The 72,089-nt window shown below is 37.3% G+C and overlaps 5 protein-coding genes and 1 pseudogene across 5 annotated transcripts; 2 read left to right on the top strand and 4 right to left on the bottom strand.

The window, feature by feature from the left end:
* Positions 1–13,174: 13,174 nt before the first annotated feature.
* LOC125176755 (olfactory receptor 5M9-like) lies at positions 13,175–21,891 on the top strand. The gene is given in 3 exon segments (XM_047878565.1): positions 13,175–13,767; positions 20,957–21,518; positions 21,520–21,891. Coding segments are annotated over 3 exon segments (1,527 nt in total).
* A 7,002-nt stretch (positions 21,892–28,893) lies between these two features.
* On the bottom strand, positions 28,894–29,850 carry LOC125176811 (olfactory receptor 1038-like). Its single transcript, XM_047878685.1, has one exon. The coding sequence runs from the start codon at positions 29,848–29,850 to the stop codon at positions 28,894–28,896; it is 957 nt and encodes a 318-aa protein (XP_047734641.1).
* An 18,740-nt stretch (positions 29,851–48,590) lies between these two features.
* LOC125176703 (olfactory receptor 1038) lies at positions 48,591–49,550 on the top strand. The gene has a single exon (XM_047878500.1). The coding sequence runs from the start codon at positions 48,591–48,593 to the stop codon at positions 49,548–49,550; it is 960 nt and encodes a 319-aa protein (XP_047734456.1).
* Positions 49,551–52,002: 2,452 nt separating this feature from the next.
* LOC125146835 (olfactory receptor 5AL1-like) lies at positions 52,003–52,944 on the bottom strand. Its single transcript, XM_047823735.1, has one exon. It carries the CDS (start codon positions 52,942–52,944, stop codon positions 52,003–52,005), a length of 942 nt encoding a protein of 313 aa, XP_047679691.1.
* Positions 52,945–60,449: 7,505 nt separating this feature from the next.
* LOC125146834 (olfactory receptor 5AL1-like) lies at positions 60,450–61,405 on the bottom strand (annotated as a pseudogene).
* Positions 61,406–66,368: 4,963 nt separating this feature from the next.
* Positions 66,369–67,328, bottom strand: LOC125176695 (olfactory receptor 1044). Its single transcript, XM_047878487.1, has one exon. The coding sequence runs from the start codon at positions 67,326–67,328 to the stop codon at positions 66,369–66,371; it is 960 nt and encodes a 319-aa protein (XP_047734443.1).
* Positions 67,329–72,089: the final 4,761 nt, after the last annotated feature.

Raw genomic sequence — 72,089 nt, 5'->3', positions numbered from 1 at the left:
TATTAATGTTTTTATTTTATTTTATTTTTTTGAAGGAGTGAGAGAGACAGAGCATGAGCAGGGGAGGAACAGAGAGAGAGGGAGATGCAGAATTCACAGCAGGCTCCAGGCTCCGAGCTGTCAGCACAGAGCCCGATGCGGGGCTCGAACCCACGAACTGTGAGATCCTGACCTGAACCGAAGTCGGCAGCTTCACCGACTGAGCCATCCAGGTGCCCCTATTCTAGGATGTTCTTAAAGGAAGAGACCATGTCTTTTCATCTTTGTACCTTTACGACCTTAGCAAAGTGTCTGATAAAGACATGAGGCCCAAGTCATGTTTTTTGAAAGAGTAAGATCTTTCTGCCTTTCCCTGTCTCCCTGGTTAATTATAGATTTTGGTCTGTGATACTTTCTTCTCCTCCCATCCTACCCTTTAATAATAGATGGTTACTTTGGTTTAGTAAAGTCGTATTCAAGTTCTTTATTATAAATGCCCTGCTACAAGCCCATTGAGAGGAATTCTTTCTGAGCAGAAACTAAGATTGTAAATTTATTGGCACCAGGTAGGAATGATGGCACATTACATGTGCATTGTCATTCACTAGAGACAGATAAAAGTGAATGCTACATCACAGTGAAAGGACTTAAGGGAACTAATTCCGAGCAATCTTGGTAACAGTGCCTCTTCCTTGCGATCCATTCATAATTACACATTTGTGGAACAGCTTATAGACAGAAAAGCCTTCACAGCTGCTCAGGCGAGGAGCATGTTGGGTGAAAATCACAACAGGCATTTGCTGAGACCAGAAAAGTTCCAAACCTGGGAAAGAATATACTCTCTTCACGCTCCTTATCCCTTGAGCTCACCAAGAAAGCCCTGATTATTGACTCAGGGCAGAAATTCAGGCGCTCCTTAAGGTAGGGGGAGTGACAATTCTGTGCTGCTTTCTCATCACCAACTATCCCAAGAAAATATTGTCTTCAACTTCTTGCCTGAAAAAATGTCTCTCACGTTGTGACAGAATATCGTAGTGGGAAAAGGTTTAATTTGGAAGTTATTGAGACCCGAGTGTAGATCCCAGTTTTAGTATTTATTTTTTGGATGGGTATGCTTAAGGGTTCAGCTGGACTACCAAATATTATCTGTCAGGTGCCTTTTCCTCAATTACATTTGAGGCAAGAGTGCTCCGAGTTCGATTTTAGACTCACTGCTAGGAAACTTTTCTGAACACGAGACGCATGATAGAAACAATAAATTAAATATGTTATTCAGTCATTTGGATGTTTGACATATACTTATTGATTATTGTGTATATCAGGTACTGTTGTTGTCAATGTCTTCTGCAACTCATGTTCTAGGTGTTTTTCTTCTGGAAATTTGTCATTTATACCTCCTATTATTTATTTTCAGATCTTAAGCATCCCATCAGTGTGCAAACTCCTGTAGGGGAAAGACACGGTTTTCATATTTGTATTCTGAAAATTAAACAGCATGAGCTTTGCACTTAGTGCTTATTTTGTGCGATTTTTTTAAAGAAGAATGTAGAAAATATTTTAGAGATCTTGAAATTCTGAAAATGATTACTTGAATTCTGGCTCATGAGAAGTTTTGTTCCCGGAGCATTTTAGATTTGGCCTTTAGCATTGCCTAAAGTATTGCCCTAGTATTCATTGCAGACAACTGGTTTGAATCAGGGAAATATCAAATACGGATCAAAAAAGTCTTATTTTGAGAGAGTATAGTGCTACCCGTTAGTTTTTCTCCCTCTAAGGATGTTCTCCACTGAGATTACACTTCTAACTGATTCTTCTTGAAACATTTGGGGATTCTTCTGAGATAAATGCTGATGTCAGTAACTTGGGTAAAATATAAATCCCATAGCACTGGCCAGAATTTGACCTGTGGGGTCATTAAGAAGCTCTAATTTTCATAGGTAGGAGAGGAACTGTGTTGCATATTCATTTCTAATATCTATTAATTTATGTGTTCTCCTCATTAAATTGCATGCTTTTTAGATACCGATGTGTTGAAATAGGTAGTTTTAGAGGAAACTGGCACAGAAAATGCATTTTCCATGACAGAAAATCTATAGGATTCTCACTGAACTCTGTCTTTCTCTTTTTATCATATTACCAGTGTCTTTGAGTCATGCTGGTAGAATTCCATAATATGGATCTCCAGCAGATGTTTCACTATAATTGATCTCAAATAATATTCTTTTGTGTTTTCCATTTGCCTTAGTGGTCTACTGTCCCAAATTTCCACACAAAAAAAGACAAATTGGAAATTTAGCTCTAGGTAGTTTTCTTTTTTTAAGTTTATTTATTTATTTGAGAGAGAGACAGAGAGAGAATCCCAAGCAGTCTCCATGCTGTCAGCACAGGTCGCAACGTAGGTCTCGATCTCATGAACCGTGAGATCATGACCCGAGCCAAAATCAAGAGTCAGATGCTTAACTTACTGAGCTCCTCAGGAGTCCCAGAAATTTATCTCAATGTAGTTTATTCATGGTTAAAACTAAGAAATGGAGTTAGGACGTTATAGGTGTTATCTCCAACAGCAGACTGATTCTTGGGTGCCTGCACGGCTCAGTTGGTTAAGTGTCCTACTCTCGGCTCAGGTCGTGATCTCACAGTTCGTGAGTTCAAACCCCACATTGGCTTCTGCGCTGACAGTGCAGAGCCTGCTTGGGATTTTCTGTCTCCCTCTCTGTCTGCCCATTCTCTGTGTTCTCTCTCTCTAAATAAATATTAAAAAAAAACCACCTCTCTCCACAAATTGTAAAATGCCAATAATATTATACATAAACTTGTTTATATTTCTTTTAGTCTATTTCTTAGCATTCTAAATTGCTGTTTAGTTGATCAGTTCGCCCATTCATGTAAGAAGTATTAGCTGAGTGTCTATTATGTAGTAGGCATTGTTTTCGTTATTTGTTATCAACAAACCAAACAGAAAAATAAATCTTTGTTTTCATGAGGCTTATATTCTGGTGGTGTTAGACATACATAAACTATTATCATAATACACAAGTGAATCATGTAATATGTTAGTTATTGTATGACAAACTCAGAAAAAAATTATTGTAGTATAAAGGAGCACAGGAGTGTCTCTGGCTTGAGAGGCATGAGAATGAGGGTAGATTTAATTGAGAAGGTGATAGTAAGCAAAAACGTTATGAAAGTGGTCTAGACATTAGCCACACCAGTTACGGGGGGCAGTGCCCTAGGTATGGGAATAGCTAGTGTAAAGGGCTTATAATGCAAGCATTCAAGGAATGTTTCGGGGGTGTCTGGGTGGCTCAGTTGGTTAAGCGTCTGACTCTTGATTTCAGCTCAGGTCATAATCTCACAGTTCATGGGTTTGAGCCCTGTATCGGGCTCTGTGCTGACAGTGCAGAGCCTACTTGGGGTTCTCTCTCAATCTCTCTCTCTCTCTCTCTCTCTCTCTGCTTCTATCTCTGCCCCTCCCCCATGTGTGCATGCCCTCTCTCTCTCTGTCTAAATAAAATAAAACTTAAAAAAAAAGGAAAAAAGAATGTTTCAAAGACAGATTGGAAACCATTGCACTGGAGCCCAGGACAATGAGAAAATTAATGGACTATGAAGTCAGAGGCATAATAGGGCCTTAGTGGCCAATTATTTAAGATGGGTGAACTGTTGAAAGGTTTTTACTTTGAGAAAAATTGGAAGATGTGGGAGGGCTCCAAGCTAAGGTGCAATATAAAGTGACTTGTGTTTTAAAAGGCCCACTTCAGTTTTTGAACTTGGGAGTGTAGAGGCACTCGGGCAGGGGGAAGTTCCATAATTCGGTCAAGAGAGCTGATTGCTAGGATGATGGCAGAGCAGTAAAGGTGGTGAGAGGTCCTCAGATTCTGGAAATATGTTCCGTATAGATCTCTTGCTGGGGTTGTTGCTTGGAAGTGCAAGGCCACCGCAAACTCTGGTGACTGGTTGTCACCAATCAAGTGCAACTATAATTTATACATGAAAGCTCCAGACCGAGGTGTTTTAAAAGTATGGATGGCTTCCCCATCATTCCTCCAACATCTGGTAGCTGAGGATAGATGCTTAAAGTGACTTTGTTGAGGGCAGAGGACCTGTCAACTGGAGATCCTGAATGACAGCATGAAACAGAACCCTCAGCTATGATCTGGAACACCTGTTTGCCAACGTTATATTCCTAATATTATATGTTTCATACTTTCTCTTTGTTTTGCTGATACTAGCTAGTAATTTGCCCATATGTGCAAATGCCCAACCCCAGATTCTCAAGAATTAGCTGAGTTTTTAAAAAATCAATCCTGTTTCCTTTATCAATTTTTGCCTTTATGTTTATGAATCTCATGGTTAACTATCTTTATATTTACTATTCAATTTTTCAAACATTTGGAATCAAATGCTTAACTGATCAATTTACATGTTTTTCTTATTAAGTGATGATAACCATTTAAGTTTTTATTTCAGATTTGGACCATATCATATATTTTGAAATGCATCATTCCTATTATGTTATGCTTTAAATTTAATTCTGGCTTTGATTTCTCCTTAGAGCTAAGAATTATATAAGTATATATCTTAGTTTATAAATTCTTTTAATTAATTAATGTTATTTTAAAGATGTATTCTTTGGGGCGCCTGGGTGGCTCAGTCGGTTAAGCGTCCAACTTCAGCTCAGGTCATGATCTCACAGTCTGTGAGTTCGAGACCCACGTCAGGCTCTGTGCTGACAGCTCAGAGGTCAGAGCCTGGAGCCTGCTTCCGATTCTGTGTCTCCCTCTCTCTCTGCCCCTCCCCTGCTCATACTCTGTCTCTCTCTGTCTCAAAAATAAATAAAAATATTAAAAAAAATTAAAGATGTATTCTTTGTTATTTTTTTAAAAACCTTGTACTCTTTCATATGTTTTAGATGTTATTATATTATTTTTGTGCTTTTCCACTAGGAATTTTCACAAATATTCAAAAGTTGTTTTTTTATATGCCTTCTGATTGGCCTAGATTTCTGCATTAAAAATGTATATAATTATTATTCATACCTTCTATATATTCATTCTTATTTTTGTTTGCTTTTGTAAAAGCTTAAAATATTTTAAAGATGCAAATTTAATTTTAATTTCCAGTATTATCCTTCTAAATTATTTATAGTATATAATTCATCTGTTACATATATTATTATATCTTCACTATGGATGATAATGATACCTTTCATCAGTTAAGGGATATTTTCCCTCTTGTTTAATGATTTTTAATTAAATACACTTTAATTCTACTTTGCTTCATGTTAATTCTACATTTTTTCATAAACCTTGGTTTGGGGACATAGTTCATTTCAGAAACATGTTTTCAATCCAAAGTGAATTTACTCATAAGAAATAATGGAAATTCAGATGATTTGCTCTACAACCCAAAGTATTCATATAAAAATGATTACTATACTGTAATAAAATACAAAATAATAAGGAAAATAGAAAATATAAAGAAAAATAAACAAATCAACCTACACTTACCTTTGAAAATCTTCATGGCTGGTGTGAGGGAGCCAAGGGAGAGTAGGGTTATTGTGTAGACTGACTTTCACTATCACTAATGGAATTACTGCTATCTATTGGCTCAATGGAATCTTTTCCTGCATGGAAGCCATTGTATGTGCTTGCAGGGATGTTGACACAGTACAGTATTAATAAACTTTTGTCATATACTGTATTTAATGTAACTGGCAATAAGACAGCAGAGGAAAGGGTCTATATCCGCAGGCAGCCTGACCTAGAATGAAGCAAAGCATTCCTCACCTGACTCTTGTATGGAAAAGCAAAGGACTGCCCATAGGTGCTTTGAAGGGACAGAAAATATACTAGTGTCAGTTGTGGGCACCTTCCAACTTTCTGAACTTTGAAGTGACAAAAAATACACTAGTGTCAGTTGTGGTAACCTTCAAACGTTCTGAGAAGTCACTGATTTCTGCCAAACACCATGGCCTGAGACTAAGCATCTGAGTATGGGAGATGATCACCCACAATCCCTCAGAGAGAGAGAGAGAGAGAGAGAGAGAGAGAAGCACCATTGACTGAGTTGTGATTATGTGACATTTGATGTCATGTACTACTCATATTGCAAGACATCAGTCTTCTATCAAGTTAAGATTTATTAGAAGTGTTTGCTTATCTTGCAGAACACTCACAGAACAAGTTACTTGCAGTCCAAGGCACTATCGTCTCTACTTTCTTTGTATTTGAATTCACTTGCCCTGTGACTTTTAATCTTGCTGAATTTTAGGTACATCAACAGTAGAAAAAAACTTTTATTTTGTTATCTCCCACTGTACACAATTGAAACACTTCAATCAATTAATTTACATGGCAGTTGTCATCATTTGGGGCAATGAGTTTTCAGGGAGAAACGCAAACATATCCCATGTTTTGTTATGCTTTGGTTATTATCCTACAATGTCTCTATTTATTTTGGGGTCAAATATTGAGGAAACATCCATACAATTTTCTCACAGCTAAAGAGCCCCCAGTGATTGTCCTCAGTTTGTTTCATGATGCCCTCTTGAACATGCATTGAAGTGAGGCTGGAACCAACTTATTTGGCCTACACACATCACGTTTAAATGTAGCTGTGGGTAAATCTTCATCCTGTTAACTCCTTCATTTTTGCTATTTTGATGCTTGGGCTTCTGAAGAAAAACATCATTAGGTTGAAGATAGTAGTGTGTTCTTATTCTTCATCATTTTCTTTCCTTTATTCACTTGTTCCTTCTTTCACACTTTAAAAGGAAACATTCCACGTGCCTCAATGACAAAGTCCAATGAAGCTTTATTGTTCTGTAATAACTTCCTATCATAAGGGAAAAAAGGAATTTGCCTTAGATTGCATGTGTCACCTTGATTAAGGAAGATAACTATGGATTGCAGAATCCCTTCCTCCTTTGAATCCAAATTAGATTGACAAAAAGAGGATCTCATGAGAAGTTTGGAAGGTGGAAGAGGAAAAAAAGCCAATACTCTGTGGTTGGCAGAAACATGGCTCCCAAAGATGTCTGCATCCCAATCCCTGAACCTGTGAATATTTCACTGCACATGGCATGTGCACCTAGCAAAATACTTGGTATTGCACAATTATTAAGGGTGCAATGATGAGTCAGAGAGTGTCTTGTTTCAAGCTCTTCATCATCAAGCATTATGAAACATGCACTTAAGACTACACGAGATACAAAATGATAATTACTGCATAAACAATACCAACTGAGTGCTGTGCAAATACGGAGGAGGAAATTATAATTTTATACTGGGACCCCCAAGGAAGTGTTTAAAGGGAAAGTAATTTTTTCATGGCCCATATAGGTAGATAATTGGATGAAGCAAACTTTGTGGTCTGGAGAGAACTCTAACTAGAATAATAAAAATTCACCTTCTTGCTCTGCGAACGTTGTCTTATCTGGATTTCTCTGTGCTAAATGAGTCGTTCTTATGACTCCTTGCACTGAGAACCACCTTTCAACATAAAATCCAGAGGAATTACATGAGGCTATTTAGTGTCTTGTAGCAGCTGGCCTTAAAAATTAAATCCAGCACAGTATTTGAGGGAATAAAAAATAATTAACTTGTCATTAAAAGAAATTCTGGGTCCGTGGTAAGTTCCTGTTTCTGATGCAAGGACTAAGACCTCTGTTGCTGGTAAACACTTAGTTCTAAGTAACACAATTATGCTCTCAAGGTAGCAATTATTCTCTCAAGATCCACACAGAGCTGTAATTTACATATGCTTAATCAACACTCCTCAATTCCAAAGTGTGGCTTCATGGTAAACCTGGAGATTCTCAAACTTATTCTGAGAAACATCTAAGTAATAGATTTGTACCTCTCTTGCCTGTATAGTTCACCTATTGAAAATATAATCAGTTAGTCATTTTCTTCAGTCGACAAAGATTTCTTGAACATCTACTGTGTGCCCAGTAGTATTATAGGTCCTGGGTAGGGCTATGAACAAGGCAATTGCTCTACTGAAAATCTTATTTGCAATGGGAGAAGAATAGACTTTTGAGGACACTATCAATTTCCTTCAGTGGTCTCAGTAAGCAGAAATAGACTCTTGTTGCATGAACTGAAGTGAGGCCATATGAGTACAGTGGTCAGGCCAGAAGAGGGAACAAGTTTGAGGGCATAAATTGCCAGAGGACTCAATTCATGTGATCAAATGCATATACCGCTGAAATTATCCACATTTTTTTGCTATACAAAGAACATATTTTTGTTCCTTCAAGTTCATTAAGACTGTGATAGAATATATTGTACAGAATATATGGTATACACCAATCGTGTCATGGAAATAAAAGTTATTTGGAATCAGAAGTTGGGACTTTTGATCTGTCCAATTAATAGTTACTTTGGGGCTATAGGATGAGATGAATAGCAGTACAAATTCTGGAATCAAAGTCCGGAATCAAGAATCTAGTCCCTGATGTATTTTAAGTGTGACTTTAACCAAGTCGTTGGAACTCCCTAAGCTCTGAGTTTCTTGTCTACAAAATGGAAATAATAATAATGACCTCAAGAGGTAATTAGGAGAATTAAGTTAAATTGGCATGTGCTAACTTCAATATACGCCGTATTGTTGCTATTATTAAATCTCTCACTTTCCTTATTTATAAAACAAAGGATTTGACACACATACATTTTTCCTGATTTGATGTACTATAGGTTTAGTTGTAGGGAATAATGATACTTGCTTCATCTTTCACTGGAAAAGCCAAATGGCACAGAGTATGGAGTGCAGAACGCAAGACTGCCTTGTGCAGATTGAGTGACACCATCACTAAGTTTAGCATGATGCAAACCCAAAGAAAATTTTTCTTAATCTGATCCCAGGACACATTCAAAATAACTTGAGTTTGGTGAACAATACAATTGTGCAAATCTCTTAAAACAACAAACCTTAACAGTGGACTCTTCCTCTAGAGACGTACTTCCCCCAGGGTTGTTTGTAGACAAAACTTAATTGGTTCTTTTTTTTTCCCCCTAAGGCAAACATTTAAGGGAGGTTTCTCTTGTGGGCTTCCAGTTTATCTCTTGCCTGGTGTACATTGTTCATCATCTCTCAAGTAGCATTCGCTTTTCACTTCTGTATTCTTACCGGGAATATTTCTCTTTGTTCTCAGGTTGGTATAAAAATGTATCTGGAATTGTCAGGTTAAATTTTCATCTCATATTTTATCTCCTTTACTGTTTGTAATCACCATGAATTATCCCATGCACGTTATGTGTGTGTGTTGGTGTTTATCTGTGCACGTGGAAGAGACAGAGAAATGGGAGGGTGGGAGGAAGGAAAGTGACAGAAAGAGAGAGAGAGAGAATTTCCCATAGAGAGTTGATTATTTGACTACTACAAACTATTAATGGAAGCTATAATTTCTCAGAGCGCATTTAATAATAATTGTGCCTTGTGTATTTATTATGCGTTAATATGTAATATCTCTTTTCATACTCATAATAAAACAACGAGAAGAGTATTATCATTATTACTGTTACATCATATTAAGGCATAGAGAAATTAAAGACCAAACAAAACAAGTATGAAACCAGTCCAAGTTAATAAGTCATGGCACCAGAATTCAACCAAAGTTTGACACCAGAAACAGAATTCTTTAACTGGAATACTTAGTGTTTCCTCATACCTGGTCTTTGGGGAAAAATGCATATTTATTGGTAATTTAATTTGAAATACAGAGTGACACAATATGGGAAGTCTGTGCATGCGTTTTTGCCTTTAGATGGTGAGGACAGTCCTCGAAGTGCTAATGAGGTCGCTAAGCGCCCCTACTTTTTTCAGACCTCATTCTTTTTAAAATCGAGCCAACTTTCCCATGAATTCACCATTGCTATCTATTACCTGGCTAACCACCTGTCAGGTTTTCATGTACTCAGCTTTTGAGAAGTACGGCCACCGCCATCTTTTATAGCATTTTGTTGTGCCGATTCATCCTTAACACCAGGCCCTCGGCTCTGACTTTCCAAGGAAGAATTCCTCCATTACTAACCTTTGGAAAACGCATAAGGGTGTAAAGGTAGCCACAGGCATATTCTGTTGATTCGGATACCAGTACATCTGTTGAAAACTTTCAAAAGGCAATTTCTTCTTGTTGAGGGACTCTTTTGCTTCTGTTCCCATGGACTGCACGTGATGACAGGAGCTCACAATAATGCTGCAGCACATTTGAGATAAATACTCAACACACATTTTCTCCCCCACCCAGACCTTCAAAGAGTATCTCCAAACCTGAGAACATAGCAACGCAATGAAAAGTGCATCCAATAAATGGGGGGAAATATTTTGTTACGTTTTCTTCCTGCCTGATAATAACCTTTTCTTCCCAAAATGAACACAATTTTTTTTTTAAGGCTGGAAGACAAGGCTAAAAAAAAAAACAGTTTATAATGTTAGTGGATTTCAATGTTTAAGATTAGTTTAAAATGAAGTTTATGTTTATGTGGGAACAATTGCACGGAAATTCAAAAAAGGAAAAGTAATGGCAGGAAGAACTCAGCCATCATAGGTAATAGATAATAACAGTTTGCAACACATTTATATCACCCTGTCCAGAGAAAAGCAACACCATCCATCATATTCACTTAATTGCTAGTCGTAATGCAGATGATTTATCATTTTATTTGTGTCGTTTAGCTTTATGGAAGTTGCATTAAGTGCTATGCACCGTTACTGTGCATATTGGAAAAAAATTGTGATAAAAAACCCCAAACAAAATATATTTCCATATTACTGCTTTCTACCCGGATTTGATGTCATCTTTTACTTATTACATCGCAAATATATTCCTTTAACATGGTAATTTAACTTTTGTGACAAGAATGATAAATTGGTAGGTAAATAATTTTGACCAACGTATTAGCACACATGCTGTGACTAGTGAGCTGACCAATAACACAGCAAGTGTAGCTGGTTATTCTTTAATGTAAGTTAAAGGAAACTGCATTATGCATAGTAGTCTGATGCTCAAGTCTAATTCAATGCAATCACATTCATTCTCAAAGCTGTAGTTTATCTCTGTGTATCTATGCATGCTTAAATCTAAATGATCATGTCAAACTGGCCACTGGAAAACTATTCTAGGGGAGAATGAGCCCCATAAAGGGAGCATGAAGCCTTGGGGCTGGGGGTAGATGGGGAGAAGACACAGAAGTTATATAGAAAGGGTGACACTCTGTATATAATAAAACAAAGAATTTTAGAGATAAAATTATTAAATCTGTGACAGATGTATTTCAAAACAGTTCATCCAATTTTAGACAACTTTGACTATTACTATTCTTTAAAATCTTTAAGCCATTAGTTAACATCTCAGGTTTTCATTAGTTCGCCTGAGACTCTGGAGTTATATAGTCCCAATCTCATCAACTTTGGCTGGTAGCTTTCTCTTTTCTCCCAACAAAATTTTTCTTTCCAAGAGGGGTGGGTGGAAGTTACCTTTGTGGATAAGAGTCTGTTTATTCCATTATGGCCAGAAATGTATCTTCATGCCTGCTCTTATCTCTTCTGGTGATAACAATGGATAGGGTCCGTCAAACTGTAGTGGAACACAGTGTAATGCTGGAATTAAAACAAAGGTCTTGGAAACATCATTTGCCCTAAAAATGACATTTAGCCTTCGGAGGGCATGATACAATACCATCTCCAACAAATTCAGTGTCCTGTTGAAAAGCTATCTCAGGATTCTTATTAAATAGAAGTGCACTTTGTGTCCTACAGAACATGAATGTTCATTGATGCTGGTGGAATCTCTCTCTCTCTCATTTTCTCTCTCTCTTTATCTTTATCATTTTCAAGCTAAGTAAATGCTGGCTATGGTCAGTATAACAGAATTCTTTCCCACAGGACTTCTCACAGTCTACCTTTAGTAGGTAGATTGTGTATCGCTAAGAGATTGGATAGGATATAAAGATTTCTCATTATTATTTGTTAAATGAGCACTTGTAGATTTTTCTCCATAATACCTATTAACATCATGGTAGTGTTTTCTCAGGAAAATAATTTGGGTGATATTGTTCTGGGAAAAGGTTTATATGAAACAACCTCTACATTTGTCAAATAAAAATTTGAAAATAAATAAATTGAGGAGAGCGTGGGTGGCTCCATCAGTTAAGCAACCAACTCTTGATTTCAGCTAAGGTCATGATCTCACTCTTATGAGAACCAGCCACTTCTTGGGTTCTGCGCTCATTGTGGAACCTGCTTAAGATTCCCTCTCTGTTTCCCTCTGCCCTTCCCTTGCTTGATCTCTTGCTCTCTCTCTCTCAAAAAAAAAAAATTGAAAATGAATAAATTGAAAATAAGTTTCAAAATATCCAAGATGCTTTTCCAGAGCTCCACTGGATTTCCAAAGTAGAGTGAAACAATCCCCAATTTCTGACTCTACTATAACTCTGTAAAAATATATCATAGTTTTAGAAAGCTTATTTGCATAAATACCACTGTAAATTGTGATGTTAACATCTTTGTTTTACATATTTTTTATCTCCAGAACATTATAGTCAATAATATTTAGTAGATTGTAATTACATATTAGATATGCAAAAGAGTCCACACCCAGGGAATATGTATAAATATATGCATGTGCATAAGTTTGTCCCTCTTGAACATAAATGAGTGCAAGTATGAGGTTAGCTTAAAAATACTTTTTTTATCTGACACTTAGGGCTGGTGAATTATTTGATTAAGTGGCTTCCATACCTAATCACGGAGAACATGTTTTATGCTTATGGTGAAAAAGTGATAAGGTAAAAAACTATTTTGGAGTTGGGTTAAAAGGAGAACTATAGCCCTTCATAAATATGTTAAACTACGAAACTACAAAATACACCAGTATTGGAAATAAGAGATGTTTAAGAAGTAGTCTTAGAAATTTGGCTAAGCACAATATTTAGTACTAGTATGTTTCAATCACAATATTTTGGTACAACTGTCAGGTCCTGTTTATTTATTCACCTCAGTAACTTTCAAAGCCTGTTACATACCAAGTGCCCAGAAGAAAAATTTGCTGTAAAGAATGGCAAAGTGTAGTCATAGATATTGCATAAAGGAAGATAACAAATTACTAAACAAACCATATGTGATTTTTAAATTTATTTCCTTCTAGTTATCGCTGAGATTTATAACAATATTGATTAGAATTCAGAAAATGCTCAATTTCACCGATGTGACAGAGTTTATTCTTTTGGGATTAACCAGTCATCAGGAATGGCAGTTTCTGTTCTTCGTCATTTTTCTTGCGGTCTATATTGTCACCGTGGTGGGCAACATTGGCATGATTATGTTAATTAAGATCAGTCCACAGCTTAACAGCCCCATGTACTTTTTTCTCAGTCATTTGTCATTTGTTGATGTGTGGTTTTCCTCCAATGTCACCCCTAAAATGCTGGAAAATCTGTTATCAGAGACAAAAACTATTTCCTATGCTGGTTGTTTGGTGCAATGTTTCTTTTTCATTGCCCTTGTCCATGTAGAAATTTTTATTCTTGCTGTGATGGCCTTTGATAGGTATATGGCAATTGGGAACCCTCTGCTCTATGACAGCAAAATGTCTAGAGCTGTCTGTATTCGACTGATTTCTTTCCCTTACATATATGGTTTTCTGACTAGTCTGGCAGCAACCCTCTGGACATACGGCTTGTACTTTTGTGGGAGAATTGAGATCAACCACTTCTACTGTGCAGACCCACCTCTCATCAAAATGGCGTGCGCTGGGACCTTCGTAAAAGAATATACGATGATCATACTTGCAGGCATTAACTTCACATATTCTCTGACTGTCGTCACCATTTCTTATCTGTTCATTCTCATTGCCATTCTACGGATGCACTCAGCCGAAGGGAGGCGGAAGGCCTTTTCCACCTGTGGGTCCCACTTGACCGCTGTCGTCATATTTTATGGGACTCTCATATTCATGTATCTCAGGCGTCCCACAGAAGAGTCCGTGGAGCAGGGGAAAATGGTGGCTGTGTTTTATACCACAGTGATCCCCATGCTGAATCCCATGATCTACAGTTTGAGGAACAAGGATGTGAAAGAAGCCATGAGCAAAGTGGCCAGCAGAACATGCTTAACAAAATAAAATTCAGTTGATAGTATCTCCTGTGTTTTCATAAGCATTAGCCAACAGGTTGTTGTTCAGCACATCGCTTAAAGACTTTTCACAAAAGCTAACGATTTTGTTCATTAAAAATTAAAAAAAGAAAAAAAGAGGAAGTGCCTTGTGGCTCAGTTGGTTAAGCGTCGAACTTTTGATTTTGGCTCAGGTCTTGATCCCAGGGTCATGGGGACCCAGACACATGTGGGGCTCTGTGCTGAGTGTGGGGCTTGCTTGGGATTCTCTCTCTCTATGTCTCTCACTCTCACTCTCTCTGCCCCTCCCCCACTCACTCACGGGTGCACATGCACTCTCTTAAATAAATAAACTTTTAAAAAGTAAAAAAAAAATTAAAAATTAAAAAAGAGGAAGTCTTGAATTCAGAAAAAAAAAGGAGATAGATCTATCCCTGTTGATGTAAGTAGTGAGGATTAATTAAAATTTAATAAATTAATTCATTGAAAAGGTTATTTGAGCCAAAGTCCCCTGGTACACTAATTGCAATTGTTCAAATACTTAGCTACAATGAAAAGATTTTGTTTTTCTTACTTAAAAAAAATGCAATGGATGAGTTTGGGATATATTTATCAGTTTGCCTATTTAGAGAGTAAATTGGGGCCAAAAAATAGTATATTTCACTTAGTTTTCTAGTATGATGACATCAAAATGGTGGTCTGGCTTACAGTGGTGAGACCGTGTGAGAACAAATGCTTTTTTCAAGATGAAGGGTGGGTCTTTTCCGAGACTACCCCATTGAAAATAGCTATCCTATTGTAGTTAATCCCTTTTAGATTTTTTTTGGTGTTTAAGAGAGATACAACATAGTAAGTGTCTCTCCTTTACAGATTCCAATAACTGCTGTATTTCAATGCCAAGGTGGTCAGTGACCAGACTGTACTTCTCACATGCCCCTGACAGTGTCTTCAATCTGACTGAAGACTGGGTAGAATCGGTGAATGGTTGTGTATTTTTGAAAGCACAGCTCTCTAGAGTTCACTTAAAAAATTAAACTGATATTCCTGGGGAACACTTGGTACATCTGTGACTAAGATAAGGTAGCTAAGTAGTTTGAAATAATTTTTGTATCTGAAAGACATAAAGTATTTAGGTAGTCTATTTGTTGCTAATAACATGTCCCACCATGATAGTGTTAACATAATTTGGTATTTCTCATATTTCATTTCACAAAACACAAGCATGAGACAATGACGTTAACACTTGGACTTTGTTGGGGCACCTGGGTGGCTTAGTCAGTTGAGTGTCTGACCCTTGATTTTGGCTCAGGTCATGATTTCATGGTTCATGGGATAGAGCCTCGAGTTGGGTTCTGAGCCTGGTTGAGATTATCTCTCTCCCTCTCTGTCCCTCCCTGGCTCATGCTCTCTTTCTCTCCTGCTCTCTCAAAATAGATAAACATTAAAAACAAACAGATAACAAACAAACCCCCCAAAAAACCCCAAACCTTGGACTTTCTTAAAGTCTCTTGGTAAATGAATAAACAAACAAACAAACTGCTGTTTTGATGTAGAAAATACATAACTATAACAATGTAATACACACTTAAATTATACATGTAAATAATTATAAATTTACCTTCAAAGATATAAATATAACATGAGATTGATGTGTATGAGAATAAACATTCCCTCCCCCAGTCATGCTCCGTCTCTCTCGCTTCTCAAAAATAAATAAACATTAGGAAAAAAAATACTCCTACTTATACAAATTACTAATTTGGATTAAATTATAATACTGTATCACTGTCTCTTTGGTTGCAAAATTTAAACACCCTAAAGACTGTAATATTTAGCACAATGTTACTTGTGGGGTTAGTTAAAAGGAGCTTTGTCAGTACAACCATTTATTTTCCACATTTAGAGAGCTCTTGATGTGCCAAATTAGTTGTTGATTACTAATAAATTTCAAAGTGTGGTTTTAAAGTATTTTGATACTTTGTAGTCTGTGAGCAGGTGGGTCTGGATCTTTGTTACCTGTTTTTTGTTTTTTTGTGTTTTTTTTTTTCAAAAATGAAAAGATTTCCCTGTTTACTTTTTTGGAGAGTTAGTTTAGTGTTATACAAAGAGTGAGGACATTGAGGTCAAAGGTCAAATGATGCTCCTGCTTGAGTTTGCAAATTTCAAAGCAGTTTGTTAGTCACCTTGGATAAATCATTTTTTATGATTTGCCTGTTAATTTAAGGTGATAGTCATTAACTTCAAAGGTCTTGGGCTAATAATATCTATGATTCTAGTTTCGTTAACAGAACTTAAAGCAATTTTGCCATTTGCTGAGAATTCAAGATATCTTTGTAAAATACTTTAAAAATAAATCTTAGTATTACATTTATTTCTGTATCTGTCAGCCTCATTATATTTAAGCAGCTCTAACATAAAGTGTATTTATCTCTCTTTGTCATGATGCAAACCAAGAATATTTTCCCGAGGGGTGTGTGGGTGGCTCAGTTAGGTAAGTGTCCAACTTCAGCTTAGGTCATGATCTCACGGTTCATGGGTTTGAGCCCCACGTTGGGCTCTGTGCTGACAGCTCAGAGCCTGGAGCCTGCTAAAGATTCTGTGTCTCCCTCTCTCCGCCTTCTCCCTCTCATGCTCTGTCTCTCTCCCTGTCTCAAGAATAAATCATTAAAAGATTAAAGAAAAAAGAAGAAGAATATTTTCCTGAGATGCATAACTGCCAAGTTTGAGTGAAAGAAGGCAGAACCCATGTGATGGTGGAAAAGTTACATCATGTTATCAAGAATTTTGATTTCTTAATTTTACTACAAAGACTACCCTTCTCATTAACGGTCCTTAACTTCTCCCTCCTGAGATACTTCCAGACTTTTAATCATTATTCCTTTTATGATTACCTGGGCAGCTCCTTGGGGAAATGCTCTCAATGCTCTCAGTGTTCAAAATTCTATTATAAACACTGGGAAACTGTCCTTTGTTGTTCTCTGCTGAAGGTAGGTCTGCAGATTGTGTATTTTTGCAACACAGATTAATGCAGTCAAATCTTCTCATTTTTGTCTCTGTCTTGAACATACCACTGAGACTTTCTTTGCAGACTTATTTGTTATCACGGTACTTTATTTTTTGAAATTATATTATGGGGAAATATTCTTATCTCTATCCATTCAAAACATCATAGGGAGCTCATTACAATGGGGATTTATAACATTTTATTCTCATTTTTTACCCATTACTCTTCTCTACAAGTACCATTGATTTTCCCATTGTTGTATTTATTTTTAATTTTTAAAGTTTGTTCGCTTGCTTGCTTGTGCATTTATTGATTGATTGATTGATTGATTGATATTTTGGTTGGGGGGGAAGGCAGACAGAGAAAGAGAGAGACTCCCAAGCAGTCTCTACAATAGCAGAGAGCTGAACACAGAGCTCGATCTCAGGAACCATGAGATCATGTCCTGAGCTGAAATCAAGAGTCAGATGCTTAGTTGCCACGCAGGTGCCTCCTTCGCACTGTTTTTTTGTTTTTAATTTTTTTTTCAACGTTTATTTGTTTTTGGGACAGAGAGACAGAGCATGAACGGGGGAGGGACAGAGAGAGAGGGAGACACAGAATCGGAAACAGGCTCCAGGCTCTGAGCCATCAGCCCAGAGCCCGACGCGGGGCTCGAACTCACGGACCGCGAGATCGTGACCTGGCTGAAGTCGGACGCCCAACCGACTGCGCCACCCAGGCGCCCCACGCACTGTTGTTTTAAAAAATATTTGAATGGAGGTCAGAATATTATGTCAGTGGGAATGATTCGACTCGTAACTATACCTCTATTATCTTTCTTCATGGGAAATTCCTAAAAGGTTAATACATTTTTTTTTTTGGTAAACTACACATTTTATCTTCTCAATTGTTCTGACAGATGATGCACTCGGGCAATCAACTGGCTTTTTCCAAGAAGTCATTTGATCATCTCATCCCAGATCTGTGGGATCTCTCAAACTTTGAGGAGGAGAAAGAAGCAGTCCATGGTCTGCTATCTTTGTGGTTCAGCCTGCTCCAGGGTCATACAAAGTTCTTCTAGTTTATCGAGGATGGGCCGTTAAAAGGATAACTTGGTTATGTCTTGAAGGATAATCAAGCTAACTTTTAAATGTAAAGAAATAAGATAATAGAATAGGTCATCAAAGAGGCAGCAATATAAGGTCATTGAGGGGACAACACTGGAGTTAAATTCATTGGTTTGCATCCTAATATGGTCAGTTAGTGGTTGTCTGACCAGGGAGATGTACTCAGCCTCGGTGCTTTGGTTTCCTCATTGCAAAGTGATGTTGCTGATAGAACCTGTCTCATAGGACCTTTGCATGCAAAACGTTCGGTAAGCACTCGGTAACAGTTCACTATTCTTACTGATGTTATAAAGCTGAGACTGTTGTCTCTAGAAGAATCTGTCTTGAAGAGTTTTTATAATATTAGAATACTGTAATGTATTCTATAAAGCTGACTTGGAGATCACGGCACCGTAAAAAAAAATGGTAAGTGTGAACATTCCTGAGTATTAGTTATATGTAACATCCAAGCTGGGCAATTACAACCACAGAGCTGATGATTTTGTACAGAGGAGAAGAAATGCACACACAGGAAGGGACTAAAAATTGGAGAAGTAGTATTAATTTATACATCTTAGATACCTTGATGCTTTTTTACATGTTTTATACTTTATTTACTTTTGATGTTCACTTTTTATTTATTTTTGAGACAGAGAGAGACAGAGAGAGAGAGCAGGGGAGAAGTAGAGAGAGAGAGAGAGAGGGACAGAGAGAATCCCAAGCAGGCTCCATGCTGTCAGCACAGAGTCCAGCCCAATGTGGGGCTTGAACCCACCAACTGTGAGGTCATGAACTGAGCCCAAATCAAGAGATGGACACTTAACTGACTGAGCCATCCAGGTGCCCCTGTGTTTTATACTTCAAGAAAGATAGTAGGTCCATTAACACAAGTTGACTCTGTTAATTAGAGAATCATAGGTGCATCAAGTAGGGTCAGGAGTTTTTACATAGGGAAATCCCTGCCCTTACCTCTAGTCCCCAACCAGTCTGCAGCTGTCATCTGACTCAGTATTTTCACACTCGAAAGGTACAAAAGATGGGTTACAATCATGGAATACATAGTAAGGGGAGACTTAGAATTGAAACCTTGGTGCTTATCAGGGTGCTTGGGTGGCTCAGTTGGTTGTCTGCCTCTTGATTTTTGCTCAGGTCATGATCTCAGCGTCATGAGATCGAGCACCACATTGGGCTCTGCACTGAGTGTGGAGTCTGCTTAAAATTCTCTCTCTCTCTCCTTCGGCCCATCCCTCCCTCTCATGGACGCTCTCTCTGTCAAAGGAAATTAAATTAAATAAAACATAAAATTAATAATTAGAAACCCTTCGATGCTTATTATGTTATGTGCCCAATCCATAGCATCTTTAATTCCAGTATTAAACATTTTAAGAGCAAGAAATAGTTCTTAGAGAGTAACACACTTAAATTTATCCTGTTACTAATAGCAGGGGCCATAATGTGATCACAGAGCTTGTACATTTTTTCAATATATAAAAGGATGTCTCTAGCAACACCCTTTTTCAACATGCCAAGCAAATACTTCTCCTTTTGAGCTTTTGCACGTCATGCCCTTCATTTCATATTTCCACACTGTTCCTCACCAACTCAGAAGTCACCTCCTCAGAGAAATCTCTGCTCACTCTGTATGTCTGTGCCCTGCCTCCTCTTATTTCTTATCTCCCTAGCATGTGGCACTTTTGTCACAGCATGTCCACTCCCTGGAGTCTCTTGCTGGTATCCTTGTGTATTGCTTACTCCTTTTCCATGAGAATAAAGTACGAGGCAAGCCAGAATCTTGTACATCTCGTTCACCCTCAGATTTCCAGAATTTAGAACTCTTCTAGATATGACAAATATATCAGCCATATAATTGGCTTTGATGTTTGTGAATAAATTAGGATAAGCAATTATAAGCAAAGGTCCATTGGTAAACCAGTAATATGCCCTTCAAACCATTATTACTATGGGGAGCTTAAACTCCCAAGATGGTGCGAAGCCTACAGATACATCCTTGAGAACTTATGGCAAGTTTTTACTTGTTGAGAGAAGTAAGCTGGGCAAGTGTAGTAAATGGGAAAAATATTGTTTGGGGAAACTTTCCCCTGTGATAACATTAGCTGCGAAAAATGAATAAGAAGATGTAGAATTGCTTTGTTCTGAAAACCAGTGGAATCTGAAATAACATGTCACCTAAACTTCACTTCATGATATTTATCTGTTAACAGAATTTTAATAGGGGGTGCCACACTCAAACAAGCACGGTGTTTAGCCAAACAAAATAAAATATAACCAGGAATTTCATATGTTGCAGGAATAAATCATATGCTGACATAAGGTAGGGCAAATATGTCAGTAACTAGATTGTAACACCAATGTGTAAGTTCGTAAGTTGAATAGGCTTTAGCCATTCCCTGACAACCTTCCGTCTGACTTGAATCATATGTGTGCCTTGTGATTTTAACATTATTATACTGCTCTAGCAAAATATAAATGTCCATTTTTAATAATATATGATACCAATGTAGGTAGTTGTCTATTTTACTGATAAATAACTAACAAATATTGATGGCCATTACCTATAAGATCTACTACAGGAACTGATGATGCCTTCATATTCTTATCTTGCACATGGCACAATATTTGCATCGATTTTTAAATGATTTGAATTAGAATAAAGATATATATGACTCAAAAGTTTCAAGAAAAAAACAGATCCATTCTTTTTTTTTTTCCTCTCCATAGGCACTACAGACTGGCTCTGTGTTAGGACAATGCCAAATTTCACGGATGTGACAGAATTTGTTCTTCTGGGCTTGGCCAGTCGTTAGGAATTTCAAGTTCTCTTTTTTGTGATATTCCTAGTAGTTTACATGATCACTCTTTTAGGGAACGTTGGCATGATCATTCTGATCAGCATCAGTCCTCAGCTTCAGAGCCCTATGTACTTTTTCTTGAGCCATTTGTCTTTTGTCGATGTGTGGTTCTCTTCCAATGTCACCCCCAAAATGCTGGAAAATTTATTATCAGAGACAAAAACTATTTCCTATGTGGGGTGTTTGGTGCAGTGCTACTTTTTCATTGCCCTTGTCCACGTGGAGGTCTATATCTTGGCAGTGATGGCCTTTGATCACTACATGGCCATCTGCAAGCCTTTGCTTTATGGCAGTAGAATGTCCAGGATTGTCTGTGTTCGACTTATCTCTGTGCCTTATGTCTATGGATTCTCTGTTAGCTTAATATGTACCCTCTGGACATATGGATTGTACTTCTGTGGAAACTTTGAAATCAACCACTTCTATTGTGCAGACCCTCCTCTCATCAAGATTGCCTGGGGGGGGGGTCCACATCAAAGAATACACGATGATTGTAATTGCTGGAATAAACTTCACATATTCTCTCTCTGTGGTCCTCACGTCCTACACCCTCATTGTAGTCACCGTGCTACGGATGCACTCTGCTGAGGGCAGGAAGAAGGCGTTCTCCACCTGTGGGTCCCACTTGACAGCTATGACCCTGTTTTATGGGACTCTTATATTCATGTACCTCAGGCGTCCCACTGAAGAGTCCGTGGAGCAGGGGAAAATGGTGGCCGTGTTCTATACCACAGTGATCCCCATGCTGAATCCCATGATCTACAGTCTGAGGAACAAGGATGTGAGAGAGGCAGTCAACAAAGCAATTGCCAAGGCAAATGTGGGGCAGTGAAACTGGCAAAAAATATTTTTTGTGGTATGTTGCTACCTGTTATAAATGTCCAGGCATAAAAGTCCCAATGCAACAAGGATTTTCTAAAGGTGACTCTTATATACAAGAAAAGGTCCAATCTAACACGGTGATGTTTTACTCCATGAATGGACTCTAACTGCTAAACCTGCTTTATTTTGTGTTTACAACCATCTGACAAACTGACATATTGGTGTAATTCACAGTGTATATAAAATTGGGATAAGTGTAGTCATTGGAGGAACTCGTAAATAAGTTGATAAGTTAATTAATTATAAGTTAATTTGTATGTGCCCTTATTAGAGTCAAACATGGTTTCCTAGGGTTTTTTCTCCATACACATACTTCTCTACCTACGTTTCATATGAAATTTATAATTTCATAAGAAAAAGAGTAAGAATTCATGTCTTTTTCATGACCTTCAGGATGTTAGTGGTCCCTGATTTACCAAAAAAAAAAAAAAAGTGTTCTATAATGTTTATGGATACATGGACTTTTTTTTTTTTTTTTTTTTTGGAGACAGAGAGAGACAGAGCATGAACAGGGGAGGGTCAGAGAGAGGGAGACACAGAATCTGAAGCAGGCTCCAGGCTCTGAGCCGTCAGCCCAGAGCCCGACGTGGGGCTCAAACTCACGGACGGTGAGATCGTGACCTGAGCCGAAGTCGGCCGCTTAACCGACTGAGCCACCCAGGCGCCCCATACATGGACTTTTGCAAATGGAATTGCATTCACGATCTTCAACCCGTGTCTCAGTACGATCATAAGGTCTGTCCTTAGGTATGGGTTGTTTGATAGCTAACAATGTTCCTGCTTCCATAAGCTGTTTCAATTACTCTAACTCTACTCCTTAGTTTGGGATCTGATATAAATATCCTGATGTGTCCCTAATCATAACGGAATTTTGTGTCCCTAATCATAATGGAAAAAAGAGACAGTGTGAATATTCTGCAATATACAATCTGACTTTTGGCCTCCAGACTTTGTCTTATTAAATCTTCGGTTGCTATGATTTGGAATTATTGTTGGATCCTAGTTTCTTGCCACTAATATTACATTCTTTGGCTCTGTATTTAGCAGCTTAAGTCAAGGTTTCAGTGCCTAGATGGATCAGTCATACCAAAGCACTGTTTAACCAAATGCTATTGCACGAAGTGTGCATTCAAACTTGATCAATAGCATTTAAAATGGTACCCCATTGAACCTGGTTAAACATCCTCAAAAGCTCACTATTCAATTTATCTTGATTGATGCACCTATAGCCTACTTAGTCTATATTCCATTCTGGCTGCAGGTAGAATAGATTCTGTCTACCTTTGACAACTTTGCTGATTTACCAGCGTAGAGGAAAATGGGAAATATAAACGATTCCTGGTGAGTGAGATTATTCTTGTGTAAGTGCTAATCCAATTAAAAGGTGTGCACAATTGAACGTGCACAGGTGGACTCGCAGAATGAGCAATAACATATAGCTGTGGTAATACCACCACCAACGTGGACTAATTCAAGCACAGAAGAGAGTATTATTACTTGGGCTAACTTACTAATTAACCATGGGCCACTGTCCTTCAGAATGGATTGGAGGAAAGGAAGATGGCAGGGGTCGTGGAGTTCTCTTTGGTAACATTAGACTCTGAACAGGAGGAAAGAGTTCCATTGGTTGGCACCAGAAACCATGTCAATAAAGGGTTTTTGTTTCTTTGTTTTTGGCTTTATATTTTAGACCACCCGGTTTTGCTTCTAAAAGGAATTTGTGTCAAGTATAAAAATGAGGGCTGCTCAAAGAACAACTTTCACAGATGTTGGCAATATTCTAAGACCATATTTTCTGTGATCTTTATGACAGACATATCCCTACTGTTTTATTCTGTGTTGTAGGAATAAAACTCTTGGCATCTAGAAAACTCTTGACCACAGTTTCCATCTTTCCTTATTAGCCAGGTATGCAACCGTGTTATCAATTTTACCAATGAGCCGTCAGTAGAAATTTATGTGCAAAACCTAAGGGTCATCTTTTCAAGGTCAAAGCCACCAGACCTGAATTTTTTCCTCTCCCTTCGCACTCAAAAACGTTGCCACTGAAATGGTTGCTCCACAGCCAGACATAGAAGCCCTATATTCAGGGAATAATTGCCTTACTCAAACCCCTGATTCACACAATTGCCAGAGAAAAGACTAAAATCCTCTGGTTATTTTGAGGGTTCACTAGTTATACGACTTAGTCAGTATCCTAAGCCTCTTTCCAAGTGTTCCAATAATACTTTCCAGAAACATGATCTTTAGTGTCTCATCTCTGCCTATTACTACTTCCTAGGGAATTTTTCCTTTGAAGATAGTTGAGTCTCCTAAGATTCTTGCATATTCTGGTATTGGGTGAAGCGCATCTGATCCTCTATCCTAACCAGAAAAAAGCAAAAACTTAACCCCGCTGTCTTAGATATTAGGTTGTATCCTCTTCCCCTCACTGCTTGATGAGTCCTTGGACTTGTCACGGCCTCCAATGGTCACATTAGTTGGTTATAAATCCATTTTGTTCCAACTTCTAGGCCACTTTTCTCCCCTGGCATTTTCATATACAAGTTTCTTTCTTGGGCCCAGGAATTCTCAGCTGTTTCATCTGCCCTGTGTTTGTAGGTATAGACTGAGTGATCTTCCATCAGTCATTTTAGCCAACACATACTGTTACTTACTGTGGATTGAATTTTGTTCCCCCAAAATATATGCTGCTGTCCTAATCCTAGGTACCTCAGAATAACATTTGCAGATAGGGTCACTGCATATATAATTAGCTAAGATACGGTCACCTTGGAGTAGGGTGGACCCTTAATCCGGTATGACTGGTATCCTTATAAGAAGGAAATACGGACACAGGCATAGACAGAAGATGGCCATATGAAGAGAGGCAGAGATTGGAGTGATGCGGCCATAAGTCAAGAAACACTGGGGCTACTAGAAGAAGCAAGAGGCAAGAACAGATCCTCCCTCAGAACTTCCTGGGAGCAAGGCCCTGCCGATTCCTTGATTTCAGACTTTAGACTCCAGAATGGTAAGAAATAAATTTTTGTTGTTTTAAGCCACGTAGGTTGCTTAAACGCACTGAAAAAACTCTATGTTTTGTTGCTGCCGTGTTGGAACTCTGGTTTTTCTATGAGGCTTTTTTTAGTCTCCCAGGCTCTACCCTGGGAAGGTAAGCTATCATACTTTCTGCTCTGGGAGCGCTTCAAACTCACTGAACTTAGCTTCAGTAGCTGTGTGTTTTTGTAGCAACCTCACCCGAATCTGGTATGCTACCCAGAGGATGGGGCAGCTTCTTTGCAATGATTCACTCACCTTTAAATTCTCCTCACATTGCCAGTCTCAGGTTAAGCTCTTACTGCTTGTGGGAAAAAAAAAAAAAGACTCTTTCGTTGTTACGAGTTCTCTCCCACTCTCCAGTTCACTGTACAAGATTTTAGCTATTTAATATTATAACAACCAAAACAAAACCAACAACAAAGATATCTCCCTCCGTTGAGTTCTTACCCTTGACAATTGAGAGTCATAATTCCCAAGATTAATTTCTCAGCTGTCGCATCCTCCCTCCAAAAGTTTAAGAGTTTGAAAGTCATAATTCTAATTTATTGCTTTCTCTCCAGAATCTGTACCATTTACAGTCACTTAGAACACATTATGGCTGTTTTAATAATGGTGTTGGGTTGTATGAGGCAAATATAAAAATAATTTTAAAAACATGTACCTTAATATGACAGTATTGATATTTTCACATAAATCTCAAGTCTAAAGTTAACTATGAAATCTGTACTAAGATAACTTGGGATAACTTAAGTTAATCTTGTTGTCACCGATTTCTTTTTTTTTAAGTTGTTCAAATAAGACAAAATCCAGTAAATCTGTAGTTATACCATTCTTTAATTTTAGTCATATAATATTCGAACAGCACTGAAAAGAACTCGGGTATCCAGTATGCTTCCCACATTGTTCAATGAACAATGCCTTAGGGCATCTGCCTTAGGACAAAACCAGCTCTGAGTTTCTGAGTTTCATAAGCACCGTGAAGTCAGAACTTAAAAATGTTAAAGCAACTTTTCATCTTAAGGTTCTGAGAAGCCCATTTGATAGAAGTCAGAGATATTATCCAATGTCACTTAGTTACAAATGGTAAAACAGGTTTGAAGCCCATAATATTCCAGGAAGTGACTATTGTTTTACTAAGATTCTATAGCTTGAAGGCTGACAGATTTTGATTTCTGGTCATGCCTTGGTTTGAATTGCAAGGCTCTTGAGATGAAAACAGGGATGACAGAGAATAAAAAGGGGAATCAGCTCATGGAAGGTAAGCACTTATATGTTACCTTGGCTTTATTTTGTTCATTTGATAACGAACTTCATTTTGTTTGTTGTTTGTTCACTTTATTCACTGTTAATTGTTCCTAACTTCATTATTGAATGAACAAAATATATTGCCTGGGCCATTAGATCCATTCTAACACATGCTACAGTACATAGGTCAGAAGGGCACAGTCTTATAATTCAGCAGACTGATTTATTTAGAATAAATGGGGGAGGTCATTGAGAGGACACGACTGCCAGTTGATCATTGAGCTGGACCTGGGCAATGGGAGGCTCCTCACTCCTCCTGTCCTTGGAATGTTCTCCCACAGTAGGATTCATTTTCAAGGATACAGACTGGAAAGAGCAAGTTGTTGTTGAAGACCATCTCAACATATACATGACTGAAACCCATTAAGGCCTCCACATAAACTTTTAAGATTCTGGCAGGTGACAGTGGACATTTACTTGTCTTATGGCCACCCAAGACAAGCCTCACATGTAAGTTTCCTTGTATAAAACTGACACTTACCAATCTGAGGTGCTCTGCCTCTTTCTTTGGTCTCTTTTTGCCCTTGTGTAATGGGGCCAGTTCCAGGTTTCACCAAGGAAACTCCCAAGGTTAGGAATTAACACTTATAAAAAAATTGTTTCAGTTTAAAGCCACAGAAACCACCCAAAGTATCTTAATAAAAATAAATAACAAGGAAGTGTGTTTTGTTTTTAAGTAAAATCACCATGGTATTTTATGAAACTCAAGACCAGAGAATGTAACCAGGTTTCACAAAAAACAAGTACTTGGGCCTTGAAAGATAAGAACAAAGATTTCTCTTGTTTGGATTTCTTATTTTTCTTTCTCTACAGACCAGTTTTCTGTTTCTCAGTGCATGGGGAAGTCACACTGGCAACCCCAGCTCCAAAATTCACTTAACCTAAGATTAAGTGATCAGTTGACTCTCACTGGAATTACAGAATTATGTCAAAGTCCCTTGAAAGACATCTGATTGGCTTATCCTCAGTCATGTGATCACTCCCAGGTACTGTGCTTATGGGGTAGGTCTACTAGTGCAACGACCGTTGGACCGTTGTCACATTACGCCTCTGTGAAGGAGATTTTCAGAGGGGACAGGGCTTTTGTAGGTAGGAAAGCAGTCTATACTGCGATTCTTTTGTTTACCCACTCATTCATTCACTCCACTCCCCCCCTCCTCCTGCCGCCACCACCATTCAGAGTAGTTATGGGGGTTGTATCTGACAAGAGCGATACATTGTAGAAGATAAATTCATCCCACCAAATCCTGGGTATCGAGCATGCCAGAATGAAAGCCTAAACTATATGTCTGAGCCAGACCCAAACATGTCATAACATACTGGCAGATGAGCAAAGTGGAAGGGATTTTTGTACTGGAGTCTGGTGGGCTTCGCCAAAAACAATCAGGACTGATCATTTGTCCTTTATTTCTTTTCAACAGGCTTAGAATACTTGTTTTCCCTACTGGGACCTTCTTATCCTACATGTGCCCTTATTTTCCAAGGAGAACATGAATACAGTGCTCCCACACTCAACAGACCTCTCAAGGCACTTATGGCTAGTTGCTCATGCTGCTGGAATTTTGCCTTGGTCGCCCATTAATGGACTTAATCACCGTTTTTTTCTGATCCTTTGACTCCCTCTGAGCCGAACTCATATCAAAAGTAAACATTTGTTTTTGTAGTTATTTGATTGACGTTTGTCTCCTCTTCCAGACTGTTCAGCCCTATCAGGCAGGGAATGTGTTTGTTTTAGCTCACAACATGAAGCAGACAGTAGACATTATACATTTGAATTTTTGAGTGAAAAAAAAAAGCACAAATCTATGACATTACAGTTGACAGTTTAAGTGGTTTTGGATTATTTTGCTTTATGCATGATTAACCCAACATAGAACTATATTCTTGAAATGTGACAACAACCGTAATTATCATGTTGTTTTAAGCTACCCCTGCCTGTCCCCCAGCACTTTGTAAAGTCTCCATATCCCCAAAACTTCAGAGAAACTTTGGAAAGTACAGCTTTGCTTAGGGAATTTCGGGATAGGTCTACATTTTTGCTTTGATAGGGTTAGCAAGGGGAGTATAGCTTTCTAAAAGGTACTCTTGATCCACAGATTTACATAGCAAAAAATGGCATCTTTTCAAAGGGCATGATAATTGGGTCATACCAGGGAATGGCCAGTAGTGAACTAGTGGTAGTCAGAGGCAGAGTGAGGAGTGATGGTTAGCAGACCAGATACAGTTGGGGACAGGCTTTTGCACAAAATGACATGGGGATGGACAAAAAATTTACTTCACCCTCTTCCTTGCCCCTTTCTCGGTCCTCCACCAGCATACAAAGCAGAAACACTTTTGAAAGAAACTGTTGATTCTTACTATCAGTGGAACAGGAAGGGCTCTCAGTGTCCTACACCTAAACAGTTGGAATTTACTAGAAGTCTAAATTCTACTCCTTTAAATATTTCATCTTAGTAAAGACGGTATTAAAAATGGAATTCATGTACAAAATAATTTCACTCCCATAAAGGATGATAAAATGAACTTACTCCATCAAAAGACTGAAAAGATTATAAAAATAATATATCTACATGTGGCATTACCCCAAGTCAGACACTGCCCCGAGTCATTTTTTAAAGTTTGTTAGAAGCAGGATATAACATTTGTCAATTAACTTCCTCAAGGCATTTTTCACCTCTTTGTTCCTCAAGCTATAGATCATTGGGTTCAGCATAGGAATTACAATTGTGTAGAACACAGAGGCCATTTTGTCTGTGTCAAGGGAATGGTTTGATTTTGGCTGCAGATACATGAAGATCAGAGTCCCATAGAATATAGTCACAGCAGTCAGATGAGACGCACAGGTTGAGAAAGCTCTGAACCTTCCTTCTGTAGATTGGATTTTCAAGATGGCAGCCACGATGTATAAGTAAGAAATAAGAACAGTGGTCAAAGAGCTGATCATGTTGAAACCCGCAAAGATGAAAATCAAGATTTCTTTGAGACTGGTGTCTGAGCAGGCAAGGGCCATCAAAGGGACATCATCACAATAAAAGTGATTGATGATATTTGGGCCACAATAAATCAGTTGGAAAGTAACGGCTGTGTGGAGCAAAGCAACAGAAAAGCTGTATAAGTAGGGGCCTGTTACTAGTTGCATACACACTTTTGGGGACATGCTCACCATGTAGAGAAGAGGATTGCAGATGGCCACATAGCGGTCATAAGCCATCACTGCAAGAAGGAGCATCTCTGAAATCAAGAAGTTCAGGAAAAAGCCCAACTGTGTTGCACATGCATAGAAAGATATAGACCTGTGCTTGGTCAGGAGGGTCTGCAGGAACTTGGGGGCTACTGACGAAGAGTAACAGAGGTCTACAAAGGCCAGATTGCTGAGAAAAAAGTACATGGGTGTGTGAAGTCGAGAATCCAATCGTATTAATGAAATCATCCCAAGGTTCCCTACCAAAGTTAGAGTATATACTACTGAAATGAGAAAAAAGAGAGTGATTTCAATCTCTCTATGGACAGAAAAGCCCAAAAGAATGAATTCTGTCACCCTGGTGTTATTCCTTTCAACCATTTATTCCAGTCTCTTGGCTGCTGAAAAAAGACAAAATAGAGTCAGAGACAAGTTATTAGGTCAAGGAATTGTCACCAGATGCCAACTCTTATGTTTTCGCTTCAGAAATTATAGTTCATTGAGGTGGAATATGAGAACAAGTAAACACATCCCATTTCAAACTCTCCTGTCTAGCTATCATAATTTTATGAGGCCAAAGAATGAGGGCCAATAAAAAAATCAATTGATGGCTATGTAGTAAAAATAACAAAGAAAAAAATTATATGTACGTATGTATGTAGGTAGGTAGGTATGTATTTAATATGGTGAGAATTTTTTATCTTTCACTTTCCTCCCAAAATTAAAGTTAGCATTGACAGTCTCAGAGGTGGAAAGAGGCATATAACTCCCAATAACCACACCACATAGGTTATGATAACCATAGACGAGTCACATACAAAGAAATAAGATTAATTCTTTAATTCTAATGGGCCTTCAATTTTTGGTCTCATAAAATTATGATAGCTAGAAAGGAGATTTGAAATGGGATGTGTTTATTTCTTCTCATATTTCACCTCAATGAACTGTACATTCTGAAGCTAAAACACACAAAAGTGTGGGAAATAGAATAATCTCCTTTCCTCCCCAAACACATTAACCCAAGAGAAGCTTTTTTTTAACAGTTTTGTATGAGTAGTCAGAAAAATAGCCTTTCAAATTTTATCTTCTTCATTTCTTAATTCAGCTTAATACTGTAAATGATACCTAATACATTCTCCAGATTAAATGTATATGTATGCATACACGTATATATATATACACACAAATACATTTATGCATTCATACAGACATATATGTAATGTGTACAGATGTAGATAAACACATATATATGTATGCCTACAAGCACACACAACACATACATGCCTGCATACATAAAATCTGACATGAAAACAGTTTTCTGTCTCATCCATTTACTTTCTCCTCCATAGAAGCAAAACTCACCTTGTGAGAGGTGTTTTTGAGAGAGAATTTTGTTTTTGAGAGAGAATTTTTGAATACTTTGCCTTTCTGAGCTGCAGTCTTACCACAGCTGTTAGTGCTAGAGTTCCCTGTTCTAGATGTGGAACAAAAGGAAAAGTGGAAAGGGCACCTTGGTGGCTCAGTCGATTAAGCGTCCAACTCTTGATTTTGGCTCAGGACATGATCTCATGGCTCACGAGATTGAGCCCGCATTGCGGGGCCTGCTTGGGATTCTCTCTCTCCCTTTCTCCTTGCACATCCCCTCCCTCCATAAACAAACAAACAAACAAAGAAACAAATTTTAAAAAAAGGAAAAGAGAAAGTACAGATGTGGACAGATATGGTCAGCATTCCCCACTTCGAGACATGGGATGCCTTTGATGTTTGAGAGGTGTAAGTTTTGGTATTGGGTTACTTTTCTTTGCACACACATACTGGAATCAGGCTGATTTTCTTTCCTTGTACATCCATTAAAAAAAAGGGGGGGGGAACCTTCAAAACCCACACTTCCATCAATTCCAAATTTTGAAAAGGTCCACTCCCGATTTTATGTATTACCTTCACTTATGAATGTCTTTTTGATACACATTTTTTTTTCTCCTGAGAGAAAGGCAACTCTCACCTACAAATGCTTGTCTTCTACAGGCACTGGCTTCTGAAATTTTATCATCAGATAAAACATGTTTTCTTTTAAAGGAAGCCTGAGTCTCAGGGAGCTATTGAGGGGGATAAATAAATAAATAAATTTATTTTGGGAGTGTTAGGAGGGTTATTTCACTCATTCTTGTGTATAAATGCCAGCTTCATCCAGTTGGAGCAGAATTAGATAGGGTCATCCACTTTCTTTTTAGTGGGGAAAACAGGATGACTTGGGGAAGGAAGTCTGTGCAAATGACCAACTGTACCTATTTAACCTACCTAGTTGTAGAAAAAAATGTTCCCCTGAAGGTTTTCGCAGAAGCCTCCTTTCAGTGATGCTCAGATAGGAAGGGTATGTGAATGTGTGATATAGGCCTTTAGACAACAGTCTTTATTCCCTAGAGAGTTAATTCCCAGTTTTCCCCAGACATGACTGCCCTAGGGTCACTGACCCTCCAGGGGACAACTACGATTAGAAAGTTCTAATTAGAAAAAGATTAGTCCATAAAAACAAAGTTAGCATTAGTTCATATTCAAACTAGAATGATCTCACCATGAAATCACTAGTCTTTGGTTACCTATGTCCAATCTAATTTGTATAAACAAAACAAAGAAAATCAAAACCAAATGGCAAGCAGTTGAAAGCTCACCACCATTTCCGAAATGTTTTCATCATTTATTTATAATTGTCCCTTCCTGTCCCTGTGACCTTAGAGGGATTCTGACTTGATCATTTGTCTTATCTAACTGAATGTGTTTTACACCCAGATGTTTTAAGTGTTTAAGCAAACAATTCTGTTTATTTTTTCTTTGCTGAGCGTAGGCATTGAAATAATAACAAACCCTCTTTATTTATATTTTGGGGAGTTGACATTTAATTTTTTAAGGTCATGTAGCATTAATTAGTTGATGACCTGAGGCAAGAACCTGAGCTAATAGGTTGTCCAAATAGCTAATTGCCCTGATGTTATTTAATTGAATCCATGTCTTTCTTATTAATTTACAATTTGAAAATATCATTTTATTTACTAAAACAATGAAATAAAATCAACCAGCTTCTGATTATAGTAAAGACCTTAGAGTTTTAGAAACCTATCAAAAATATTTCATATATACTTTCTTTGAAAAAAAAAGAAAAAAGAAAATCTTTTGCATAATGTAAAGTACATGCATATATATGCTGATTGTGAAATTTTATATATAGGAAGATATACATACAAATACAAAAAAACACATGTCGGGGTGTCTGGGTGGCTCAGTTGGTTAAGGGGCTGACTTTGGCTCAGGTCATGATCTCATGGTTCGTGGGTTCAAGCTCTGCATGGGGTTCTGCACTGACAGCTCAGAGCCTGGAGCCTGCTTCGGATTCTGTCTCCCTCTCTCTCTGCCCCTCCCCCACTCATGCTTGCTCTCTCTCTCTCTCTCTCTCTCTTTCTCTCTCTCAAAAATAAATAAGCATAAAAAATGTTTTTTAGTAAAAGAAAATGTCACATATAAATATATATCATCTACCAGAGGTAACTGTTCTTCAAGTTTAGGGAGACTTTTGCTTTACTTTTTTCTTTATATTTTTATGTATTTTACTAAATTGGACTCATAGAGTGCATGACAATTTACTACATATAATTACCATTTTTTACCAGCAGTGCATCAAGATTTTACATACTATTCAAATTTCTTCCCAAAGCATGTTTTCTGCTATATATATATATATATATATATATATATATATATATAACACTTATATATATATATAACACTTATATATATATATATAACACTTCCTATTTATACAGTTTATGATTTTTAATTAGTAAAATAATAATTCTTTTATTCAAAATTTGTTTAGAATGATCCAGTATTTTAGGGTAGAATGATAAAAAATAGAAATGCTGAATAACAGGATATGTCTAGTTTAAAACTTTTTGCTTATTGCTGTTTTTTTTTTCTTTTTCCTGGCACTGTTCCTTAAAGAGCTGTTTGTGTTTACACATTGCCTGCAATTTATATCCTCCTACTTCTCTCCAAATCATTCCAGTAGACTTTCACCCCGTTATTCTTTCCAAAATCCCCTTAACAAGAGTATATTATGTAGTTAACAACTTTTATCAACAATATTTGCCAAATTAATGATTCCTGGATTAGCTTTCTTCACTTGGTTTCCCATATCCTCTGATATTCCTCCTGGATGTTCTTTCTCTGGCTGGTTGGTTCCTCCTTGTCACCTCACCTCTCTGTGTTGGCAAGTCACAAGTTCAGTTCTTTGCCATTTTGTCTGTTTATATCTATACATTTTCCTTTACTTGCCAATTTCACTCAGCCTTATTCCATCTAAGAGTGTCCGTATGTCAGTGACTCCCAGTGTGAGTCTTCACCCCAGTACACTCCTCTGATTTCTAGATTCAAACATTCAGCAGCCTACTTGACATCTTTACTTGGATGTGTACGAGCATCTTGGGTTTATTGTCCAAAACTGAGTTCCACCACAAGACTTCTCCTCTATAGCTCTTCTTATTTCAACTCTCTCTCTCTCTCTCTCTCTCTCTCTCTCTCTCTCTCTCTAGCTGCTCCAGGCAAAAATCCTTGGAGTGATCCTTGACTCCTCTTGCTCCTATCCTACTCCAATCTGATAGGAATTCTGGTTGCTGTGACATTCAATGTATCCAACATCTTTTTACCAACCACTGTGTTACTCTGCCCTTCCATCATCTCATCCGTCACCCTTTCCCTCTACAGTTGTGTTTCAACACAGTAATTATTCTAAATAGTATCCCACGTGCTTTCACTCCCTGGCACATAATCCCGCAATGGTTGCCCATTTCACCTGGAGTAAAATCCAAAATTCTTACACGGGTGTGCAAGACTAGGAATGATCTGGCCATTGTTGGCTTTCTGAACCTCAGCTATGTTAATCCCTATATCCCCTTCCCATCTTTCTGTCCACACTGGCTTGGAATACCCCAGGTCACATCAGCCTTAGGAATTTGTTTTTATTCCAGTATTACAGTGCTTTTAGATGCCTTACTCCTCCACTCCTTCACAGTGGTAAAGTGTGAGAACACTGGAATCAGATTATCTGGGTCTTAAACTCTTCAATCTGCCATTATAGTACTTGGTCATGTAACATCCTGGGTCTTGTTTTCATCATCTTCGAAACAAAAATAGTGGGATGCCTGGGTAATTCAGTTGGTAAGCGTCTGACTCTTAATTTTGGCTCGGATCATGGTCTTATGGTTCCTGAGTTTGAGCCCTGTGTAGGGCTCTGAACTGACAGTGTGGAGCCTGCTTGGGATTCTCTCTCTCCCCAAACAAATAAATAAATGTAATGGTAATAGTAGTTGCCTCAACTGCTGCTTGAGAATTAAATGAATAAAAGTGTGAAAAGACCTAGAATCGTGTTTGGATTAGCATATGTGCTTTATAAACATTGACACGACTACTGCTGCCTTTCTTCAATTTACTTTATTTTTCTCAATATCATGTATCACCATACAATATTTTTACTTGGTTAGTTTGTCATCTCTTTGTTATTTATTGTGTGGGCAGATTCGGGTCTCTTTATCTGTAGTTCCTGATACTAACTAGAAACTCAGTAAATTTGATTCCCAACACTGCTGTATTGTTTCTGCACTAACATTAATAATTACATATATATATAATATATATATATTATATATATCACTTTGCCTGATTCACTCCTTAAAAACGGTGTTTTCTCTTTTATGATTAAATAAATATGGATTAAAACCTTGAATTGCACCTGCAAGTATTCTGCAGGACAAGCAAACGTTTCTAATAAATTTTAATTTGATAAATAAGCGATGTCATGTGATACAAGTAGTACGTGATGCCGAATGTCACATGATCACAACTGAGCCAATGGTTCTCGAAATTCTCTTTCATATACAAGTGCTTTGGATTATAAGCTCGTTTCTGGAACAAGTTGTGCTCACAAATCGAAGTTTTACTCTATATTTATTTATTTATTTAATCATTGGTAAAATGTAAATTAGTCATTTATATTTTAAATATTTAATAATATGTAAATATTAGAAATTTATATCTTACCAGAGTAAAATCCAATTACTTACCAATAAGATCCATTATTTAATCTAATGATTAAATAAATATAATAAAAGAGGAAACACCATTTTAAAATTATAAGCTTGCCACTTCTAGGATCAAGTTGCCAAAAATTTTCTGAGAGATTTATTTATATTGTTCAATAATTCTTTATTAGGTCCCTATTTTTGTCAGGAACTACAGAAAAAGAAAAAACAGCTAAAACAAGACTTCTGTTTTGTTCTTTTTTCCTTGTATTTTTAATCCCTAACTCAATTTACATAAGCCTTTTTTTTTTCTTTACCCAGTTTGGCACTTAATGAATAATCTTCCACATGTCTTTCTTTTTTTTTTTTCAGTTTTTATTTAAATACACACACTTATGCTGTTACTCCCCTGATACTTGTATTTTTTATTATTTTTATTTTTTAGAGAGAGAGCATGCGTGCGTGCAAGAGGGGAGAGAGGAGCAAAGAGAGAGAGAGAGGGTCTTAAGCAGCCTCCACCCTCAGCGCCCTCAGGCTCAACCCCATGACCCTGGGATCATGACCTGAGCCAAATTCAAGAGTCAGATACTTAACCAACTGAACCACCCAGGTCAGGTGCCCCTTGCCTGATACTTTTAAAGCGCAAATTTGATTTCTTCCTCCAAGCACGTTTATTTGTTTTTCATGGAGTGACAGTTTGATACCTTTTAATATAATGTTTGCATTGATGAGGTTTTTGGGTCCTGTTCTGTTTCTAGAAAATGATCAGACATAGCCCTGAGTATCTTCTTATAGCTCAGCCTATAATGCACATTCAGAAGGTTTGCAGAAACCAAGGCTTCACCTAATTATTGCAGCTCAGAGACGGTCACTTGCATCCCAAGTGTGCACGTGTCTCATATCCCACACTTCACCGCTAGTATGCATGTTTTCTATTTCATATTTCTATCTTCTCTTCTTTTGAGTAGGCTTTTGCCTCGTGGACTCTTTTGGCTTTCTTTGTTCACTGAAGGATTTAATAGCCACTATTTTCCTTCAGTGCATTCTAGCAGGACTGTCTGGTCACAGCACATGTCAAAATGGTAATTGTGAAAAAAGTAATAGTTTGACACGGAACTTGAACGATTTCCATTACTGATTATGTTTCCAAGTTACATGTTCCTGGTGACTATGCAGTATCTTGACAGGATCGAGAAGTTCCAGAGGGCCTATTGCCCTCCCTACTACAGAATATGAAAGTGATTAGTTAGCATTTCCATTTTTACTCAGGCTACAAAGGTTCTGCATATCTGAGAAGTCAAGAAAAATGTCAGCTTCTGTCACCACCATTGTTCATCTGGTGATTTTAATTCAATAATTGGTGGTCATTAAGAAAAAAAACCAAGTCAGAGTTTGCTTCAGCGTTGATGATGAAACTGTCTCTCTGTGTCTTATTATAAAACTCTTGGTTGCAATCAATTCCCTACGGGCATTGCTTCAAGTAGACTACTTGCTAATCAGTTTCAAGGGGCCTTATTAAAATGACTAGGTTTCAGCTTTTTCATGGGGACGTTTTAATTGAAACCCACCTCAGCAAACTTAAAGTTTCAGCCTAGGATGAATGAATCTACAGTTTAGTGTGAGTGTGTGAAATTAATCATCTGATTCCTCAGGGATGGCCATTTCCTCTACCTTAAACCACCCTCCTCCGGGAGACGAAGTAGTGTAGGGGGAAGAAAAGGGGATGTGAAGCCAGATCTACGTTTGCACACAGGCCCTTCTACTACCTACCTGTGTGCTCTTGGGAAGGAAATAAATTCCGAGCCTAAATTAAGAAATGAAAATACTAACTTGTCGCACAGGGCTACTTTGGGGCGTTAACTCATAATGGCTATTAAATCGCTTTGCAAACTGCAAGTTGGTGATGTTGCAATGGTTATGAGTAGCATGATAATGATCATAATAATAACAGTGATGAGAATTTGTTGGTGCTTATTATGTGCCTGGCAAGGTACTAAAAAGGTCCACATACATAGTGATCAAAAAGAAACTCTTATTCTCCCCCAAACAAGAATCTCACTCAAACAATGGATTTTGCCTCACTCCCAGGGAATAGTAAACTATCAATCACACTCCTAAATTCTCTCATTTTTCGAGGTGTACACATCAGCTTCAACATGTCGTTTTCTTTTTTATTTATTTCAAATTCCACAAGTTTTAATGTTTCTACATACCAGGCCCTTTCAAATTCATTGCATGTAATTCCATAATGTTAAGCCATTATGTTTTTTTTTTTTTTGAGGGAGCTTTTGAAATGCATCTGATATATCAATCTTGTATAGAAGGCATTTCTATCGTGTCTGTTATGAGGTTCAGGCAAAACTGTTTAGTATGATTTACAATGTTGTGTGTTCATGGCCCTGGCTGTCTTTTCTAATTTCCCCTGCTTTTTCTCTCTCACTGTCCACTATAAAATGCCTCTCCTTCTTTGACTGTGGCTACACATCTTGTCTCTGCATATCCTGCGTCACTGAAATACTTTCCCACAGCTTTTCCTGTCTGTAATGGCTAATACCTTCTCACCTTCCTAGTACAACGTCACAGTTAACATCTCGGTAAAATTTTCAGGCAATTCACAATTTTCTCTTTACCTGATTCTCCCCAAAGGGGGAAGAATGTTGAATGATCATTTTGCAGGATACTCCGTTTCTTCTTTATGTCACTATTGTATTTTTCATCCTACATTATAATATAGATTTTCCATGTCTGTCTCTCTCATTGGACTCTAAGCTACTTGGAAAATAATATAAAAAAATAAATAATTTTAATAATTTTTAGTAAATAATGGAACTATTAGAAAAAATGATCTAAGAGAAAAGAAACAACATCGGAGATTATTATTATTTCTAAGGCAAAAATTGTATTTCCTTAGTGATTTTTTATGTGAATATTTTTAATGTATGTATTAGTCTAATACACACATACATAATACACCTCACAATATTGTTCATAAATCTTTTCCTATTGTGTTTTTCACATTTCTAGTATATAAAGGTGCTATTTCTGGTGAAATTTTATTATTCCGATTCACTGATTTCCTTGGTTTTTGCTGATCACATTATTTGTGAAACATATTTTTATTTCTTTCTTTAAAAAAAATCTATGTCTGCTATCTTCCCATTCTACAGATTTTTTGGCCTCTGTGATAATACTTCAAAGAGACAGAGAGAGTGTGAGTGGGGGAGGGGTAGACAGAAGGATGGAGAGAATCTCAAGCTGGTTAGATGCTCTCAGTGCAGAGCCCCATAAGGGGTTCAAGCCCATGAACTTGAGATCATTACCTGAGCTGAAATCAAGAGTTGGAAGCTTAACCAATTGAGCCACCCAGGCACCCCTATGATCATATTTTTAATAGATGTGTACTGATATTTTAACCCTCCCAACTAATATGACTACTTACAATTTTTAAAACATTTTTCTCCTTTCAGTAAATGGACTAATTATTATTAATAACCATTTTTATTATGGACATTTTCAAACATATACAGAATGAGAAGATTTGATACAATAATCCTTACCCCAATAACAATTGTCCAGCTTCAGTGTCTCCATTCATGATAAGGTATATATATATATATATATATATATATATATATATATATATGAAATGTTTATTTTTGAGAGAGAGAGAGTGAGGGTGGGCAGAGAGAGAGGGGACAGAGGATCTGAAGTGGGCTTTGCGAGGCCAATATGGGGCTTGAACTCACCAACCATGAGATCATTACCTGAGTCAAAGTCAGCCGCTTAACTGGCTGAGCCACCCAGGTGCCCAATGGTCAGGTATATGTTATCCATACTTCTTACTTACCTCATACATTAGCCCCCAAAGTTATTTGGAAATAAATACATCTTTATTTCCAAATAAATATATCTTTATTTCCAAATAAATAAATCCCAGAATTCACTCCATTTCATCTGTCAGTGTGCTCCAGGCAAAGATCACCAGGAACAATCTCTGGTAAAAGTTGTGTTACTTTTGTGTGTTTTAACAATGGACGTTGTACACCACGGGAATCAAGCTTGCTGTGGGATTGCACTCTGTGAGGTTATTTAGAGTAGGGTTCAAGAAAGCATGGTGGCACTCTGGATTGGGTATTGTCATGGAGTGACACGTTTTTATGATTTGATACGTTAATAGTTCCTATACAGAACACGGACAAATTGGAGTAGGGATAAAGCTTTAATTGGTAATGAAGCAACAGTCCCTTACAGTAGCCAGAGGAAAAGAATGTTGGACCATTTTTGTGGTCTAGGCAGTGTTCTTGATTTTGTCTAGATCTCTGACACTATTACTGAGTGACCCTGTTTTTGTCTTGTTTCATTACTGTTACCAAGTAAACTTTTCTCATGTTGGTGTTTGTGATATTATTGGTATTATTGATATTAATTTATTAGCAATATTATTATCAATAATATTATTGATATGATAGTACAGCTTAACTTTTAGTACCAGATCAGGGCCCACCTGGCAGTTGTCAAGAGATGTTTTTTCTTCCTCATATCTATACAGATCTCACTTAAGATAAATAATTTTGATTACATGGATAAAATGTAAAGAGTTCATATCTTAAGCAGATAGTAAAGATCCATGCACCTCACAGATCATTTCCCTATTTCTAGGAATGGTAATCGTGTCTGTTCTTTAAGTCCTGGCCGAAGTGTTTGATTTTTCCAAAGGTCTTAGAATGTACGCACTCTCACTTAAATAAATAGACGTAATCTTGCTTCCTAACAAATTCCCAAAGCATTTAGTTTTCAAAAACAACCACAAAATGAGCCTGATTGCAATGCAGTTAGAGAATTGTTGATCAGAATCTTGAGAACCAACCCATATAATTCAAATGAAGAGACGTCAATAAGGAAAGATTAGTGACACACCTAGAGCCTAACAACGGTGCCACCTCATCATCACCGAAAGGTCTGAAGGGACTTGGGAGACGTAGGAGCCCGATGGGATCAAGGTTGTGGATGTGGGGCTCCTGGAGGGAGCCGGACAGAGGGTTGATCTGCTGTCTGAGACATGGTGCCAAAGCGAGGAGAGAGCAGGGGCAGGGGACAAGTGCCCTGCCCTTCCTCTCCTGGTGCAGTCTCACCTCTTGTCACAACTCCCTTTTGGCTGCATCCAGTTAGAGCCAGCCCTCACCCATGACTGGGAGATGCAGTCAATCTGTTTGTGTTTAGAGCAGAGAAGGGAAGGAAGAGGAATGTCAGTTAGTGGTTATGACTCTACAGCCAGTCAAAACACAGCTTTTCCACTTACTCAGCGGGTGACCTTGAGCAAGGTGCCCAATCTCTGTAGTCTGGTTTCCTCATTCTAAAATGGGAGTAATAACGGCACTTATGTCGCAGGATTGTTGTGAAAAGTAAATGTACTGCTGTATATAATTATATATAATACATAAAAATATATTTATAAAATATGTCACACACACACACACACACACACACACACACAGAGTGGAGTCTGGAGCAATAAAAGTGACCTTAAATAGGAGTTTGTGGATATTATTGTTAATGACGACTGTGACGCTCTTTTATTTGCTCTTAGGGGGAAACTGAGAGACAAAATTACTTAAGGTCGAGGAGCCTTAGTTTCCTCATCTGTTTAAATGATCATGTCAAATTAGATGACCTCAAATATTTGTATCAAGGATGATGCAAATAATTCGTTGTAAAGCCTTGAGAAATTGCAAGCAAGGGCTGGTGCTGGTAAGGATGCAGAGAAATTGCCTTGTATATGATTGGTAGGAATATAAAATGGTATCAATGCTCTTGACCACATTACAGACGTTCCTCAACAAGTGGGAACAGAACTACTGTATCATTCATCAGTCTCACTTCTGGATATGTATCCCCCCAAAATTGAAATCAATATCTGCAAGAGATATCTGAGTCCTCATATTCCTTGCATCATTATTCACAGTAGTCACATGGTGGCAACAACTTGAATGCCCACTGATGGGTGACGAATAAAGAAAATGTGGCACGGATCTACCATGGGATATCATACAGCCTTAATAAAGAAGGGAATTCTGCATATGTGCCAACATGAATGAGCCTGGAGGACATTATGCTAAGTGTAATAAGCCAGTTACAGAAGGACGAGTACCGCATTATTCTATTCTTCATATGTTAGATATGAGGTATCTGACATAGTCAGACTCATAGAAAGAGTAGAATGGTGGTTTCCAAGGAGGGGGGTGGGAGAGATAAGAGTTGAATGTTAAAGGATAGAAAAGGTCAATTATGTAAGATGAATAAGTTCTAGAGTTCTGCTGTACTACATTTTGTCTATAGCTGACAGTGCTGTATTGTGCAGTTACAATGTTGTTATGGGGTTTGATATTATATAAAAGTGCTTTTACCATGATTAAAAAAAGAAACAAAACTGAAAAAAAAAGTGTGGCTTAACAAATGACAAGGAGTGAGACCATATACAATGTTTTCAGATTTCAGAGGAAATCCGACAAAGAGTTGAAAAGCGTCCGTTGTATTTACCAGTGAGATGATAGGCAGACAAGCTACAAAGAACCGGCTTCAGTGGTGGGGGGCAAAGCTGGATTGGAAGGGGCAAATGATCAGGGCAAATTGGAAGCAGTAGGCAGATTTTCCAGTGGTTTTGGCTTCTGCTATGAGTTTTGTATTATGCGCACATGTATCTAGTAACATATGATGTATATTAGACCTGAAAATGGCTTTCTAGTTTGAAATTTGGTGAGAAACTGAATTTCACCATTCATAAAAACACATTTCCCTTCTTGTATAGATTCACAAAGACAAAATCTGAAACTAGGTTTTTGGGTTATTTTGGTGTCATTTATTTTTTTGTCTCCTCTTACTTTTCAAAGGAAATATCTTTTGAACACTTAATATTTACTGTAGAGTTTACTGAGTCCTTCCCATACATTAATTTATTCAATACTCACAAAATCATAAAATATGGACCATTTTTACTGAATGTTACAATTAAGGAAATTGAAGCTTAGAAAGAATTTGGACATTGTCCAAGGTCTCATAAGTGAGTTACTCAGTATTTAAGGGTTGATGTTTTCCTCTCAAAAAACTTGAATTTTTATTCAAATGAACCAGGTTTACAGTCTTTTTGTGTTGTTTCTAGTAGTATAGTCTACCTTTACCTTCATGGAAATTGTTCCTTCAGGAATACAGATAATTAAACATTTTTTGACTCCCCAATATAATTTGTCCAGCTTATCTTAATTTGAGAAAAATAGGAAAATAAATACTGCAGCTTTCTGATGTCTCCAGAGGATCAAATTTAAACCCGAAGGGATCCAGGAACTAGTAAATCACCCAAACACCTTCAGAATGAGCTCACTAAGAGCCAGGATCATGGCTAAGCAGGTGAGTCATGGAATTTGTACATGGAGTGAATTGCCAACCTTCCACTCATAACCTAGCTTCCTGTTAGGAACCTCTCCCCTTTGCAAGCTGTGGTATCTGATGGAATCCATCTGCTTTCAATATATTTTTTTAAGTTTATTTATTTGTTTTGAGAGAGATAGAGAGAGAGACAGAAAGAGAGAGAGAGAGAAAGAATCCCAAGCAGGCTCCTCACTGTCAATGCAGAGCCAGACATGCAGCTGGAACTCATGAACAACAAGACCATGACCTGAGCCCAAGTCAAGAGTAGGATGCTTAACCTACCCTGAGCCATGCAGGTGCCCCAGAATCAGTATGCTTTTAGAGATGACACCTATAACATCCTAACTACATTTCTTAGTTCCATACTCTGTTTGCCAGTACTTTCTAAAGGATGTCTACTTGTACTTAAAATACTACTTTGTCTCTAATTCCCTGCCCTTCCCTCCTGCCCCCTCTCTGTCTCCCTTCTCTCTCTCTCTTTCTCTCTCTCTCTCTCTCACACACACACTCCTTAAATGACCTCATATTGAGTTATCCAGGCCATCTAGAACCACCCTCTCCTCTACAGCAGTACTCGTAAAAGCTAGTTGTTATATGGCCAACCGAGGAGAGATATAAAGGCAGGTGGCTCTCTTGTCTAAAATTCTCTTATAAGAGTGGGTGACCAGGAATGTTTCTAAACTGAAGTAATGGTAACAATGTTTTTCTATTCTTGGAAAACACCAGATATATGGTAAAAATTTCCCTTTTAAATAAAGAATGGATACTCACTGTAATTTTTGAAACCTGAAATAAAATAGAAATCCACTAGTATTTCATTTGACTTTAAATTTTTTTAATGTGTATTTGTTTTTGAGAAAGACAGGACATGAGTGGGGGAAGGGCAGAGAGAGAGAGGGAGACAGGATCTGAAGCAGGCTCTGGGCTCTGAGCTGTCAGCACAGAGACTGACTCCGGGCTGGAACCCAGGAACTGTGAGATCGTGACCTGAACCAAAGTCGGACCTTTAACCTGGCTTAACCAGGTGCCCCTGGTATTTCATTTTTCTAATATTCCTTCTCAGAAGAGGTGTTTGGCCTCAAGCAGGGCTTTAAGGCAGTCAGACTCACACCAAGTGCTTCCTCACCCTTTTTCATGTCGTGTCATGTCACATCACGTCACGTCACATCTTGTCATGTCATGTCATGTCATGCCATGTCAGTTGTACGTGTTTTGGGATACACAGAGGTAGCATCTTATGGCTAAAGAAGTGACAATGTCTCCAATATGTACATCTGTATGCCCAGTACACTGATGGTGTGCAGTGTGCCTTTGTAAGATGGTCACCTCTGGGGAGGAAACCAAGCTTGGTGAAGGATGAAGGATGCTTGGCTTGGAAAAGCTATACAGACCCTTATAAAGCAGGGAGCAGGACCTGGATAAGATGAGACCCCAAGTAAATCAAGTCAATTTATTGACTAATAGAGCTGTGGATAGGAAAGAAGATGTTTCCCAATAACTATTTCCTTCTTCTTTTCACACTTTCTCTGTGCAAAGCTTGCCATTGTGTTAATTGCCAAAGCCTGTGTAGAACGTCAGAGATACATCCCTAATCCTTAATAAGCAAGGCAAAGCCTTTAAGAATTAGTATAAAGGAAATATTTAATTTGTTTTGCAACGGTGTTTTGAGAAACTGGATGGGCAAAATGGAATCTACAAAGACAGATGATGGAGAATCAAATAAATGAAGTTGCTAGTTGTTAACAAAGTAGTCAACTACCAGAAAGAAATAAAAATGATTATTACTGATTAATCTTCGTACTCAAATAACTAAAAATAAAAAGTATTTGCCTCATTATATATAGTTAAGTAAACACCTAAAATGTTTCACCAATAGTTTAAATAAGTACAAAAGATAATTTTATATTATAAATATTGGCATTGTATATTTATATATATGAATTTTTACATACATACATATATATGTCTATATAAAGTTAAATTCATTAAAAATAGTGTAATATTATTGTAACCAATAATTGTCATCATCCATTGAAAACACAGAGACTCCTTTGTACAATTAGAGAGAATAGAGCATTTCTTTTTTTTTCTCTTTCAATTCATTTGTCCATTCAATTTTTACCATAATAATGTATTTTATTATATTATATAATGTAACTATTTCCCTGGTTGCTTTGCTTCTCTGAAATTCAAATATACACACACTGATTAGAATTTAATTTTTGTAATAATAGATTCTATAGCTTCTATATGTTATTGTGGTAAAATATTTCTATTTGAGTTATTATCACAATTAAATGATTAAAATCATCTATATACGTCCATTGTTGGTGGATAATTATTCAATATATATTTAATTTTCATTTGAAATTGAATTTATTAAGAACCAGGGGCATATTTATAGGTTGATCTGAAAAGAATCATCTAAATGCCCAAATGTTGGAGCCACGAAACATAATAGGATTCCAGATGGGTGAGAGATATGCCTTTCATTTGTCAAGTGTGAGAAGTGTGGGTTTTGAAAAGGGACGATACAAACAAAAACCAAGAGTACAAGTGCCTTCTCAGGCAAATGATATTTGGAAAGGAACAGATAAAAAAAATGGAGGACCTGTAAATTAATTTTCTTCAAAGTATTCTTGCCCACATAACCCTTGGTGAGTCTTTTCACATCAGTAGAAACAGCCATACTGCAGTTTGAATTCCACTGCATTGGTGGAGTCATTAGTATTCAAACTAATTCAGCCATAGGCCAGGCAAACAAACCCAAAAGAGAAGTAAAACTAAGTTTCAAAGAATGGTTGATCTCTGCTGGCCATTCTAACAAATTCGTTCTTCAGGCTACTTATTCCCAAACATGTCTGTACATTGGAACCACCTAGGGGGCTTTGCAAATGCTGATGCCTGGGTACGGCCCAAATGTTCTGGTTAAATTGGTGGGGGGTACCGGGACATTGAGTTAAAAACTTCATAGGCATTTCCAATGTGCCATAAAGTTCCAGGAAAAACCCACTTCAGGAAGGATGCAATGAAACAAGAAACAACAATGCTTCTTAAATAAATCTTTAGGTGAAATACATCAATGATTTTGAGGACTTCCCTATTCCAGAGATGTGGAAATGACAGAAATATTAGTAATACTTTGAAATAGTGGTCGCTTCAGAACAACCTACTGAGAGTAATTGGAAGCTATGAGAAAAATAATTACTTTTGAAAAATTAGGGGGATTGATAAAATAACCCATAGAGTTCTAAAGTAGATACAAAATCATAAATGCTGAATTTTATGAGAACTTTAACAGATGCTTATAAGTAATTTTATTTCTAGGTGATTTAAGTTTCTTGAGTTAGGAATCCAAAACTCTTCCTTAATAGGCACCTCCACTGTAAACTTTGTTCTTCTAGCAGTAATGTGGTGCATAAATATTCTGATTAATAGTAAATAACCACCATACTTAATGCTTTAATTGATGCATTTTTCTTCTCAAAAGGTTCCCTCTGATTTTGTTTGACATGCACCTTGTAACCACCACAAATCCTCAAGTTAATAAAAGCAATGATATAAGAAATTCTAATGCACAGATGGACTTTGCTGTTTTATGTAAAATATTATCAAATTATAAATGGGTCTTTTCCTCTGACACCATTTTTTTCAGTGAAGGTCTCCTTTACTTATACATCTCATGGCAGTCTTATAATTATTTTCAATTAAGTTTGACATTATAACTTCACATATGGAATTGAAATAAAAGACTTTGTGAGAAAACGTTCAATGCGTTCAAGCCCTATAAGCAAGTAAGAGAGGCCTTAATTCTGAATATTCTTGAATGAAACAGTTATTTAGCAGAATGGACAGCATTACTTGATAACTTTTTCAAAGCTCAGATTCCTGCAATTTTACTTTGGCAAACTGCATAGAAAGCCCAGGACTCTTAAAAAAAAATACCATTTTCGTATTTGTCTTCTCCAAGTTTGAAACATTTTGTTTGATATTACAGAAAAATGAATACGTCTTCCAGATTTAAAATTCTATCCTAGTGATTAAAGTAAAAGAGCAAGCCATGCACTTTGGGCAGCGTAGCATGATAATTAGGAATATGGGCTCTGCTTTTTTTTTTAAGTTTATATTTATTTTGAGAGAGAGAGGAAGAGAGCACATGCATGCATGTGAATGAGAAGTGGGGCAGAGAAAGGGTGGGGGGGAGAGAATCCCAAGCAGACTCCATTCTGTCAGCACAGAGCCCAACACGGGGCTTGATCTCTCCAACCATGAGATCATGACCTGAGTCAACATCAAGAGTCCTCTGCTTAACCTACTGAGCCACCCAGGCACCCCCTGGGCTCTGCTTTCAAACAAACCCAGCCACACTCACATTATACCACCTATTCTGACCACAGCCATAAGCCTGGGTTTTTGCAAATGTCAATCAGGGATGTTGGGATAGAACCTTTGTCATAGCATTAGCAAGAGACTGGCATAAGTTAATTCATGTATGACAAAAAATAGAGTATCTGATAAGAACAGCCTTCAGTGGCAGCAGGTACATAATGACAGTAGAAAAAAATAAAATTTGAAATATGAAGGCAGTAGACATGATGAATTTCTCAAGGTGCCTTTCTTTATTAATATTTTGTAGTTATATTCTGTAGAATATAAAGCAAAGGACAAAACTAAATTCAAATAGGCTAATATTGAGCTTAATGAGATTAGTCCTCTTTTTAAGGCTGGTAGAACTAGAAAGAGTTGCAATTATTTTGAAGCATGCATTAAGAACTCCACCTAGCTATACATGTTTCTATTAAACTCTGCTTGCCGCTGATTATTTCCTCAGGCTATGTTGTTGATATGTCTAGAACCTAATAGAGTAAGTGCTTTGATATTTTAAACCCTTGGAGTATACAGACACATGTTTACGGGGAAAGATGGCTATCTCCCTGTAGTTTAACAAGTTATATGATAGATTACTTAATTAATGTCAATTCTTTGGACAAGAAACATTAGAATGTTGTGAATTTTGAATTGGAAAAAAATAATGAGTCCCTAATTGCTATACAAATAAAATTGCATGTTTCTTCTATATTTCTGATTAATTTTCTTCTAGTTTCTACAGCCTCAAGTACTTAGTCTATGTAAGTGAAGGAGGGGATATAGGAAAGCAAGTAAGTCATAGTAGATTATTTTGATGTTTTTTAAGACTGTGGAAACATGCAAATATGTTGAAAAAAGTTAAAATAGCTTCATTTATGAGTTACACATTTTTGTGCTGCCATATTTATAAATACAGAGAAAAGATAGTGGCAGCAAAAATGCTGAAATGTTAGTGTTTATTGTCTCAAGTGTTTTCTTTCAGGTAGCATTACAATTTTAACCAGCACCGTTCCATATTTTCTAAAATTACAAGGCAAAACAACATTTAAGAAGGCTATTGTGAGAGTAAAGGACTCCTCTCCCTGAGGCAAGAGTCCTCTGCTTGTTATTCAAGATATAAGGTGTAATTTTTGCCCACAAGAAAACACAATTCAAGGCAAGACGACACTAGCGATCACCTTTTGCCAACATTGGCAGGGGCCATGAGAAGTGCCATTTTTATTCTTCAACTTGGAGTGAAATCAGTAAAATTCACTTAAATAAATGGCTGAGACCAATATCACCCATGTCACTGAATTCATTCTCCAGGGAATCACAGACCAACCAGAGCTTCAGGCCCCATGCTTTGTGGTGTTTTTCATCATCTATCTGGTCACAGTGCTGGGCAACCTGGGGTTGATAACTTTAATCAGGATTGATGCTCGACTCCACTCGCCTATGTACTATTTCCTCAGTCACTTGGCCTTTGTTGACCTTTGCTACTCCTCTGCTATCACACCAAAGATGATGGTGAATTTTGTTGTGGAAATCAACACTATTCCTTTCTATGCTTGTGCAACACAACTGGGCTGCTTTCTCACCTTCATGATCACCGAGTGTTTCCTGTTGGCTTCTATGGCCTATGATCGCTACGTGGCCATCTGTAGTCCCCTGCACTATTCAACCCTGATGTCAAAAAGACTCTGCATTCAATTAGTGGCAGTTCCGTATATATACAGCTTTCTGGTTGCCCTATTCCATACCATTATCACCTTCCATCTAACTTACTGTGGCCCCAATGTAATTAACCATTTCTACTGTGATGACCTTCCTCTCTTGGTTCTGGCCTGCTCAGACACACACGTGAAGGAAATTCTGATCTTTGCCTTTGCTGGTTTTGATATGATCTGCTCCTCTTCCATTGTTCTCACCTCCTACATCTTTATCATTGCTGCCATCTTAAGGATCCGCTCTACTCAGGGGCGACGCAAGGCCATTTCCACCTGTGGCTCCCATATGGTGACTGTCACTATTTTCTACGGCACCTTGATCTTTATGTACCTACAGCCCAAATCAAATCACTCCCTGGACACGGACAAAATGGCGTCTGTATTTTACACGGTGGTGATCCCGATGTTGAACCCCCTGATCTATAGTCTAAGGAACAAAGAGGTTAAAGATGCCTCAAGGAAAGCCTTGGATAAAGGTTGTGAAACCTTAAAGCTGTTAAAGTTAAGAAAATAAGCATAATGAATGCTTAATTTAATACAAGAGGGTAAATAAATCAAACTTCCTCCTCCTGATATTTCTTGTAATTCTTTCCCAATCAACTAAAAATGTGACTGTAGTTCAGCTAACCTTGACTTTTTCTACAAGAACCCAGGCCAATTCTGGGAAGTCAGCATGATCCAAAGAGTCTGGTTCAGGCCACTGCAGCCTTGACAGACCACTGAAATTATGTTCAAATACACCCTCAAACACACCTTTGTGTAGCTCAAGCAAAGGTAGCAGCGTGTCTTTGGTAGAACTTACTATTCTGGAAGGAAGGCTGCCTGAGCTTGAATGCCAAGCCTTTCCTCTATTAACTATGACCCCTTGGACAATCGGCTTAAACTGTGTCTCTGTTTCTAATTCTAGAAAATAAGAGGACCCTACTAATTGGTTTGTTTTAAAGATGAAACGAGTTAATATTTATGAAGTGCTTACAAAAATATCCTGTGATAACAAGTGGTATGTATATGTTTGTTATATAAATGTTTGTTGTATATAATTAAAGATTAATTCACCGAGCTCTCAAAAGCTTATCAGTCTTGAAGAAAGAAGGACAAAGCCTGGTCAGGTTTCTACTAGCTTCCAGGCACTGAATCAAGCACTCCTACCTAATACAATAAAATAAACCTAAGAAATGTCTGAGGGTTTACTTCTGGGTCTCAGTTATATGTAAAGTGCCTAAGTTCACATCACTAGTAATATGACAATTCTAAATGCAAATGTAAGTTTATTTGCATTTTTCTTTCTTAACATTGTAGATGTTAGGAAAGATACTGCAATACAGATGATCTAATCTTAAATGGTCATTATCTGATTTTTAAATTTTTTTTTAACATTTATTTATTTTTGAGACAGAGAGAGAGAGAGAGAGAGAGAGAGAGAGAGAGCATGAACAGGGGAGGGTCAGAGAAAGAGGGAGACACAGAATCCGAAACAGGCTCCAGGCTCTGAGCTGTCAGCACAGAGCCTGACGCGAGCCTCGCAACCCACAGACCGCGATGACCTGAGCCGAAGTCGGACACTTAACCAACTGAGCCACCCAGGCACCCCCTCTGATTTTTAAATATAATGGGAGGTATTTGTTTACAACAAATTATGTTATTAAATGAATTAATAAGTTCAGTGTACCTGAACATTTGTTCAGATAGAAATAATCTTAAGTTATAAGGTTATTTCTGTGTGCCTGTGATGTATTCAATGAATGTTATAGGATCATGCCATAAAACTTAATGAAAACAGTAATTTGTAAGATTTTATCATTTTAGTATTCACAAAAAGCAATTAAATTAGTTTCTTTTTTCTAAATCTTTATTTACTTTTGAGAGAGAGAGAGACAGAGACAGAGACAGACAGACAGACAGAGTCATGAACAGGGGAGGGGCAGAGAGAGGGAGACACAGAATCCAAAGCAGGCTCCAGGCTCTGAGCTGTCAGCACAGAGCCCGACACGGGGTTCAAACTCACAGAGATCATGACCTGAGCTGAAGTCAGATGCCTAACCGACTAAACCACCCAGGAGCCCCTGGTTTCTTAATATTATCTTCTTATTTTTCCACTTTAGAAGGAAATTGTGATAGTTGCAGTAATTATATAGAATGCAACCTGTCATGCAGATGATTATTTCCCCTTCTGCACTTAATGTGAACATAGTGCAGACATGCTCTTTGAGGTGCTAGAGAACTTTGTGAGTTGCATGAAATCTTATATTTTTAAAGTAGGTTTGACAGAGCAGTGTGGTGTTTCTATTCACCACACTTTTCCTGGTGGGTGTATCTATACGGATGGATACATTCTCACATGTCACGTACAAAACACATAAAAACATCAAAACCATCCTTCGTTTGTAGGTAAGGAAATTCAGACCTACAGTTTGTGGTAAAACTAAAACTGCTCTAAAAAAATGAGGTCTTATGAAAAACGTTCAACCGTATCAACAGGGACATTTAAAGTAAAGAGAAAGGTCACTTTTCAGGCATTTTCAAACCCAAACCCTTCAACCGAACACCTTGTTATTTTTTCACTTCGGTTCAACTATGGAGGAAAATCTTGCCTGGTATTTTCAATCATATGTGCATGGTTGATGTCTGTGAAGACAACCTAAAATTCCCCATATCATAGTGAAATAAGATCAAGTTATGATTTTAAGGTGCTTTATTCTTCACCTCTATTGTTGAAGCATCTCATGGAAAAACAGAATGGGCTGTTTTCATCTCTTTTTTTAGAATTCAACAGTTAAACAAATAAACATTTATAAAATGTCTACTATGTGTAAGCAGAAACAAGAAAGGCCTATTTTCAAGGAAATAGAGTCAGGGAACTGAGCTTCAGAAGACAAAGCTTTCTACACTTCCTGGCACTGTCCCGTGCACAAGCCTTCGTTTAAAATTCCTAATTTCCAGCGTTTCTTTAGGAACAGCACAACTGATTATCTATTATCAGAATGTGCTTTGTCAAAGATTTTCTTGAAAGCCTTTTTTACATCCTGATTCCTCAAGCTGTAGATCAATGGGTTTAACATGGGAATCACCACTGCATAGAACACTGAGGCAAATTTGTCTTTATCCAGTGAGTGGCTTGACTTGGGGCGCAGGTACATAAAACTGAGGGTCCCATAATACATGGTAATAGAAAACAGGTGAGAAGCGCAGGTGGAAAAGGCTTTATGTCTTCCTGCAACAGAATGGATCTTTAAGATGGTGAAGACAATGAACACATAGGATATGAGAACAATGATAAGAGAAAAGAACACATTGAACCCAGCAATGATCCACAGCATCAACTCTTTGACTTGGGTATCAGAGCAAGCCAGAGCAATCAAGGGGACATCATCACAGTAGAACTGGTTGACCACATTAGAGTCACAGAAAGATATGTGGAATGTAGCCACTGCTTGTACGAGTCCTACAGTGAGTCCATAAATATAAGAGCTAGTGACCATTTGGAGGCAGAGTTTCCTGGGCATGAGAATGATGTAGAGTAAAGGGTTGCAGATGGCCACATAGCGATCATAGGCCATGACAGACAGCATTAATAATTCCCAAACTGAAAATGTGATAAAGCAACACACTTGAGTGGCACATGCATAAAATGGCATACTTTTAATTTCACGTAATGAGTTTGCAAGGGTGTTTGGAGTGATGGTGGAGGCACCATAAAAATCAACAAAAGCCAGATGACAGAGGAAAAAATACATGGGTGTGTGAAGCTGGGGACTTATTTGGATTAACACAATCAAGCCAAGATTACCCAGGACAGTAACTGAGTAAATCAATAGGAATACACAAAAGAGAATGGCCTGAAACTCTGGATTATCTGTGAGGCCCAAGAGAATAAACTCAGTGACTGCTGACTGATTGCCTTTTGCCATGAAAGAGATGAACAATAAACAATAAACAACAAATCTACAATAAACTCATCTAGAGCACAGGCTCTGAATAATCTTTACTTTTAAGGAATAATCAATTCAATTGTGAGAAGAGAGTCCTGGCTCATCAAGGTGTTATGTTAAATTCGGCCAAAGAAGAATATTGATAAGCACTCAGAATTATGTGTGGATTTCTCTTATGCTTTCAGTGTGAAGGATTTGGTCCAGGAAAAATTCTGTGATACAAAAATCCACCAGGGAGCTGTATAAGTAGAAAGAGAGCATTTCAATTAAAATGTTATAATCAAGAAAATGGCAAAATTTTTGTTCTACTTTTCTTTAAATATAAAGAAATAAAAAGGGACATTAAGAATGTAAGTGACTTGGGGCACCTGGGTGGCTCAGTTGGTTGAGCATCCGACCTCGGCTCAGGTCATGATCTCCTGGTTTGTGGGTTTGAGCCCCGTGTTGGGCTCTGTGCTGACAGCTCACAGCCTGGAGCCTGCTACAGATTCTGTGTCTCCCTCTCTCTACCTCTCTCCCATGCATGTTCTGTCTTTCTCTCTCTCAAAAATAAATAAACATTAAAAAAAAAGAATGTAAGTGGCTTTGGCAGCGTATATAAAAATGATTTAAGTTGTAAGTTTATCTCATGAAATTATTACAAATTCTTTATTTTATAAGAATATTAAAAATTACCAAAATCAAGTGCAGAACATATAAAATGAAAGAAACAAAATATGAATACTATTATTTATAGGCATCCTGTTTGGTATAATCTTTAAATTTTCTTCTTTTTACTTATATCCATTGTCTTTTTTTTTCCAATACACCCATAATATTGATTTCAAGGAAATATAGGACTGTGATTTTTCTGGCTTTGTCTTTTGGCAAAATGCACACCAGAGAATAATTGGCCAAATTTCAAGAGAATAGTTTTCCAAATTTCAAACAGCTTTCAATGATTCGGAGACATTATTTTACCTTCCTTCTTCAGGTATCTAAATGGCCCAAGGTGAATAGAAGTGAAGCAACTTTTAGAACAACTAAGTGTTACAGAACACTTCCATAAACCCAGGCTGGTCTCTGAATGCATGCTAGCTAGCAGAATTGAAATCATCCCCCCTCCTTTCTCAAGCATAGCAGAGGATAAGTTAATTTGATTTTCCTTTATCACCACATTGTCTCAGGTTACTTCGCATGCACATGATGGTCAAGACAAGTAAAAGATAGTAAAATATAAAAAGCACTTTGTCCCCTTAAATTCTGATTAATATCCACTTGGAAACTTTATGTGGGTTACTATTTTATTTTTTCTCTCCTCTTTAGCACTTTTCAACCATATACCTTAGGAAAAGCATCTACCCCTGATTTCTCAATCGTATTTATGACTTAACCAAATATAACCTACCTTCCTTTTCCATTAAACCGAGGAATCCCCTCATCAAGTTTACTATCATCTTCCCTATTCCCAAATCCAATAAAGCTCTTTTTACCTTGGCAGCTTTGTAGCACTGACCCCTATTGAATACACCTTTGGTTTCCCAAACAGAGCAGTCTCTGTGTTTATTATTTGTCCATTCTGATTTTCTACCTTGGAGTCTCTGCTTCTATTTAGACAACATGTTATTCATGCTTTCATCAAAGCCTTGAGCCTTTCCCTTTTATACCTTCGTGTTCGGTGATTTTATCCAATCCTATGTTCTCAGTAGACACCTATACATTGCTTAAGCACAAATAGGTATTTCTATCCCTCATTTATTTTCTATGTTCTATATACATCTAAATGCCTCCCAGAAATTCCCACTTATATATTCTAGACGGTCATCAAGAGTATCACATGTAGAAAATAACTTGGTATCTCTGCGCATTGAACCTAATACTCAGACCTGAAGTATATATTTTACATCTTCAACTAACAGTGCCATTATCCATTCAGTTTTCCAAATCAGACCAATTATCTTTTACTTTGCTTTCCTATTTCCCATGCCAATATTCAATTTGTCCCTGATACCTATTTCATACTTTACACACTTTACATATCTTTTCACTGATATCGGTTCCTTGATCCAACCACAATGACTTGTTATTTGGTTACAACTGACCCTGAATTTTTATTCTTGCCTCCAATCTTTCCTGTGTCTCTCTGTTCCTCACAGTTTGGCGTATGTAAACTTTTATAGACACGAACTTCATTTTTATGTTCTCCTGGTGTGCTTCTTCAATGTCTTCCTATTCTTCTCAAGGTAAAAGCCTTTCTTCCACATGGCTGACATAACTCTTGAAAATCCAGTTCCTACATCTCAGATCAGGCTCATCTTTTGTGGTTCTCTTCCTATAGTGTTTATGTCACAGGTATTCCAAGCCACCATTGCTATTCGAATGTAAGCCAGAGTTTTATACACTTGTTTAAAAATGTCTATTTATTTTTGAGAGAGAGAGAGAGAAAGAGAGAGAGAGAGAGAGAGAGAGAGAGAGAGAGAGAGAGAAGTGGGGGGCAGAGAGAGAGGGAGGCACAGAATCCGAAGCAGGCTCCAGGTTCTTAACTGTCAGCACAGAGTCCGCCGCGGGGCTCAAACCCAAGAGCCATGAGATCATGACCTGAGCGGAAGCCGGACCCTTGACTGAGTGAGCCACCCAGGTGCCCCAATTTTATACACGTTTCTAATCTCTGCACAGAACACTTTCCCTTTGCCATCATTCCCTTTGTCTGACTTTCCTCCCACTAAACTTCCAGTACCCTGTTGTGCTTCTTCTTCTAGGAGGCTTTCCTGACTTTTCAGGGTAGAATAAGTGTCTCCCATCTATAGGTTTTTCATCCATTGATTTCTTCTTTGTAGCACTTGCCACACTATATGGTAACCAACGGTTAACATGTCTGTAACACATCCTAAACTTGAAACTGATATTGTTAAGCACTAATATTTGTATTTTGTGCCCAAGCGAATCACCTACCTTTTATAGTATCTAATACAAAGAAGATGATCAGTAACTCTTTTCAATGATTAAGTGAATAAAAGCTATAGATATATAAGTCCAAAGGCTTTCTCACTAAGATAGAACATATTTTTCCTATGATCTGATATTTTTCAATATTCAATACACTGCTATTCAGTTCAACCGCAAACCCTCAAGTAGTCCAGTCTAGTGTACCCGTGCACCCGAAAGAAATCTTTGTGAAGCCAGTAAAATTTAAAATTACCTGGATATTATGAGATAACTTTCTATTATGTGTGTGTGGTCCCCCAGGAAGCTTTTTTTGGGTATTAAATTATTTTTAGCAAACATTGAAAAACAATATAATTATATATATTCAAGAGCAGACAATTATTTTATATTTAGGGTTTAGGGACAAAGTTATTTCCCTTGAAATGGTATATCACTTTCTAGGTTATTAGTTAATGAAAGAATCTAGGGTAGAAGAACATTTTAATTATCTCTTTTGGGAAAACAGTTTGATTAATTGCTATCTCTGCTTTAATTTGTGTCACATTGGTTTCATAGTAAAATTATGATTTTTTTAAAAAAATAAACATCCAGTTCATGGTCTTCTATTTAGTAGCAGCTTTTGAAAGCCATCAGACAAAAATGAATTTCCCAATTAGTCACATTGAAACCTTTCTTCTGAGATTAGTGTCTCAAATTGTGGTTATGATTGATATTTCAGTACAACTGCAAAGATTAATTTAAAAGAATGTGCATCTTCCTCTCTAGTCTCTAGGAGACCAAAGGCACACCAATCATAGGTCAGTTGATACTTTGTTGTAGTCACGCCACGGAAACTAATGAACCTCTCTAACTAAATGTGCTTTAGTTGAAAACCGGTTGTGTCCACAGGGCTGCAGTGGCCGTTTAGCCTCAGCAGCACCTAAGCAGAACAGAAAACAGATGAGGTTACTGTGCTCAGTAAGCAGAGCTCAAGATACTAATTCTGAATAATACTTCCCTTGATGAACCTTGGTATATATGTTATGTGTCTGGTTCTTGGGCTATTGGCGATGGCCTAGCTGTTTAAATGGTAAATTAGACCGCCTGCTGGTAAATTCAAGACATCCTTCTTTGTGGCCGTAAATAGTGGAAGCAAATAGCGATTGCTGATAAATTCGTCTTAGACTTTATCCAAATGGGTTAAGATGGAGTCCATGCAATTACTAGTACATCCTGCTGTACCTGAATTAATGTGTTGGGATAAGGGGACAAGTCATTGCAGAAGCATCAGGAGAAAGACACCTACTTTTCTCAAAATACCATGATTAATGGGGTTCGTTCACCTGCCTGTGTCTGGGATTCTGATAAGTCTGGTTGCGACTAATACCACAGGTTGACCTTATCCTGTTTCTTGGAGTCCTGTTGAGAGTTACCTTAATTAAACTGTATTGGGAAATTTGAACATATTTGGTTTCAACCCCTGTCAGATTGGCTATGAAACGGCATATTCTTGGGTAAATTGTCCAGAAGCCAAGCCCATGTAGAAATGAAGGGTGGATGTAGACAGACAATTCTTCATGCGTTTCTTATGTTTCTGTCTTTTATTTATTTTTACTTTTTAATGTTTATTTATTTTTGAGAGAGAAAGATGGACTGTAAGCAGAGGAGGGTAGAGAGAGAGGGAGACAGAATCCAAAGCATCCAGGCTCTGAGCTGTCAGCATAGAGCCTGATACAGGACTCGAACTCATGAAGCATGAGATCATGACCTGAGCCACAGTTGGACACTTAACCGACCGAGTCACCCAGGCGCCCCTGTTTCTGACTGTCTTTTAAGCAGACACCCTTTATTCCAGAATATTGTGTAAGCATGTTTATGTATGAAATAACTTTGGAAAATAGAAATGATGTCTTTCTTTGAGGGGAGGAAAGTTTTGTTTTACTGTGCAACTTATTAAAGATAATTTCTCCCTTCGGGGAATATTTTAAGCAGTCTTCTTTACATTACACAACACTATACAAAACCCTGAGTTCAGGGTTTCTCGGCAGTGACATAATCTTGCTTCGTGTCCACCATCAACCTGGGCTGCTCTACAACATCCGCTTGAGACTTTGGGGGACAAGGGTAACAGATACAAACATGGAACTCATGGAGCTTGCTGAGTCATGAGTAGTAAAGTCCTCTGTCACTTTGGTGTCTTGGGTCTTGTGCCAGAATCTGTGAACTATAGAAGACTAACTTGTTGGCTAGAAGTGGGACAAAATTTCACACCCTTGACATTCTTTGACAGTTATATAGCTCTATTCAAGGGTAGCCATAAAAGACATTGGAGAAGAAAAACGCCCTGTAAGAACTTAATTCCAAGCAATGCACTTGGTTGTTGACTTTCCCCACAGAAGGGATATCCAGAAGTATGACTGTACTTCATGAGTAGTGGCTAAAAGTTTGGCTTGAGGATCAGGGATTTGGAAGTAAGAAAATAAAAACTTCACACAAGTAGTTCTAGATAAGCGATATGGGGAGAGATTTTTCTGAATGTACCGATGCGGGGAGGTATATATGTTCATGGAATAGTCACTTAAGTTACTTTTACCAGAGAAGCTGTTTCATAGTCAGCAACTATAAACATAATACTGAGCATGTAGTCCATTGTTATACTGAGCCACCTGCATCCTGATGCGATGCGCTCTTAAATAAGGTAGCCATGGCAGGATGGATAGTGGTCATTCTTTGGCTCAGTAAAAGACTCTGTATTCTCTTTGGCTGATTCCTGTACATGCACCACTCGGTACTCAACCTGTCAATAGTAGAGAATAAACTCTGTGTCCAGTTTGACAATGTCCACACAGGAGCCAGCCAGGCTTCTAGTGGCAAACTTGTTCTATTAGCCACTTCAAATATAGAAGAAACAACAGTGTGTCATCACCAGAATGGACCCTTATTGTGATTAGGGATTTCCCTTTCCTGCTCGCCATGCTTCTGATAAAACAGGCAAGTTAGGGGAGTGTTGTCTTTACTATTAAAATATTCTGAGCAACATAGCTTCTGAGCAAGAAGTTTACTTTATAAAAAATGAAGCATGAAATATATTCACGAGCATGAAATTTGCTTGTCTTCCTCGACATACTGCATGTGACAAAATTTTGCAATGGCCTGTTGCCGACTGATTAAAAGTGGCAGCTGTGTGTGAATTTAATGGGTAATTTTTCTCTTGGCCAGAATACAGAGGTCTCCAAATCAGAAGGTCATTAATAAAGTTTTCTCTTCCCACTCTTAAAATGAATAAACTTCCATCAAAATGTTTGTATTATTGGCACAAAGTTAGAGTTTTATAAGATTTACAAAGAATCTGAAACTGAAACACCAAAATGAGAAATGTGTTAAAAGATACCAATCAACTAAAGACTAAAATTAAATAATAAATTCTGAGGTCTTTTTTTCATTTTAACTTTTTATTTTGACATAATTTCAGAATTACAGAAAAGATGCTTACATTTTACGAAGAATTCTTGTACATGCTTGACCCAGATTTCCCCAAATGTTAACATTTTACCACACTTTTTATCCTTAACTGTTTAATAACCAGTTGAAGACGTAATGCTTCATTTTCATATATACTTATTTGTCTATATTTACTAAAAGCAGGGGTATTCTTAAATGACGATGGTCCTATTATAAAAACAGGCAAGTTAACATTGGCACAGCATTACTATTTAAACCACAGACCTTATTCTGCTCTGAAGGACTTGTCTCATTTGCAAAAATTTGAGTTTGCTCTTTTAGTCTTTTTTTAAATTATTTTTTATGCTTTTATTTTATTTTTGAGAGACAGAGTGTGAGTGGGGGGGGGCAGAGAGAGAGGGAGATAACAGAATCTGAAGCAGGCTCCAGGCTCTAAGTTGTCAGCACAGAGCCTGACTCAGGGATCGAACTCAGGAATGGTGAGATCATGATCTTAGCTGAAGTCAGACTTAACTGACTTAGCTGCCCAGGCCTCCCCTCTCTTTTAGTCATTTAGGTGTTCCACCAGCATTGATGTCATTGTCCCTGTAAGGTCATCAGAACCAACAATTTTTTTCAGATTCATCTTACTGGGAGTACGTGTGTGTGTGCATGCATGTGCATGTACGTGTGTGTGTGTGTGTGCATGTGCACGTACATGTGTGTGTGTGTGTGCGTGTGTATTTTTTAGGTAATGTTAATAACTTTAATTGCTTTAGTGATCTGAAATAGATGTGGTTTTTACCAATGCCATGAGTTGGAGTGTTCCTCTATGGAAAAATTCCTCTATGGAAAAGAAATTTATTTTCAATGATCTATGGAACTAAATTTAACCCACTATTTACAATTGAATTCATTTTATTTTCTTATCTTTCAATAATTTCGGGAGTCATAATTTTCATAATAATAGAAAATAAAATCAGAAAATTACTGTACACTCTATATCTATAGGAAAGCATGTTACTAATAGTATGCTAATGCAGAACACCCGAGAACTGTTTTTTTTAACGTTGTTTCTTTTGTTTTTGTTTTTGTTTCGCATCCCGACTCTGAGGGCTTTCAGTTAGACCATAGGTCTTTTATTTTATAGTAAAGCAAACCTTTTCTATAATTCTCTTCAAAGCATTTTGACTTCCTGGTTCCTCAGGCTGTATATTAAAGGATTCATCGTGGGGATTACCACAACATAGAAAACAGAAGCTATTTTGTTAGTATCCAGAGAATGGCTTGTTTCGGCTGCATATACATGAAGATGACGGTACCATAAAATATGGTGACGAAATCAGGTGGGAGGCACAAGTAGAAAATGCCTTTTGTCGGCCTTCTGTTGAATTAATCCTCAGAATGGCAAATAGAATGACTATGCAGGAGATGAGGACGATAAAGAGAGAGAAAAGGGTATTGAAAGCAGCAAGTGTGAACAATATCAGTTCTTTGATATCTTTATAATGGGTTTTACGGCAGGCCAGACCAACCAGGGAACATCATCACAGTAGAAGTGATTTATTATGTTTGAATTACAGAAAAGTAAGTGGAATGTCAGAATTGCCTGGAGGAGTCCCACAGAAAAGCCATACAAATGTGTAGTGACCACCATTTGAATACAGACCCTTCTGTTCATGATAACGGTATAGAGTAAAGGTTTAGAAATGGCTACATACCTATCATACGCCATGATTGAGAGCATATACACTTCACAGACCACAAACATGATAAAGCAACACAACTGAGTGGTACAAGCAGGTAAGGATATTCTCTTAATTTCTTAGAGGAAGTTCACCAGGGTGTTAGGGGTGACAGAGGAGGTGTAGCAAAAAGCAACAAAAGCTAGATTGCTGAGAAAAGAATACATGGGTGTGTGAAGCTGAGAACGGGTATAAATTAGCATAATTAACCCAAGATTACCTATGACACTAATTAAGTAGATCACTAGCAAGATCCCGAAAAGAAGGGCTCAAAGCTCTGGACTTTGTGTGAGTCCCAAGAGGATGAATTCAGTCACTTCCGAATTATTGCTTTCAGCCATGGAATACGTGTAGAAGCATTTCATATTCTTATCTGTGGAACATTCATGCTGGATAATCTTCCACTTCTGCCATTAAGAACTTAACTCATACTTATTTTATGGTGACCGGATTGGAAAGATAATCCTCACTGGTCCTGTGGGCCATTCTCAGGTTTCAATACCACCTGTTTTTAACTTCAACAGATTTGCTCCAGGCAGAAATTCTAACATGTTTAGTGATGTAGGGAATTGTTGAAGACGAATGTCTTGAATTAAAATGTGGAATCTCATATACAATGAAAACCCAGTATTATAGGCATATCATTTTATCAACGATAAAAGAAATGGGGGCACATTTCAGAGTAATATATTAAGATTAAATACTAAACATTTCAACTCCACCAAGAAAACAATTATAAATCTGACTAGACATTATTCTTAGTATGCTAGCCAATGCAATAAAGGAAGGGGTAAAAATATTACTTATAAAGTACACGATATTGTATCTGTACCAGTTCATTGGAAATATATATTTATTATGATTGTGGAAAAGTCTTCTGTTATAAATATAATGAAAATGATGCTATAATAAAAAATGTAACTTTCAATAAATGTGAAAATATAGTTTTTAAGATTTCATTTTAAATAATAAATTTAAAGCCTAGTGTTTAATTTAATATTTAACCTCGCACAGTGTTCGCCTTATATGTTCCTGTTGTTTACGTTTGAGCTCAATAAATTCATAGTTTCACATATTTATTAGTTGAATGGTATTTGGGAAAGGAGAAAAGCCTTACAAGTTAACTCAGATATGTAATGCATGGTGGGTAACCCATAAATCTACTAAATAAAGCTATAAGAACAGTCTGGAGTTTTCTTTCTTTCTTCCTTTCTTCCTTTCTTTCATTTTCTTTCTTTCTTTCTTTCTTTCTTTCTTTCTTTCTTTCTTTCTTCCTTTGATAGAGTGTGAGCAGGGGACAGACACACACACACACACACACACACACACACACACAGAGAAAGAGAGAGAAAGAATCCCAAGTAGGCTCTGTACCACCAATGTAGAGCCCAACTGTGGGGCTCAAGCTCACAAACCATGAGATCGTGACCTGAGCTAAAATTGGTCATATGCTTAACCAAGAGAGCCGCTCAGGTGCCCCTGGACATTTCTCTAAAATGTAATGAAGACTTATTTATCCCTACAAATAGTAAACTGTGTTATAAGCTATAGAATGTAAAATAGAGTGGGACTCTGCCAGACCAGTGAATGTTTGTCAACTGGCGTTCAAACAGATTTATAGCATCTGTTGTTTTTCTGATTTCTGAGGTATAAATATTCCGACTATTGCTGACTTCAGGCTACAAAGTTAAAGTCACGGAACCTGGAGTTGGGAAATAAATTCAGATTACAGCTTTTGCAAGCTGTTAAGAGAGAGTGGTAGTTATACAAAAATAAGTTGGTATTATAAGCAAAATCATAGAAAATATCATTTAATAAAACACATGCATATTATACCATATGCTAAAGAAATACTCAAATCAATGATGAGTCTCTTTTCATAATGCATTTCTATCTATAATTATAAGTGTCACTTACACTCATATGCTTATATTGATTAATTTCAAAGAGAAAAAGTTCATTTTACCAAATATGAAAGAATCAGCCAGCAATAAATTGTTTGTTTGGTTGACCAAATTAAAAGATGATACTATCCGCGGTTGGTAAAGATGTGAGCAAACAAATATAGCCTTGCACAACCAAGGGAGGTGAAATTTGTGTTCATCTTTCTAGAAGGTAGTGTAATAGTAAGCATCAAAATTTTTTAAATTAGTCCTGCCATTGATTGATACAATGGTTTTAGTGCTAGGCAATTAGTGGAATAATAAAAGTATGCAAGTATATGAATGGTTTCATTTTTACTTCCCAAAACACGAAAGTTGTCAATACTCTGATAGTTACTCAGTTACTGCACATCTCAGTAAAATATTAGGTAGCCATTCAAAAGTTGAAACAAACCTGGATTTATTATTTTTTTTAAATTTTTTTAACATTTATTCATTTTTGAGAGACAGAGGGTCAGTGTGGGAGGGGCAGAGAGAGGGAGACACAGAATCCAAAACAGGCTCCAGGCTCTGAGCTGTCAGCACAGAGCCCCATGCGGGGCTCAAACCCACCGACTGTGAGTGAGATCAGGACCTGAGCCAAAGTCAGACGTTCAACGGACTGAGCCACTCCGGCGCCCCCTGTGATATTGACAAGTGTTCACAATGTTAAAAGAGGGCAGTGTGCTAAACAGGTTATATAGTCATAAGTGATTTCTGTAGACACACATCACATAATGACCTACAGATCCTTCACACACGGAGGAAAACTATGCAAACCATAGATATCGCAATGTTAACAGTGGTTATATCTGTGAGATGGTATTGTGGCCTTTTCTTCCTTCCTATTCATTTTGACCATCCTTTACATTTCGCACTATACACTACTTCATTAAACTTGATTTCAATTTCAAATGTACGTTTCCATTTTACCATGCATTCCATGTTTCTAAGGACTGACAACTTAATTTTTCATATTAGTTATTCCTGTAATTTGTGTTTATCTGGTGCCCATTTGGATGTGTGAAGTGTTTCTAATCATTTACCACTATAAATACCTTCATAATCCCACATTTTGGGGGGAAATATTTCATTATAATATGTTGCCACGGTGGAATAATTTGTTAACAAATTAAAAACACTTCTCCTCAAAGAGGACAAAACTAATTTACAAAATCATCAAATTCTAAGTGAAAATCATGGTAACTATTTTTCCTCATATTAAAATTATATGACAAATCTTCACTTTTAATCTGAAGTTCTTAAATTTCACTTTATATAGTTTTCTGAATGTTTAACATTTTAAAAAGAAGAGTAGGAAATCTAAATATTGCCAGTTTAAAAAGGTTTTTATTCTGAATTTTTTTTATCCTTTGCCTTTTAAAATCCTATGGTAATAGATTGATTCATCAATACTTTTTTCATCTTCTTAACTGCTGAGGAAACTGAGGCATATGTAAGCATACTAAATTGTCTAAGATCTTTTCATTCAGCAAATGTTAGACCCACTATTCACATTTGGGTTTGTAGACTACAAAGAATCCGTGTTTGTTTTGTTTTGTTTTGTTTTTTTTGTTTGGTTCTGTTTTAGTATACTCTACACCCAACATGGGGATCCGAACTCACAACCATGAGATTAAGAGTTACATGCTCTACTGACTGAGCTAGTTAGCTCCCTCAATCCATGCTTTTTAATAGCACAGTGGTGGCACAGTGAACGCACCAGCTTGCCAAGGCAGGAGATTGTGAAGTCAAAGATGTTAATGATAGGCTTTTGGTATATAGAATATGGACTCACAGTCTGCTGCAGGAGTTTTGTAAAACAAAAAACAAAACAAAACAAAACAAAAACAGGGAGCCACTGAAATGTTCAAATAGTAGATGAATGTGTTTCATGAAAAGATAAGGAAGAAACTTTTGAGAACCTTGGATCAGAGTAGCCCTGTATCTCTATGATCCATCAAAATGTATAGTAAGATCAAAAGTGAACCCTGACCTAAGGCAAGTTTAAATATGATCTCTCTCTAGCTCTTAATAACATCCTAGTTTTTTGTCATTAAGCATTAATATGAGCCCTAGACTGAAAAAAAATATTTAATGATTTGCATGAGTGGCAAACTAAAAATCATTCTCTATGTCATTAAACATTATAAAATTATTGTTGCATTTATTTGAAACAGATGCATGCATATCTATATCTATATCTATTGTATATTATATGTAATATCTGTATATAGATATTATAGAATCTATACATCTGTATCTATATCTATGTATCTATATCACAGTTATCAGTTGTGTGTGGTAATCCTTATTTATATATTGCCCCCTCAAGTTCATCAGTACAGCTGGAACTAGAACTCAGGTCTTTAGGTTCATAGAAGGAAGGAAGATATACAAGTACCCATTATTGACGGTTACCCTTTTCATGTTGTTTAATCCTTAAGAAGACTCCAAAATGAGTATCATTGTCCTCATTTAATTGATAAGCTAGTGAAAGCCCACATACAGGCTACATTGTCCAATGGGTTCCTTTTGTTTTAAGCTATACCTTGATTAACAAGGACCAACTTACTGAAGGTTTGCCCACTATGAATCCTATGATCCTTGCTACTGGCCAAATGTTTATGATGTTTCCATTATTTTAAGTATATTTATATGGAATTTATATGGAATGGATGATGCCCTTGGGATGCTATCCCTGAACTGCCTAATTATTATTATTTTTTAATTTAGATAATTGGAAAAAATATAGTGAGCTCTCATAGGCTTAAAAAAAAGCAGTTTACTGCTCTTTACAAAAAGAGTCTTTTGGGACCAAGCCAGGCTTACAGGTCAGTAGAAAGTTGTGTTAAATCAGTCACAAAGTAAAGTTAGGATGTAGTACTATTCTTTTTAATAAATGCAGTATGCTAAATTATAATATGGAACAGCTTTATATTGTCATATTTTTTCTAAGAAATTAGCAAGTCAGAAAAAGAATATTTATACCATGTATCATTGCTTTTTATGTGGGATACTGGTAATGTAGCCAAAGATTTCTGAACTGGGAATTTCCGAGAGGTGAAAAGTCTGAACTTTTGTCCATGTGTTGCCTGCAACTAGTTATGTAGATAATTAGAGGCTTTTTCATTTATTTGAGAATTGAGAAAATCAGTACTTCTCTATGGACCAAAAATTAATTATTCTTAATACATTTTCCATTACAAAATGAGAATGGGTATAAATTCTTACAGTTGTTTTCACATCTAAAATCTCATTTTAAATGAAAATATTTTGAAAATTTCATTCTACAGTGAACACATATGCAGAAGTTGCATATTAAAAACAGACATTCTGATAGTTTTTAAAGAGCAGACCATGAAGAAAAGCCTGTTTAGATTTACTCAAGTTACTTCCTTAATTTAATGAACACCAAAGCCTGGTTTCTATTGACAATGACTTTCTTCAGAGCATCTTTCACCTCCTTGTTCCTAAGGCTGTAGATCAAAGGGTTCAACATAGGAATGATCACTGTATAGAAGACTGAGGCCATCTTATCCGTGTCTAGGGAATGGTTTGAGCTTGGCTGTAAGTACATAAAGATAAGGGTCCCATAGAATATGGTGACCGCCAGCATGTGAGAGCCACATGTGGAGAAAGCCTTGCGCCTGCCCTCAGCTGAGCGCATCCTCAGGATGGCAGAAATAATGTACGTGTAGGAGACAAAGACGACCAGAAGGGAAGAAATGAACATGATCCCAGCACAGACAAAGATCCATAGCTGTTTGGAGTGAGTGTCTGAGCATGTTAGCCTGAGGAGAGGCATGTCATCACAATAGAAATGATTGATGACATTGGAGTGGCAATAAGAGAGGCGAAATGTGAGGATAGTATGAAATAGTGCAACCAGGAAGCTATAGCTGTAGGGGACAACCACAAGCTGAATGCAGATTCCTGGGGACATGACAACCAGGTAGAGGAGAGGGTTACAAATGGCCACGTATCTGTCATAGGCCATGGAAGCCAGTAGCAAGCATTCAGCAGTCATGAAGGCCAGGAAACAGCCTAATTGAGCAGCACATGCATTGAAGGAGATAACATTTTGTTTGTACAAGAAATTCCCAAGCATTTTGGGTGTAATGACAGAAGAGTAGCAAAAGTCAACAAACGCCAGGTTGCTAAGAAAGAAGTACATCGGTGTGTTGAGTCTTGAGTCTGTTCTAATGACTAGGATCAAGCCGAGGTTACCAACTACTGTGAAGAGGTAGATAGATAAGAAAACCACAAAGAAGGGCGTCTTTAATTCCTTTCGATCTGTGAGGCCCGTGAGAATAAAATCCTTTACGTGGGTGCAATTTATCTGAGCCATATCTTTCCAAGGCTTCTGCATAGGAAAGCAGAGAAAAGAGTTAAATTCAAGTTGCTGCTCCTATGAGTAGTAATTTTATACTTTACTGTCTTGTGAAGAGGTTTAGTTGCCAAAATAGTGATTGTTAGCATAATGTGATTCTGGGAATGAGATGGAGAACAGAAAGAAATATATGCGGGAAAGGCATATTTCCCTTCTCTCAAATCCATTGTCTATAGAAAGATGGGACCCATGGAATAGTCCACATTGTTGTCCCAAAGCTGACAGAAAAATAGTTTGTATTTTTTAATCTTACTTTAATAATTTGTCACTTAAAGTCCCTTCTAGGTTGCAGAATAATCTTCATAGTTATATTAACAATTCAAATACTAAAAATGGGTAGAGAGGGTACAATGAGATGTTTATTGGTCTCATTTGATCTTGCTAGACCTTTATGTAAAAACCATATTGTAATGCCCACTTTACACACGAGGAAGAGGAAACTGAAGTAGTAACACCTGAAACAAAAGCAGATAACTGGTCTGAGTATAGGTAGTTTGGTTTCACGCTCGTATGTTTTTAACTCAGGAGACCGTATCTCATCATTTTCAAATTTTGCTTTCTTTCATACTGCCCACACATCGTTATCTCTGAAACATGAACCTACATGATCCAAGGGAATGAACCCTCACAAATTTTACAATATATTTCGAATGAAAATAAACTGATATTTGCTTTCCAAGAGATTTGAAAATGTATGTCTCTTTATAAGTCAATTTATGTTTCTTTCAATTCTTTTTACCTTTTATTAAGGAAATATAAATTTAAATTATGTTTTTGTATTCATCCTCATTTTCTTACTTTAGGTTGGATATTTATTTTTCTTATTCATTTTGACTGACTTTCCTAATTGAACTATTGAACATCTAAATATAATTTATGGAAATCTATTGTAGGAAAGCATAAGAATTATAGAACTGTGTTCATACTGTTAATGTTAAATGTCATTTCTCTTCTCCTTTTCTTCTCCCTCTCTCTTTCTCTCCTCTCTCTCTGACTGTCTCTCACTCTCCCTGTCTCCCTCTTTCTCTCTCCTTCTATCTCTCTGTTTCATCTTTATACCTGAGAAATGAAAACAAATCTTTCTTAGATAAACTCATACAAACTGCTTTATACACTCTGGAAATTAAACAGGGAATAAATATACAAATCTAATAAAAACTTGTGTTTCTTCAAATTTTATCCAGAGTTTACTAATAGCTCTTTTGTAGCTCTTACAACTACTATTCAACTTATCCAAAAATGCATTTTAGTTATTTTTTGTTTGTTTCAATCAGTATGTGTATTGGGAAACACTGTGGGGTAAGTAAAAACTTTTAAGAAATACTTATTTACTTTAATTTTATCATAAATAAATTGTATGTTCCTTTCTAAAACATTAATATTCATGGAGTTTTAATGTCTAATTACAGCAAGATGGAAATTGAGATAAATAAGAATTAGCAACCCATCTATTCCAGATATCTAATTTTCATATTAAAAATGAAAGTCAATCTAAGCAAAATGTTTTTTTAAAAGGAGAAAGGAATGAGAAAGGGAAAATAATGGGGTGCCTGGAGGCTCAGTTGATTGAGTTTCCAACTCTTGATTTTGGCTCAGGTCATGATCCCAGCATTGTGGATTGAGCTCTGAGTTGGGCTCCATGCTCAGGGCTTAAGATTCATTCTCTCTCTCTCTTCCTCTGCTCCTCTCCCACCACACTCTAAAAACGGGGGAGGGGGAGGCAATAAAATAACATTTTTATTTATTGGTCTGCTCATAAAAGATCTTTCTATAGACTATTAGCTTTCAGACTCAACATTTTTGTGTCACAAACCACAGAAATAAATAGTTATTACATGATGGCAATGAAATTAATAAATATATCCAGAATGATACTCTCATTACCTGGCATGCACTTACCTTGCATGTTCTTTTGTGTTCGAATAGAAACTGTTCTACATATCAGATGAAGAGTTAAGACCCAAAATCTATAAAGAACTTCTCAAATTCAACACACGAAAAACAAAGAATCTGGTGAAGAACTGGGCAAAAAACATGAATAGACACTTCACCAAAGAAGACATCCAGATGGCCAACTGACACATGAGAAAATGCTCCACATCACTCATCATCAGGGAAATACAAATCAAAATCACAATGGGATACCACCTCACACCTGTCAGAATGGCTAACATTAACAACTCAGGCAACAATAGATGTTGGTGAGGATGTGGAGAAAGAGGATCTCTTTTGAATTGCTGGTGGGAATGCAAGCTGGTGCAGCCACTCTAGAAAACAGTATGGAGGTTCCTCAAAAAACTAAAAATAGAACTACCCTATGACCCCGCAATTGCACTATTAGGCATTTATCACTGGATACAGGTGTGCTATTTCGAAGGGGCACATGCACCCAATGTTTATTGCAGCACTATCAATAATAACCAAAGTATGGAAAAGCCCAAATGTCTATTGATGGATGAATGGATAAAGAAGATGTGGTATATGTATACAATGGAGTATTCCTCAGCAATCAAAAAGAATGAAATCTTGCCATTTGCAACTGTGTGGATGGAACTAGAGTGTATTATGCTAAGTGAAATTAGTCAGTCAGAGAAAGACAAATATCATACGACTACACTCATATGAGTACTTTAAGACACAGAACACATGAACATAAGGGAAGGGAAGCAGGGAGGAGGACAAAACATAAGAGACTCTTAAATATGGAGAACAAACAGAGGGTTACTGGAGGGGTTGTGAGAGGGAGGATGGGGTAAATGGGTAAGGGACACTAACGAATATACTCCTGAAATCATTGCTGCACTATATGCTAACTAATTTGGATGTAAATTTTAAAAAAATAGAAAAATATATAAATACAAAAAATATTAAAAATTTTTTTTTTCAACGTTTATTTATTTTTGGGACAGAGAGAGACGGAGCATGAACGCGGGAGGGGCAGAGAGAGAGGGAGACACAGAATCAGAAACAGGCTCCAGGTTCTGAGCCATCAGCCCAGGGCCCGACGCAGGGCTCGAACTCACGGACTGCGAGATTGTGACCTGGCTGAAGTCGGACGCTTAACCGACTGCGCCACCCAGGCGCCCCCCAAAAATATTTTAAACAAAGAATCTGTTCTATTCTAATTAATTGAAATATTACAGTTAAGATTCTAAAAATGGAATCATGATCTACTTACTAGTAGTTACAACACAGTTCCAAAAGCTACACTCTAGCATAACACACACCATCACCAATCTCACTAATCTGAGTAGATGAGCAACTTACCTATAAACAGATCTAAGCAACACCTCCCACCCTGATCAATAAGCAAGACTGTGCACATTCCACCCTTTTCTTGGTTATGTCCAACTGCTACTCCCTTAGGAGCCTATCTCAATTAACTCATTCACTCTTCCAATAATATATATTGAGAACCATTCATTTCCAAGCACTACTGTCTGAAAACAGAGCAGCCAAAGAATAGGCAGTAGACTAGACTGGAAAGAAAACTTTACCTCAATTTCCTTTATTTTCTGGTCTCTTTTCTTCTCAATTGTTTTGCTTCACTACAACACACAAAATTCTGACATTTGTACAGACAAACCATTTTACTTTGTATTAAAAGTAAAGCATGAATTATATTTAAAAGTGTATGTAAACTTTTATAATCTCATCCCTTAATATTTTTATAATCGGAATTCCATTCAATTCTCTCTACCAGCAGTGGACATCCATTGGTTCAGTTAATCAAACTGGTCTCCACTTGTCAATAACAGCATGCCCTTCCTTGCTTCTCTACTTTGTTCTTGCCATTCCTAGTGCAGTAAAACCTTCGTTTGCAAGCATAATTCATTCCAGAAATAGGCCTGTAATTTAAAGCACTTGTTTATCAAAGTGAATTTCCCTGTAAGAAATAATGGAAACTCAGATCATTCGTTGTAAAACTCCAAAATATTCATATAAAAATGAATTACGATACTGTAATATAATACAGAATAATAAAGAAAATACAAAATATAAAGACAAATAAACAATTAACCTGCATTTACCTTTGAAAACCTTCTTGGTTGATGTGAGGGAGATGAATGACAGGAGGGTTATTGTCTGGGACAACTTTCACTATAACTAATGGAACCACTGCTATCTATTGGCTCAATGGAATCTTTTTATTTTCCTGCAACTTTAACAAAGAACTTATCCAATGATCTAGAATGAAGCAAAACATTCCCAAGCTTAGTCTTGTATGGAAAAGCAAAGGACTATCCGTAGGTGCTTGGAAGTGACAAAAAATACACTAGCGCCAGTTGTGGGCTCCATCCAACGTTCTGAAAAATCACTGATTTCTGCCAGGCACAAGAGCCTGAGACTGAGCATCCAAGCATGGGAGACGATCACCCACAATCCCGCAGTGAGAGAGAGAGAGAGAGAAAGATTGAAGATCCTTTGGCTTATTCGTGATCATGTTACTTTCAGCATCATGTACTGCTTGCATTGCAAGACATCACTCATTTATCAAATTAAATTATTATAAATGTTTGCTCATCTTGTGGAACACTCACAGAACAAGTTACTTGCAATCCAAGGTTTTATTGTACTCTTCTTTACAAGAAAAATGGATGATGAAAGGAACATTCTTTTATCCTTAATGCCTGTTGAAACATCATCTATTCTGTGAAGAGCTACTTCCCATGTTAACATATTTCATATGTTTTTTCTAGAATCACTTGAGACATAATT

The sequence above is a fragment of the Prionailurus viverrinus genome, chromosome D1 (genome assembly GCF_022837055.1).
Source record: "Prionailurus viverrinus isolate Anna chromosome D1, UM_Priviv_1.0, whole genome shotgun sequence".
Lineage (NCBI taxonomy): Eukaryota > Metazoa > Chordata > Mammalia > Carnivora > Felidae > Prionailurus > Prionailurus viverrinus.
This window is presented reverse-complemented; position numbering and strand designations above follow the sequence as displayed.

What these genes read in the sequence shown, in the direction of transcription:
- LOC125176811 (XM_047878685.1), bottom strand. Translation starts at nt 29,850, where the DNA reads ATGGTTGAAAGGAATAACACCAGGGTGACAGAATTCATTCTTTTGGGC.
- LOC125176695 (XM_047878487.1), bottom strand. Translation starts at nt 67,328, where the DNA reads ATGGCTCAGATAAATTGCACCCACGTAAAGGATTTTATTCTCACGGGC.
- LOC125176703 (XM_047878500.1), top strand. Translation starts at nt 48,591, where the DNA reads ATGGCTGAGACCAATATCACCCATGTCACTGAATTCATTCTCCAGGGA.
- LOC125146835 (XM_047823735.1), bottom strand. Translation starts at nt 52,944, where the DNA reads ATGGCAAAAGGCAATCAGTCAGCAGTCACTGAGTTTATTCTCTTGGGC.